Source organism: Amblyomma mixtum, chromosome 10 (genome assembly GCF_055824585.1).
Source record: "Amblyomma mixtum isolate Tamu chromosome 10, ASM5582458v1, whole genome shotgun sequence".
In the NCBI taxonomy this organism is placed as follows: Eukaryota; Metazoa; Arthropoda; class Arachnida; order Ixodida; family Ixodidae; genus Amblyomma; species Amblyomma mixtum.
In genome coordinates, this window is record NC_143021.1 from 29,147,501 (window position 1) to 29,202,717 (window position 55,217).

Sequence of the window (55,217 nt, forward strand, 5' to 3'; positions counted from 1 at the left end):
AAACAATGTAGGGCTAAGGGCACCACTCTGGGGCACGCCACGGTAGGTGTAATGCGCAGGCGTCGGGCCATCTTCACATTGGATAAAAAATGATCTTTTGGACAGATAGCTCTCTATCCACGCAAACATCCGACCACCGATGCCCACAGTTTCCAGCGCATCAAGGATGGCCTCATGGGTCAAATTGTCGTAGGCACCTTTTACATCCAGAAAGAGTGCGACTGACAAACGTTTCATGCGCTTCTGTTGTTGAACCGTGGATACGGGATCAACGACGTTGTCAATAGAAGAGCGACACCGCCTGAAGCCGGCCATAGCGTCGGGGTATATTTTGTAATATTCGAGGTACCACTCAAGGCGCGACAAAATCATTTTCTCCATGACCTTTCCTACGCAACTGGCCAAAGCTATTGGCCTATACGATGAGAGCTCGAGTGAAGGTTTTAGTAGGGGTATCAATCGACTCGATTTCCATTCTTGAGGAACAGCACCGTCGAGCCAAGAGTCGTTGTAACGTTTGAGGAGCTCTTCTCACGCGTCGTGGCCAAGGTGGGACAGCGCAGCATAAGTGATTCCATCTGGCCCTGCTGAAGACGAACGCCGACATCCTGCAAAAGCAGCGTCGAGTTCCTCGCGAGAAAAAAGGACATCCATGGCCGAGACCCGTGAGGCAGGAGGAACACGCCGGGAGCTCGAAGCAGTTGGTACACCAGCAATTTTCCTGCAGTAGTCTGTTGCTACCTCAGACTACTGTGAGATCTTGATAGACAGCCAACGCATAGAAGGGTTGTCTTTGCTGCGGAAGCATACGGAGGCCCCGCACAGTACGCCATATGAGGGACATGGGCTTGCGGGGATCCAAGTGCTTACATAAGGACCTCCAACGCTGGTTCGCCAGCTGATCGATTCTACGCGTGATTTTTTTCTGCGTACGTCTCGCCTCCCGTAGATCATTTAAGCACTGGGTTCTTCTGTATCGCTTTTCTGCTCGCCGCCGAAGAGCACGCAGGCGTTCTAGTTCAATATCAAAATCACTGCGTATTCGTGAGGACGTGATGTGACTTCTCGCAACGTTCATAGCATTAGCTATAGCGTGCTCCAGCCTGCCAGAGAGGGCTTCTTTGCTCGTCTCCTCCATATGTTTTCGAAATACTGCCCAGTCAATTCGCGCGAGTTGGGCTGCGGAGGACGCACCAAGGCCATTTATTTTGAGGTAGGTAGGAATGTGGTCACTTCCATGGGTCTCCACATCACAAAGCCAGCGAACACGCCGGTACAACGGCCTTGAGACTAATGTCAGGTCCAGGCAGCTGCTGTAGTGACAGCCGCGCAGGTATGTCGGACTGCCGTCATTCATAACATACAGATCATTGTCGGAAGAAAAATAACGCCAGATGCCTTCCTTTGGCGTTAATTCTGGTGCTTCCCCATAGCAAATGGTGGGCGTTAAAATCGCCAGTAATGATCCAAGGAGCACGGGTTTCTTCCATGATGGCCTTCAGCCTCTCGCAGTCTAATTGAGAGGAGGGTGACACAAATGCGGCAATCAGTGTGAATTCTAGCGTTTTTGTCTTGATTAAGAAACACGCGTATTGATTGTCATTGTGAGGTGGAACTGAGCAGCAAACATACGTCATGTCAGTGCGGAGGTATACCAAGACTTGGCTGCGCTCCCCGCATGTAGGGGCGAAAAAAGATTCGTACCCGGAGAGCCTGATTGCTTCTGATAATTTGGGCTCGCAGATTACCAATATCGGGAAGTAGTTAGTGAATACGTAAGGACGAAAACTTGACATTCGCAACCTCAGACCTCTTGCGTTCCATTGGAAGATCGTGGCGCCTCTGACTTCCTCACGAAAGGAGGGAAGGTGGCCAGCCATTATGGATTAAAGTCCTTGAAGTGCTGAACCCAGGGAGTCCAGCACTAGTAAAACGCTTCGAGCAGTTGGGGATTGCAGAGCCTGTAGGAGAGGCCGAATTGCGTTGACCACGGTCTTTATAATCACGAGGGTTTGGCGGTCTTGCTCCGGGAGCCCGTCTGCAGCGGCCGACGTGCTCAGCGATGGGAGCTTACGTGGAGGGGCCTCAGGAGGACATAATGGCGGAAGCGCTGGCCAATGATCGGAACCTGATGACACCTGGCCACCCTTGTCCACAGAGGGCGGACGGAGCACACTGGGGCGAGGTGGAACAGGAGGTGGAGGAGGGTGAGCAGGAGGCGCCAACAGCGCGTCGTTGCGGCTGTCATTGGCAGCAGCCTGTCTGGATTTCCTCTTGCGTCGGGCACGTCTCTTGCGAACGATCGCGGCGGCTTCGCGATGCGTCGAGTTGTCTCGGACCATTTGTATTAGGACAGCACGCTCTTCTTTTAGCCGCGGGCAGTCTCTAGATGAGGCGTCGTGGGGACCGTTGCAGTTTGAACACCTGAGAATTTGTGCTGTGCATGTCTCAGAATCATGAGGCTCGGCACACCGGGAACACACTCGCGTTGCCGCAGATTCCGCTAACATGGCCCAGTTCCATACAATTCGTGCATTGTAGGGACTTTGGTATGAATGGACGTACTGCGTGACGAAAAAAGCCTACCTTCACATGTGACAGAAGGCTGTCGCCTTTGAAGACAATCTTGACACAGCGAGATTTCCCAAGACGTGAAACTCGGAGAATCACGGTGCCTTCATTTCCTGGCTTCATAAGTATGGGCAGATCTTCTTGCGTGATCGTCTCATCGACGTCATAGATGACGCCAGAAGAAACGTCCTCGCCGAGCGGGATAACTGTACGGACCGACATGCCTCCGAGTTCAGTGATGGCCCGCAGTGATTCGAGTGCTGGCGCATGATGGACGTCAACAGCAACAACGTTTTTGCGCGAGTTCACGCGAACGTCTTTAATTTCGTTAGGCACAAGGGCCTCAAGTTGCATTGAGACAGCTTGCCTGTTAAGCCGCCTCATGTTGTGGGATCGATGCGCAGGCAGGATGAGAATAGTATGCTTTGATGCTTGGCCAGTTGTCTTCACCGTGGACTGGCTCGATGAGGAGCTGGCTCTTAATAGTCTTCTTTTTGTCCTGCGGCTGAGGTATGTCTCAAATTCGCCTTCGGTACTGTCCTCGCTGAAGTACTCTATGGTGTCCTCGCTGTCGGGGTCACTGGGAAGGCTGCAACGCTTCCTCGAAGAACTCGACGAAGGAGCCGGCAGTCTGGTCGGATGCCCAGGAGGATCCACATCCATCGCCGTATGACGGGGACGGCGTCCCCGCAATACACACACAAAATACACTAAAGAACGCTGGAGACGGATAGAAAGCGATTCCACAAGGATACACTTCGTCGTCTCGGTAGACACCTGAACCGCACCGTACAGGAAGAGAGGAAGTGGGAGTGAAAGAAGACAAAGAGGGCCCGTAATAAAGGAAATGAAAATTGTATTAAGCATGAAATGCTTTTAGCTCCCGTTGTCGGCAGTGTGGTGACGTCACGCCGAGACCGAGAGCCATCATCCGGGCACTGAAATCCACTCATCCGGGCACTGAATTCCAGTCATCCGGGCACTGAAATCCACTCATCCGGGCACTGAATTCCAGTCATCCGGGCACTGAATTCCAGTCATCCGGGCTCTGAACCGAGAACATCCGGGCACCGTACGAGACTTAACGAGATTTAACGAGACTCTCTAAGCCCTCCTACGCGACCGGCATGCAAGCGCCGGTTGGTCTCCAAATGAGACAAAAAATAACTGCTGCCAGTGCCTTCTCAATGTTTATCAAGATATCAGTGGAGCTGTGGGTTTGATAATGCACGGAATTATAATTTCCGATTTCTAATAACGCGTGCAAAAAGCACGTAAATGCCACGTTACACTTCGTTGTCATACGCGATCCGGGGGAGAAGCGCTGCGTTCAAAGGGCAAGGCATCGCGCCGAACGGGTGATGGCGTTCCTCCCTTCCTTTACGGTGCGGTTCGGGTGTCCACCGAGATGGCAGAGAATTACTGCGCAATTTCCTTTCCTCAAAAACCTTGCGTTCAAATGGCAAGGCATTGCGCTGAACGGGTGGTGGCGTTCCTCCCTTCCTGTACGGTGCGGTTCGGGTGTCCACCGAGATGACATTAGGCCCGTAAACATTTCATGCTTACTCTAGTCTCGTTTACGGGAGAGGCAGAGATTTTTTTAGGAAAGGAAATTACGCAGTAACTGTCTCACATATCTCGGTGGACACCCGTCAAAATTCAGGGGGGCACTTTTTTGACCTTAAGTGTGGTCACTGATGTGTGGTTAAGATGTTAAGCTTCCCCTCTGGGTGTGGAACTCGACAGCGTCTTGCAACGCTGCCAGGGAGTCCATAGAACGCTATCGCCCATTCGGTTCTACGCCTCACTCGTCGGTAAATTGGTTTTTGAGGAAAGGAAATGTATCTGTCTCTCATATCTCGGTGGACACCTAAACCTCGCCGGAAGGGAAGGGAGGAGGATGAGAGTGAGCGAAGACACCGTATTCACTACACGCGCCTTTGTTCATTTCAAACGATCGAGCTTCCCGGCCGCGGTGGTTGAATTTCTTTGGAGGAGAAATTCTAGAGGCCCGTGTACTGTGCGATGTCAGTGCACGTTAATGAACCCTAGGTGGTCGGAATTTCCGGAGCCCTCCACTACGGCATCTCTCATAGCCTTAGTCGCTTTGGGACGTTAAACTCCATAAACCAACCAAACCAACCAAACCATCGAGCTGGCATGGCGGAGTTCTGTGCGGCTGTGCTTCAACATGCTCCTTGCTGGAAACAGCGCATCGGCCGTTGGCCGAGGTCTACCGACGTCTCAGGACACTACGGACTCGTACAAAGTTGTACTTCCCCGATTGCCTACCGGTAATGTTGTCCTTAATACCGTTTTCCTGCATGCTGACCTTAAGGGTCGCCCGTACCGAGCACCTGACTTCCGTGACGCACTCGCACAAATATTGGATCTCCGGGAAATTTTGTGCATTGGTCAATACCAAATGAGCCACGTGAGGATGGTTACCTGCGAGAGTAGTTCTTCCAAACAGAAGCTTGTTAACAATGCGGAGTTTCCTGTCAAAGGACTGAGGTGCATGGTGTTTGACCCGGATACTAAGAACGTCAAGGTTAAGCTCCTTTGGCTTCCCCGCTATATGGAACACCGGAGGATTGTGGAAGCATTAGAGTCTTATGGCACGGTTCAGTCTGTGGAGCGTGAAAAGTGGCGGTGCCCAGGGACGGAGCATATGGAAACGGCGAACCGTGAAATCTCCCTCACACTCAAGGATGGAGTGTAAGCAAGCACAATCCCGCACACACTTAATGTTTATGGAGTGCAGGCATTAGTCCTTATCCCAGGGAGACCTCCACAGTGCCTCCGATGCAGCCGGGTTGGACATGTACGGCGCCAGTGTCGCACGCCTCGATGCACCCAGTGCCGACGCTTTGGCCATACTGCGGAGAACTGTGTCTTGAGTTACGCTGACAGGCTGCGTCAAGGCCAGTGGTCACGGGAAGATGACGTGGCATCAGAACACATCATGGATGTGTCTGAGGTTGTCGACGCGACCGCAGAACTAAGTCGAGAACTAGAGGGGGACATAAGACTTCAACACCTGAAATCAACACGGAATCTGAAGCGACTGGCCATCTAGCATCCGCGCCTCCAGAACGAAAACCGCCGGACCCGGGCCCCCCCCCCCCGTGAGTGCTACAGAGACTGCTGTGCTTGCTGCACAGGAACGCCTCGTCGCCATAGGTCAACGTCCGGATATGCCTCCTGTGGAGTCAGTCGAGGCGATACAGCCAGTGGATGCTCGCCGATCCACCTCTGTTGCTGATTCTGCTTCGTCGTTGGAGGGTAACGGTGAGCCGTGTGTGGCGTCGATCTCTGGCGTGTCCGGTTCTCTGTCGGCTGTTAGTGTGGCAGCAAGTGATGTGCTCCCCTCGGGTTCGTGGGCCGCGGCCTTGGCTGTCTCAGAGGAAGACATGGACAGCACCGCACCTTTGAAACGTCCAGCAGATGCTGACGAGGTGTGTATTGATGGCGCTGACCACAAGGCACAATGTGTAGAGACCACGGGAAGGGTGGCGTTAAAGAGGAAGGCGATGTCTGCCCGAGAGGCCGCCAATTTGGAGGCGGTCCACCTCATTCCAGAGGATGGCGTTTGTTAAGACTGGCACCAAAAATGCCGAGCGCCGCAGCATATCAAATCGCTACCCTTAACGTTAGGGGTATGCGTAATCGTAGGAGGCAACACGTACGGCATCTCTTAAAGAAATGGAGTGTGTGTGTAGCCGCTATCCAGGAAACAAAGTTGTCCTCTGATGAAGAGACAGCAGCTGCTCTCGAGCCTTTTTTGTCGGAATACAACATTATTGTTAGCCACGCGAGAGGCTTATCCGGAGGTTGTATGCTATTCCTGGCGAACACGCTAGAGATGACAGCCATGTCTTATTGCATAGATGACGAGGGGCGACTTATATGCTGTGATCTCACAATTTCAGGTGTACAGTGGCAGATTATTTGTGTTTACGCCCCCACAAAGCAGTGCGATAGAAGGCTTTTCTTTCTGTCATTAGTTGAACGTTTGTGCACGGACCGAAAAATTATATATCTGGGAGATTTTAATTGCGTTTGTTGGGATGAGGACCGATCAGTGGTATGTAAGAGATACGACCCTAGTGCTGCATTACTTACCGACTTGGTTTCTGAATATAGTCTTGTGGATGTCGGACAGGAAAAAGGCGACAGTATACATTTCACTCATTTTCAGTTTTCCTCTAATGCTCGCCTTGACAAAATTTACGTTTCTGTAGACGCGTTAGCAAGTGTGTTTGGCTACTGGGTGCGGCCCATCTTCTTCAGTGACCACTGTATGGTGTCTCTTCAGATAGGGAGGTACACTCGGCATGTACTTCACCCTCAATGGGAGTTGTGGAAGATGAATAACTGTCTGCTCTCAGACGAAATCTTTCAGCGTGCTGTACCTACTTGTTTGAAGGACGTAAGGTCACGCCGTGATCTGTCCGTTTTTCAAAAGTGGGACTTGTTTAAACAGGAGATCAAAAACTTGGCAATTGAGGCCTCAGAAAGAATCGCTTTCCTGAAGAGACACCACCTTCGTGAGCTTGGGCGCACCCTAACGGAGCTACATGAGCTAGAGAGGGTAAGCCCGGGTGCCTATCTCGAAGAGATTAATAACGTAAAAGCAGAGCTTCAACAATTTGCGACAGAAAGATATAAGGGGGCCTTGATACGATCTAGGTCCCGAAGGTTTCTTGACGAGCAACCTTCTCGGCGGGCCCTGAGTGATGAAAGAGAGAATGCTCTGGCGAAGGAAAAAATATTGGAAATTCAGTATGGTGATTGCACATACAGCGATGCGCCTGGTATTCTTGCTGCTTTCTTCGACTATTATCGGAAGCTGTTTGGCAGTTGCGAAGATCCAAATCAGGGTTTCGATTACAGTTCCTTACTCGGAAACTTCCCTCGACTTGACGATGAGAAGTGTGCCTTAGTGAAGGGACCTATCACTTTGGATGAAATTCAATCAGCCATTTCTGCCCTGCAGAGCCAGAAATCTCCTGGGCCAGATGGTATAACTAGCGATTTCTATAAAGAATTTTCGCCTTGCCTAGTGCCTGTTTTGATGGAAGTTTTCCAAGCATCTTACGATGTGGGTGTCCTGCCTCCCACTTTCTATTCTGGGCACACAATATTAATTCCCAAAAGCAACGATACTAATCGGTTGAAAACTGTTGAGGGATATCGTCCAATTTTCCTCTGCAATGTTGATTACAAAATTTTTGCCAAGGTTCTTAGCAGTCGTCTGCAGCTCGTCATTATGTACTTGATAGGTTCGCATAAGGTCTGTGGTATTAGAGGCCGCAGTATTCAAACACATATCCATATTGCACGTTCAGTATTAGAGACAGTATCAGATGAGACAGGCCAAGTAGGTCTGGTTCAAATTGACTTGGCGAAGGCATTTGATAAAGTTCGGCACGATTTCTTGTTCGCGGTCTTGGAGTATGCAAATATTGGTGACGTCTTGCTCAAAGGCATAAGGCTGTGCTATAAGAACTCCTATACAAGGGTTATTGTTAATCAGGAGCTAACGAAACCAATACCACTAGAAGCATCTGTTCGTCAAGGATGTCTACTGTCTCCATTGTTGTTTGCCCTATATCTGGAACCCCTCTGTCTCAGTATAATTAACAGCGCAGCTATCCGCGGTTTCTCTCTGGCTCAATGTGAAGTTAAAGTTTTAGCCTACGCTGATGATGTCGCCCTCTTTTGTTCTGACAAAAAGAGTGTACTTGAGGCTCTAAACCTGACTAAAAAGTTCTGCTATGTACCAGGCGCGGCTCTCAATTTAGAGAAATCCAACGGCTTTTGGTTGGGTTATTGGGGAACTAGGCCAAGCCAGTACAGTGGCATATGCTGGAACTGTAGCCCTCTTGAGTACCTAGGCGTTCCGCTGCACCAAGTTCGCAACAGTACAGCCTTCTGGGATTCACAAATTGTAACTCTACGGCGGCAAACACAGGCTTGGATGGGTAGGGAAATCTCAGTGTTTGCGAGCGCACAGGTCTCTTACATATTTTTGTTTGCAAAGCTCGCGTATGTCCTTCAAGTCCTGCATTGTGCGAGGAGGAAGGTGCAAGCAATACACAGAATATTTGCAACATTCGTTTGGCGCTCTCAATGGGAGCCCATGAGGCGTGACAACTTGTTCCTTCCCTTAGAGGGTGGTGGAGTGGGCCTTGTTCACCTGTTCGTGCATCAACTTGTTTCCCGTTTTTTCTTTTTCAAATCGGCAAACCACCCGTTTCTTCTAGCTGTGCTCATTAGGCGGCTTAGTTTTCATTTGCCTTACTTATTCGCACCGGCTGTGCAGGCTCGTGAGGGGACTTTATGGGGATTCCTTAAGGAGGTTGCTGACACTTTCAATTTCCTCACTGTGCGCTTCTCTTTAGATTACCTGTATAGCCTCTCGAGAAAACAGATGACCCAGGCTCTCACTGAGTCTTTGTTCCCTACACCATTGTATCGGCAGCCTTATCTGGGGTCCTTGGACATCAGTGTTCTAAAGCGTGTTAGGCAGATGTGCATTCACGGAGCCGCTAAAACGTTCTTTTTCAAACTACACACAGCGACGCTGCCTGTCAAGACATTTCTTAATGACAAGAGGATGTTTGTACCCTGGAATGTGAATTGCCGTCTGTGTAACGTGCCTGAGACTATTGATCATTGCTTCATCCTGTGCCGTGATGCCATGTTCTTTTGGGACATACTACAACGAACTCTTAAGAAGGACATTGAAATTACACCATACACTATTAGATTTCTGCCTGTTGACAAAAACTCTGTTGTGCCTTATGATCTGTTTATGTTGATGGGACTATTCAGTCTTTGGAAAAGCCTTATGATGGACAGACATGCCGAGCCACCAAGATCGTGTTTCGTGAACAGTGTGCTTTGGTGAGGAGTGTATACGCTGCACGCGAAGAACCTCCAAGCTGGCTGCCGTGCCTAGATGCATGTGTGTGCCTCCCTGAATTTTGATGTTTTGATGGGGATGCAGTTTTGAGTTAGGGCTATGGCGGGCTCGTATTCAGCAGCCCGGTAACTTGAGACGCGAACCAGTCTGATTGAAGTTTTCCTCCTTTCTATGGAAGTTCTTCCATGCAATAAAGAAAAAAAGAGCTGGCATGGCGGAGTGGATAGCATGCTCGTCTCGCACGCCGAAGACCGGGGTTCGATTCCCGAGCTCGACCGATTTGCTAATCGGTTTTATTTATTTATATAGCCTGACTAGAAAAGTTGATTAAACTAATTGAGTAATTAAGCATTTAACTAAGATCAGTCCCACTTACTTGGAGCATCACTGTACGATCCCTTCAATTGGTTGCATGGTTACTAGCCAAAGTACAATTGGCCCCGTTTGAAATTCGCGCACTGTGACGTCCCGACCGTTTCGACCAATATAAAAGCGTGCCATTTCTGTGGACAACTGCTGCTTACAACGATGAGACATGAAAGGATTCCGCCTTAATAACTGCACGCCTTCTCAGCCGCCACTCTCTTGTCCTTGATCCCCTGAGCCATCGACCTCGTACAGCCCCTTATAGGCACGACGCCGCTCCGTCTATCCGATGCGAAGTCGCCCCATTGGTACTCTGGAGATGAAGACTAGGTTCCGCAGTTTCTGGCACGAGAACCTGCCCCTTGTCGAACTTTTAAAGGCCTCAGCTATCCCTACCTCATTCTATTGAAGTCTAGGTTGAGGGCGCTTGACGACACCGGCGCTTTGATTTACGCAATGAACGCAAAGCGTCTTTCTCGCTAAGAAAACTAAAGACGCCAATTGCTAGACTATCACTGCCAAAGCCAACACTGAGCACATTAACGGCGTAGCAGCGCGCACTGCTGGAGTCGAGATCTAGTACTTCTATGTGATTAGTCTGACGTTCTGCCGTCCTGGTCTGATGCTATAATCTTGGGCTGGGATTTCCCGGCACTCCATACCAATATAACCGATGGTGCTTCGGCTAAAGGCGGGTTCTGGGCGCTGCCCAGTCCGTTAATTGACGCTGCTTCTTCTGTTCTTAGTGTTAAAGCCCTCACGGGCGATGATATTCACCGTCCTCAATGTCCTTCCTTCCTTGTACAACTCTCTTGTCACTCTCAGCGACAAAACTGCCCTCTTTACAACTTGGGGGAAAAAACAGCATACTCCTGAGACACGGACGAAGAAAGGCAAGACGATACAGCGCTGACTTCATCTGATTATTTTACTGTGGAGCAACATATATATACGTTCGAAAAGTGGGCGGGATGACATAGGTAACAGCTGCTGTGTTTGCACGCGACCGAAAGATACCAAACTAAAAGCCGCCCACATTCTAAAGCTAGGTGAAGAGTGTCTTAGCACAGCCTCGATAGCGCTAACGGAACATGAGTTAGATTATTTAAGCCAGGCACAGAGCAACTTAAATGTGTAGGGTTCCGAAATACCTCTGTTAGCCTTTTTTACCTTTTGGACAAGGTTGTTTTCTGTCTTCTGCTTTTAACGCCCCTTTTGGTTCTTTTATCGCTTTTAAAACTTTTCTTTTTCTTAATGGTCTTTTTGGCCTTTTAGTGCATTTTGTTCACTTGTTGTCGTCTCATAGTATTTTTTTTGTCTCTTGTACTGCCAGTTCGCGTCATCCTTTTAAGCGTCATCCTTTTAAGCGCAATCCGTTTAATCGCCCCTCCACTTGTCTTTTTATCTTGTTTAGTTTTCATTTTTCGTTGCCTCCTAGGGCCACCCTTGTCCTCATGTGTCTTTGCAATTTTAGTTTGGTATCTTTCGGTCGCGTGCAAACACAGCAGCTGTTACCTATGTCCCCCCGCCCACTTTTCGAACGTATATATATATATATATGTTGCTCCACAATAAAATAATCAGTTGAAGTCAGCGCTGTATCGTCTTGCCTTTCTTTGTCCCTGTCTCAGGAGTGCGCTGTGCTTTTTCCCCCAAGATGAACTACCCCCTAGCCCGCTCCTCCACCCTTGCAAGCTCTTTACAACAACTCACACTTTTCTGTGACGGAAGTGCCTGGCACTGACATGCGCTTCACTCGCTAAATACCCGGCCTCTGCATACTGTTGGTTTCAAAAGACAATTTTTTCCCCTACCGTTTTGCGTCATCGCGAACGCAATGACAGTGTCCAAACCATTTAATCTCTTATCATCCTCGAGGATCACACAGTCGACTTTCGCTCTCGATCTGTCCATTGAGAACGCCCCCTCCCCCTAAAAACGCCGATCCACCTCCGCCGTAACAGGAAAAGCTTCTTCCCGGTCTATCCAATGAAATATCTTAACAGAGATCGTCGAGGAAACGGGTGAACGCGCCTCATGTCCTGCAGCCGGCAGTGCCATATCAGTGTACGGGAAAGACCATCATGGAGTCGTCCTAGAACACGCGATGCTTCCTTGAAATGCATATCAGGCCAATATTAACTCGCGCTGCCCGATAGGCTGCACCTTTTTTTTTCACGGTTCCCTCTTAGCACTTCCTCACTTGCTCATTGTGAATCGTATGCCTTACTCCTCGCTTACTGCACTCTCCGTCCCTTATTTCTCGCGACTTTACATTTTATATGCTGTGAGCCTTCGCTGCATCTCTCCAATTACCTATCACTGCCTAACAGCGCCGGAATAGTGGCAGTCGAGATAGTAATAGCTCTCAGCGTGCATAGAACTATAGGGAATGTTTTTCAACGGAACCTCTATGAAATTACAACTGGCCACGTGGTTTACTGACGCGTCACTCTTCTTTTTCAAGGCGTCTTTAGGCGACGCGTACACTATGCAACACTTTTCCGATGATTACTAAGCACAGATATATTTCTCATCTCTCTCGCATCCAGTGTCCACTTGAAAACGGACAACAAACCTTAACAATAGTTTCATCACTGCTATGGTTGAAAGCAAGCAAAAACTAGGAGGAATTTTCGTCCCGGAGTGCAGTGGGGCTGCCTTCGGGTGTTTGATGAAAATACCCAAGCGCAGATTGAATTGGTAGAATACAGTTTGGAACTACTTTCGTCGTGCTGTCGGCGCAACGCTCTCTAAAGTCCACCCGCTGTGAGGGCATTCACACGCCAGATCAATAGAGTAGCTTTAGATATCTCTCCGCAACGCCGCTTCGAGGCAGCATAGTGCCCTGAAGACAAATTTGCTTTTGTTTTTGTCATGGACTACAAAAGAACTGCGATTTCAATGCGTCCGATATTACACTGCCATTCGAAACGCAAAGCATAAACACAGGCACTAATTTGTCTTACTCTTTTAGCTGACCTCTCCCGGAACACCTTTGGGGTCAGGAGTGCTACAGCTAGTGCAGGCAATCAGGGCTCTAAGGCAGGGCACACGCAGTCTGTTGAGTATTGCGCTGCACAGCATAACGTCTTGAATACGAGAATGTAAATCCTCACCAAATTTTTTCAGCAGGTAAGAATTTACTTACTGTCCAGTATATGAATTATTCGATCTGCGTTTTGTACTTCTCAGTAAGAGCTGGAAACCATCGAATGCAAAGAAGGTGATGAAACTTACCAATGCGCAAGAAAAATTATAATCTTTCCATCTAAAACATACCTTTCTGAATTGAGGGAAGAGTTAACAGTGCTAAGAAGTTATGAGTGTCCTTCATGCGTGCGACGGCGTTTGTCCTCTGCTTTTCTAATATGACGCAATTTAGGTATGCCGAGATTTTCACTCATTATACATTCACTTCTTTTTCGTAGGCGTCGTTAGGCAGAACATGTATTGATCATTTTGCCGGTAGGCTACAACCGCTTGAGGCCAGTAACCTACCTGTCCTTCTGCGTTAACTCTGCTGTGGTCACCAGCAACACTAAATGAAAACAAAATTGTACCACTGTGACAGCCATCCATTGCTTCTACAATCATGCTGACAATGAATTTTTATTGCGCAAGGACAGCTTTGGCCAGAGAACTCCATTGCACAAACTGCTGTTCTAGGCACAAGTAAGGCCGAACACTCATTTTCCAAGCATTTCATCTCAGAAAAGACGAGCACCAGGCCCAGGAAAAGCTTCCACACACTTTATCACCACAGTGTACCCGCCGTATCTGAGGATAAATCCACGAACCTTGATGCTGGAACCATGATGATCGACGGATGCTGGAACAAGTAGGCTACCCATGTGGTGCTTGCGTACATCGAGCAGTCAGCTTCAAATCTTAATGTGCGATGACGGTATCTTTGCATACTGCGTGAGGTCGGGACGCAGTAGAGCTGGAATAAAATGTTAGACCAAACAGTTCATGAATCCTTTTTGAATTGGTACCGCATTGCATGCAGTTTAGGTTTATGTTTAATGGGGTTTAACGTCCCAAAGCGACTCAGGCTATGGGGACACCGTTGTGGAGGGCTCCAGAAATTTCGACCACTTGGGGTTCTTTAACGCGCACTGACATCGCACAGCACACGGGCCTCCAGAATTTCACCTTCATCGAAATTAGGCCCCCGCGACCGGGATCGAACCCGCGTCTTTCGGGCCAGCAGCCGAGCGCCGTAACCACTGAGCCACCGCATGTAGTAGTTACTCACATCGAGTGCGTTGAATTTGATGGATGACTGACACATGTTTTTGTCAAAACACGCAGAGGTGTTTAAGCCTGATGGTATTCTTGTATTACTGATCTCTTGTATTTTTCTCTCGCTCATTTTAATTTGCTCTGTCCCGTTTTAATCTGCAATCCATCGTTTATTCCACTCTGGCGACATATTCGAAGAGCTCTGGTGTTTGTCTAAGTGAAGTGCAGTGTAAAGGATGATTAATTGGCGCATTACTTATGCCTTATTCTCTACTTCAATTGGGACGTTGCACCGTATCAGTTTATTTAAAACAATCAACGCTTATATTTTTTTTAAATTCAGCAGATGGCTCTTCCTAAAACTCCAAATTAAAAATGTGACTCCAAACGCGCTGCAAAGTTAATATAGTGTTCTAGTTTACTAGAACAATACGGAAAAAATGAGGGCAAAAAAAGAACAGCCATTGTTTATATACGTACAGTGATAGCAATCAAATTCTATTCAATGATTGTTTTAGCCTAAAACATGTGCAAAGAAGTGAAGTGGAAAACGACTTGATTCCTGACACGTACGTAAACTCAATTTCTTCAAAATAAAAATAACAGTTAAACAGCAGCCCTTGTTGCCTTAAGGACCGTTTTACTGACCGAAAGCAAGTGCGGTATCGATTGCAGACACCCAATAGGAAATTTTGGAGGAAGAAAGGAGTGCTGTAGTTTCCGTGGGCAAGCTGCAGAAAGCAGGCATTACAACGCGTATACGCTGATACATACGTGTGTTTTAGGTACAAAAAAAGATAAAATAATATAGACACTGAGCGTACACACTTGCCAGGCCTGCAAAATAATAAATGCGACCGAACAAAAAGTTTTATTTTATTTGAAGCAATCAGAGGGAGTTGTGCGTTTGTTATTGAAAGCACTTACAGGACCTAGTTTGCAATCATGTAGTATTGTCCTGCTGAGCACTGCGCGTGTCATAGTGAATTCGGCTTCTAAAGCCTCGGAGGCAATGGCCTGACAAGCGGGAGGCAGCTGCGTTCCGCTGGATCACTGCAATATGCTGTGATATTCTGTTGCTCTTTCACCGGATAGTGGGAGCCATGCGGCTGAATTAATTAAACAGCGGCCGTATTTGACATGACAGCTGTCAAGCTGAAGGCACGTATATTGCCAGCTATTCTGTGCGTTCTAGTTCATCGGCGTCTCCGCTTTGTTTCATTCCACGCCGACACAGGAACAACACCTGTCACTAGGGGATGCAGTTTCTCTGAGTGAAATGGCCAGTAGAAGATCCAGGAAGATCATTACAAAAAAAGTTTATAACTTGGATTGGGTACATAGAATTGCAAGGGGGAGAGAAGAGAGCGAACTTGTTACGAATAGAACAGCAGTAAAAGCGAAAGATTAGTACATGGATTTGAGGAGAGACCTGAGCAGTTAAAGGAAGACGAAATACGTGCGTACCCTCTGTTCGAGACAATTCCTAGGAACCTAGAATATCTACTATTTATCGATGGGGGCGTCTGGGAAGGGTACACGAGAACACCAACGAAGAAGAATGGGGAGGAGGCATGATGATATACCGAGGAAAAAATTCGCAAAGAATAAAATCTACTAGCAAAGAACATGTCTGGGTATCACCACCGATAGCCGGAAAAACACATGGCTAGAGGTAGTTTATTTAGGGACCGGGTAGAAATGCTGACAAGAAAACAAGTATCTAGTGAAGTGTCTCAATGAAGATAAAAACAGTTTAGAGACGGTGCCGATATTATTTTGTTGGGTGACATGAATAGCCACATTGAGGATCTGGATGAGTAAACAGGTTGTCACGGGAAGTGAATGCTAGGATTCTGAGAGTGACACAACCAAGTTATTCCAAATAGAGAAGCTAAAATTCAGGGACAGATCGCGTGGAATTTGCGGAAAACAGATGGACAATCATTTATTTACTTCTTAATATCGTAGGCACTCTATAGCAAGCTCGCATAAATGGAAATAGACAGAGAGGGGGAGTACCGTCTGGGAAGTCATTATAGGCGTGCTGGTCTGCAAATAGCAGCACTGGTCAAAACAGAAATGCAGAGAAGTCAAAACGGGAGCACAAAATCAAACGACCAACAAACAGCGCTAGTAGCAGCAGGCATAAAGGAATCAACAGGGAAATGCCCCTTGGAGTAGTGAAATTTTAAGTTAGAACTGCTCTTCAGTACAAAAATTAAACAAGTGAATGTGATAAACTACTTCAAAGAAAAGAGAAAGCCACGAAGCAGGTAGAATAAGGAAATTAAGGAGGCAACCGAACAAAGTCGGGTGCGTCCATGGGAACACGGAGAGAGGAAGAAGTCGCAGTTATCTGAAGAGGGAATGGAAGAAAAATGGGAATCGGCGACAGAGATCGGAAGTTAACCTCCTCGTTCAAGGCAAAAAATAAAAGAGCCCACTGATTGCTGGATGGCTGAAGTTCGCGTTGCAAATAAAGGTGGAACAAGAAGATTCTGGAACCATGTAACCTGGCTAGGTAAAAAGAATCAAAGAAAGCAAGCGCGGACTCAAGGTGCTGAGGGACGATGTTTAGAGGGAGACGACGTTCAGAAGAACCTTACATAAGTTATAGCTGAATCAATTAGGAGCGACGATAGCATGATTTCCCTAAGTGAGAGAGAACCACAGGACAGCATAATAGAGAGCCGCTTTGACTGGACAAATCTTAACTGGAAAAAAGCGGAAGCAAATATTCCTACGTACACACCAGCAGATATAGACAAAATTTCAATCAAGCTGTTTAATTAACGTCTTTCAAGAAACAAGAAAGAGCAGTTAAAAGCACTGGAAACAGCCAAAAAAAATTAGCAACTTCCACACAGCTGGCCACGGGGTGCAATATGCTTTACAATGGAAATGAAGACTATGCGCAAATAAAATTCTCCGGACCCATTGCGATAACATCTGTTATATAGAGGCTGCCAATGCAGGCGGGGAACTAAAAATACAGTCATGGGTAGATGGGTAGGTAGTAATAAGATACTTGGAAAACTTCAGAATTGGTTCAGAAGGAGTAGGCACATAGAAGATAGCTTATTCGTGCTGGTCGTTGAATAAAAATAACTAAGTCGGGAAACTTACCTATGTGTTTAGCCTTTCAGTAGATAAGCGCTGCATATCACAACGTGACCAGGGAGCTCCTGTGGAACATACTAAAGGAAGAGGGTTTCGGTCATGAAATAATTGATTTCTACAAGAAATATATCGAGATAATAAAGTTAAAATTACATGACAAAAGATAAGATGTACGACAACTGTCTAGATAGGCAAAGAATTAGCACAAAATTGTGCTCTTGTCACTATTGCGGTTCATGCTCTATATGATAAATAATAAAAGAAGAATACAAGAAATTAATCTACGGTCATAATCTGCCGTACAGATTAGGCGGAAAGGTCCTTGAGCAACGGCTGCCCGGTTTAATGTATGCGAACCATATTGTACTGTTAGCGCGTAGCCGCGAATATTTGAAAAACTATTGTCAATGGTGGAGATCAAGGAGGCACTCTAGGTTTCATTTTTGTAGCAGTCAAGTCGGGGGGATGATTTTCAGTGATACAACTGATGGGCTGTTTACAATACAAGGCCATTAAATACCCAAAGTGGCCGAACACAAATATCTCGAGGTATGGGTAAACGAAGTAAAGGTATACACGGGAAAGCACAAACAGTCTGTTAAGGCAAAAGGGCAAATAGATGCTGCAGTAATGAAACATAGGGCATTATGAGGGTACAACAAGTATAAAGTGCTGAGAGGTATTTGGAAGGGGATAATGGTGCCGGCCGCTTACTTTCGACAATGCGGTTTTGTGCTTAAGGGCAGATGTTCAGCCGAGATTAGAACTAAATCGGAGAGCTGTTGGAAGGCTAGCACAATGTGCCCAAGGCAAAGCCATAGACGAGGCCGTACAAGGGTATATGGGCTGGCCATCTTTCGATACAGGGGCAGCTCAGAGTGAAATAGCCTACGAAGAGCGCCTGAGGAAACTGGACTATAACAGGTGGGCAGCTCAGGTATTTAAATACTTCTAGAGGAAGCACATTGACCCACAGCTTCAGAAAATAATCGGAAACTAACGAGTAAGTAAGGAATACACAAGTATTGAGAGATAAGGAGCTTTAATCAACTGATATAAACGCCGAAATTAAAACTGGATTTATTCAAGAGAAAAGGAGCAGAATGTAGAACTACATCAAGATTGGTGAAGGCATGTCAAGAAGGAATCGTTTTATGATAGCTATTCTTCAAGGTGCCTTAGAATGCACCGCTACACCAAGAAACTTAACGAAGGTGACATGTGCTTGTTGTGGTAAATGTGTAGAAACAACTGAACATATCTTGCTCGAATGTGATGGCGTCTATTCGAATGCCTCGAACGATTATCGAAGCGTATTTAGGCGTCGCACTTACAGAATAAACTTCAGTGGACAAGGCTTCCGCATGGAAGCCGAAACGTCTTGTTCTGACGCAAAAGTTTGGTCGCCGTCTTTTTTGAAGCGAAAAGCTTCACTACGCTACTCAACACGCGCTTCGCGTGAGCCGGCGTATGTCGGAGCACGAGTGACGTAACGCACAGCGCAGGCTACTGCGCATGCGCCCCGCCGCTTCTCCTCCTCGCCACCGCTTGACCTTTCGCCGCAGCCGTGCGCAGTGCGCATTTGAAAGACGGGGTATATAAGGCGCGCTTGCCTATAGAAGAGGCGAAGCTGCCGCGCGCTATGCGTCATCGTTTGACGCTCACCGCAAGAGCGTCTTTATCGCGGATCACCGCAGTTTTTCGCTTCGAGATATCCAGGCTGAACCTTAGCCATTTTTTTGTGTTGAAAATCGATGACATACTATCCGACCAGACGAGATTCCGTCAAACCTTAGATTTCATTTCTTTCAGGTATTCCTTGATGCTTAAAATCAGTAACAGCCTGTAGCAAGCTGATGTGCTCTTCCGAGGTGATGGAATATTGCTTTAAGTTTTTAATTTTTATCTTTCTAGGTATATCATTCGCTTTGCCTGCCTATGTTCTCCATCATGCTTAGCAATACGTCCCGTGACTTACATAGCAAGGCAACGTCATAAACTAATAGGAGTTTATCAAGGTATCATCCATTTACTTTTTCCCCAACTCTTTCGAATGCAAATTCCTTAGTGTCTATTCCAAACACGCAGTGAATAGCCCTGGAGGGATCGCATCTTCCTGCCAGACACCCTGCTAGTTCTTTTAATAAATACTTGTTTACAAGCAACAGGAAGTACCACTGCCTTTGCTGGCTCTCGGACATTTTTCGGCACATTATTTTTGTAATTTCCAATCAAGAGGAAGAAATGTGCTTGGAGAGGGCATGCAATGCAAAGGCAGACAACTGCTGATCCTGAAGGGTAACAGATTGAAATCTATGATAAGACAAAAGGGGTGGGGGGGGGAGGAGGGGTAGAAAGATAGTTGGGCTTAGGAGATTAAGACCTTTGACGGATGGCCGCAGCTGGCAAAGGACAGGGTGAACTCGAATGACATCGGAGAGGTATTTGCCCTGCAGTGGCCGTAGTCATGCTGATGTTGATGATGTGCGTTACGAAACAATATTACTCATTATTTTTTTAAATTTTCGATATGTAGTACGAAATAATGACAGATTATTATGCCCTACCTGCCGCACCCGATATGTGTTACGGATTAAATACGACATATTATTATGCCCTACCCACTGATCTCCAACCTACAGCTAAATGTACTCACTCCGGCTCCACTGCCTCGGATTTAAGCTCAGACTGTTACTGCAAGCGAAACTACGCAAAGCTATTGCTCAAGTGCCCCGTCGTGCTAGACCACGGCGCACTATATGGTCAGTATTATGTTTTCTTTCATCTGGTGTCGTTCAAATACACTGCATGTAATAAAGAACTCAAAGTTGACAGACCTTTATCATCCACTCGACCTACTAATAATACGTGGAGTGCAAAGAAGCTTGCAGCATATATCGTCGTCACACGTATCATAGATAATACAGCGGGAAGTAATGTTATTCTCTTCTGGTGGAGAGATGCAGTATTCCATTTTTAGCATTTTGACAGTTCTATAATAAACTTCCTGGGCCAGTCACGCACTTGTTTGATTTCCTTCGGAAGAGGTCTGCATGAAGAGTGCGCAATTTAAAACGCTGCCTCCCTTGCCGCACTATCATTTGCCACGGACGAGTCTCTACTAGGCTGTGTGATCATCCAGCGGAGGAAACTATGGCCCCTTCAGTGCGTCTGAGTGTACTGCTCTACAGCATCCTTTTCTCAGTGAGCGCCATGGGGAGCAACGAGAACGAAGTGGCTCAGCAAGAAAATCCTGACGCTTTCCAGGTAAGAGAACATTTGAAATTCATATCCAAGTTTCACAGCCCGCTGTAAAATAAATTCCTTTCAAGATGCCAAGGGGCGCAGGGTGTAGCGAAAGCATGCCTCGATCACATCAACAAATTTGGGGATAGCAGCCACTGGCCTGTCTAAAACATAGATGACATAGATAAAAACGAATTAAATTTTTCAATAAAAGCTAAAGGCCATACACTTGGCTAGTTTCAGTTTTAACTTTTGATCGAAATAACAATAACGAGCTGAAGGGGCCAAGCGATCGGGGAAAAAAACGACAACTGCACGACAAAACGCTTTCAACGGTTTAAAAAGTTGTTAAATTGTAGTTAGCGGGGCTACGTGTTCTAGTGGTCATGCTTAATTTGTCTTCCTTTTCTCCTGTGGGCAGTTTAGTGCTATTTGGGCTCTAATTAAACTCAGCATTCCCGACTTACTTCAGCTCCATTCACAGGGGTTATGAAAAAAGGGCTGCGCGTTAGACACCTATGACTTGTTCACAGAGAGCGCGAAAAGTGGGGGTGGGAGCATGAGGGTGAAACAAATTTTAGATGATGATTTTTTTAATTGCAGTTTCTGCTTTGGGCTTTACTGTGCAGAAGCGCGCTGTAAACTGTCACCTGGCGATAGCGAAAGGAACAAGATGAAGGATGTAATAATGAGGAAGTGTGATTTGTTATGTGGCTGAAACGTTCCCCGTACATTTATTTCTTTCGCTGTTTATTTATTCACGCCTCGTAGAGCCGACTATGAAGGGTAAAGGATGGTTAAATATTCAGTGGTTAACGATTATTCCTGTTGTTTTTGCATATACCAAGAGTTATTTTTGAGTCTCTTTGGGGCTAGGTTTGAATTTCGTGAACATACACGCACCGTCCGTACTCCTCTGTCCTCCGCTGCAATATTCGAGAACATCCATCCCATCCCAACTTCACAGTCCCTATGCTCCCGGTTCCATCCTTGCAGTAATTGTGGCTTCCAACCGAACAACCAGTTCTGACAGCCTCTGAGAAATGAGACAAGGAGACCCCTAAACGTCAGTATGAAGTAAACCAAATTTCGGTGAACAGGATGACCATTTCCCGTCTGCAGTAACTTCAAGCAGTTACGCAATTCTGGTTGAATGTCACGGTTTGAGTTCTCAGCGCCTCTGAGAATTTATTACGCTCAAAGCGCATTTCGCTCACCCACGAGCTAATGAAAAAATTCTAAGAGTTCCTTCTGCACGCCTAAAAATGCGTGGCCACATATAAATGAGCAGGCAGCTATTTATGAGCAAATCTCAATATTTCTTTTCAGGAACTGTTTCGCGTTCCTGCGAATTCTTATGAACTAAGAGTGTTCGCATTTATCTACTTAAATAAATAATTTTCTTGTGCTTGGAAAAATTTTAGCAGCTTGTGCAGACTGCCGGATGGTGGCCGGTGCCTTTATACAGTATGACATTTATTCTGTTGGAAGGAATGGCTATTCCAGATCGCCGTGCCTTCGTTGTCTTAGGCGTACTAAAAGTCTGTTTGATGTAGAAAACTGCATTTTTTTTCCTTCCATGTTTTAGGAAAAACGAACTGCTCACATGACTTCGAAGATTTTAGGAAAGGGAAACAACAGCACATATTCATTTTCGCCTTGTGTGCAAAGCGAAAAGCGAGGCGGTGATATTTGTTTTCATAGCTTGGTCGTGTTTCGCAGGCAACACCCTTGTTATGAAGTGTTCCAGTCACAGCCTTATTCAGTGCATACTTAATAGGTGAAATTAATCAGATGGCAAAAGCTTACTGCGGGATAGATGAGTTCAGGAGCGGAAGAAGTCAGCAATGATTGTACTTAATATAGAGCAAATATTTCCCCAATCAATTTTGTGCATGGTTGTGGGGAAATAAAAGAAACACTTAAGTCGTGGACCGGTATTTATAGGCGGCATATCTGTCTCTGGAAAAGCCCCCACATTGCTTTGCAACCCACTTAATGACCGCGTTCTTTTCAACCACCCTTCTCCCATTTTTACTCCCCTAGTCTCTCCCCTACGCAGAGTAGCATCTCAGCGAATATAAAAGCCGGCTAAAATCTCTGTTTGTTCATTAACAAGCTCTCTCTCTCTCTCTCCGTCGACGGTATCGCTTCGATATATCTGCGGCACCTGTTGCCCTATTCTGTGCGCTCTGCATTGCAGTTATCAAACGAAGTGTCATGGTCCACAGCAGCACCAGCTGTAATTACCGAGACGCATTGATGTTGATCCATTGTAAAATATTTTAAATCAAGACGCGATGACTCTATCGGTAATAGTATCGTAACGATGAAGAATTATCCGCGTGGAAGCGGGACTGCTCTGGTTGGTGCTGCTGGAACTGCTGGCTGTCAGTGAACGCCATTCTGTGTTTTGTGCCCGAAAAACCCATTACAGTATGAATATTTTCCGGTCGTGGGTAAAATTGATATGACAATAAAGAGAAGAAAAACATGCGCACATTTATAGACAAATAACGTCAGATGCTGGAGATCTGTCCTTCAGCTGCAAGTACTCAGAACTGTGGCCTTCTGGCCATTATTTCCACTCCAAAACAAGAGCCCCGGACGCTTACACAGTGTTTCCTAAATGAAAGCAGATCTAGGCAGGTTTAGAGGTTGCCTTGTTTGAAACCAATCATCTATCGCGCCCTGCCATATAAAACGTAGGAATGCCAGACGTTTTATCAGGATTGGCCTGCGGTAGTCGATCAATTGTTGAAATATCGGCTCCCAAGAGGGAAAGAACTTCCAGTCACTTTGCTACATCCGGAACAGTCGCTAGCAGATCCCTATTTTCTTTCTGTTCGAATCCGTATATATCTAGGTTTAGGTCGCTGTTCCAACATGCTAATTATTTTAGTCGTTCTTTAACTGACGACAATTCGATATTTGCCATTGTTTCCAGAACCTAGACCATGCTATTCTTGCCTTTTATATCAGGGTCTCGACGCGTTGCGGCACCAAAAATTCACGATAGAACGCCTATGTTTGTCACGCTCTGCACCTCCCACACAGGCATTATAAAATATTTCTGGCTGCTACAGTCACCCCAGTAAAAACACCAACCATGCACCATTATCATTGCGAATGAGAATGTAATACCATAACGCCCCAATCTGATGACACCAGAGCACCTAAAAAAACTGTGACGGTTTTCTGTGGAGTAGAGTTCTGTGCGGGCTGTTCCCACTTCGTCTCCAACAGCGTCCTCTCTTCGAGGGAAAGCCCTAAATACTACGACTACAACTGTGTCTGGGGCGGAAAGAGGAACGCGCACACGTAACCGACGAGAACTTAGGACGAAATGAAAAACTGACAGGACACTTAAAATCAACGTCACAAGAGATGTAAAGAAGCTGGCTAGTGCAGCAGCGAGCGGTGTAAACGTCCCTAATATTCGGTGAGGCTAACAAGAATCAAATACCTCTTCTTCCAAAAAAAAAACTGTTTTCTTTGTGATGAATGGTATGTAACTATAGTTGTTCATTAGCAGTATATAGTGTAGTCGCTTGTACATCTATGAGCCGTAAATAATATCGTTGATTGGTGCTTTTCCACTAAACTGATATTCGCAATTCGATAACACTCCGCAAGTTGATGCCTTTGACACTCGGTTCTAGATCGAATTCGAGCATCTACTTCGCTACACATTTGAACTGATCTAGGCTATTGAACGAGCAAGGTGCCACGGATGACAGCACTATATTTGCGCCCAGCGAAACATGCGCGAGTGAAAACATGGCATGAAGTATCATTGTGTTCCTTGTATAAGAGTCGGCGTGCAAACTAAACGTGCGAAGAAGTCGAATATAACTCGCAGTAACCCATCCAACAACGGTAGAAAGAATACGCAAAGGCGCTATTCCTCAGCTGAGGCATGGTCAGGATCAGTACTGATCGTTGTACCGACCTTAGCTCGAAATTACTGTCACATCTCTCTTTAAAACAGAGCAGCGTCGAACATCCAATCCATTGCAGTTTACTCAGTTCTCGTGTTTTTAGAAATTTTGACGGCTGCGGAAGGAACAGGCATCCTGCACTCACCTCAATTTTGCCATTGCCAACCTTTCTTTCGTGTGTTTGCGAGCAGGCTTTGTGCCATGCTTGACCATGATCTTTCTCTTTCGCTTAAAGATCATTTATCCAAAAGCTTTCCGCCATTTTTATACTAGTCGCTAAATATCCCTCGAAATTCGAGATCCGTTGGTCGGATTTCAGAATGAATATTGAATAGTCAGTGTAAAATTCACCGAGTGTGATCACGATGGCCTTGCGTGTGCCTATACATATAGTAAGCTCGCCAGACTTCTCACTGCGCAGCTGCCCATGATAGAGAGATTAGAAGCTAGGCAGCTAAACGCGCCGATAATGTCGAAGAGCGGGCTGCGGCTACGGCGTGCCAAGCAGCGATCAGCGATGGACTTCAACGCGCTTCCCATCACGAAAAGGAGAAAGGGCTGAAGATGGCGGCATGTTAAAGCACCAAAAGCGGAGAATTCCGTTTCGAAACGTTCCATATGATCCGCTTGTATGGAATTATACGAGTCCATAATGCAGGGAGAAATATATGGATATCCTTATCTTGTCTTTACGGCTTTCATAAACATTCCACATAATTACCATACGTCCTCTACAGAGTGTACGCAACATTAGATGGAGTCTGTAAGTGCCTATACTTACATGCTTTTAGTAGTACTTGACTATTCCATATGCTCCAGATTCCGTGATATTTCTTACGAAAACATAAGAAACTATGGTTGTCGTCATATGGAATCTTTCAGTAGGGAACTCAGCCATGCGCGCAGTCTAACTGAAAATGTGGCTATTGCCGTAGACCACTCCATTGCGTAGACTCGTCAAGTCACGAAAGCAGAAAGAAAGACGGCATGCTACCCAGCACTACAAACGAATAGGTGAGGTTCATAATAATGACACCATACTGAGCAGGTTCGAGGCTTAGCCCAAAATATAATTTCTGCAATAAACAAGATGTCCCTATACGAGCAATTTGACGCGGACGGGTTGTGACGCTTTCCGGTTACAATGTATGCTTCTCCGCTATAGTTTTTAATGCACGCTTTTGTTGTTGCTTTTACGACTGCTGCAGATATTATACATTTGCTAAAAACTTCTACCTATGGCTTTTTCGCTGCTCTGGGGGACGTTGGCCTTAAAGCCCTTTCACTGGCTAGAGCAAAAGCTCTTGTTTTGCGGCTGCAACCATTTCGCCGTCGTTCAACTTCTTACCTTGGACCAATAACAAAGACGTACAGAGCAGCGCAAGTATTCTCTGTTTTCTCTAAATAGAAAAGGGGTAAGGCGATGCCGCAAAAGCAGCCACCGGCTATAACTCCGCGCTTTCCCTGCTGAAAAAAGTTCTATGATGCAATAAACTCATACACTTCGTCATACAATATCATACACTTATCATACAAATCATAGAACCTTACCATTCAGATGTCATACATATCTGTAAAATCATACAGTCATCATAGAGACGTCAGAGAATATCATGCAAATTGTATGATCTATCATATAAATTATATGATATTCTATGATGAAGCCTCTATGAGGTTTTTGCATCATAGAACTTTTTTTCAGCAGGGTTGTTTGCATAAAAACGATTCTGGTATTGTAAATTGTGTTCTCTTACACCCTAAAGTGACACATTGGCTATGAGGCACGCCGATTCCAGTGCTTTCGAATCATTTAGACCACGCTGCTGTTGTCTGACGTTGGCTCACTTCGCACACCAAACGAGCGCCTTTCGTGTTCAGCCTCCCTCGAAAGGCAGCAATTCAAGTCTTAAAGCCACAAGAATATTTTAGCCGAGTCAAGCTTGAAACCGTCCAGATATCCAGGCTTATACTGCATTCCGGAGGCTGCAGGTTTCCAAGTTTGAAAGTTCGAAACTTTTAAACGTGCAGATCGTCATTGGAAGTGGAGTGGCTTTACCGAGAATAACCACAGCCATAAGGAAAGCTACAGGAAAAAAGCTGAAATTGTTCTTATCAGGCGCGATGCCATGGAAATTAACGGAATTGACGCTAATTTAACAATCAAAAGGTATACTCGGCCTTTTTACTCGATGAAATCGTGCACGGAACACGAACTCTGGAGAACGTTAGCCCGCCCGCCACATGATTTTGCGGTCCTTCGAAGAGCGGACCATGCAACGTCACACCGAGTGTAGAAGGAGCAGAAACAGCGCAAGTAAAATTACGACACGCCCTGTACATCATTTCGAGTTTACTACAAAATATCTGTTAACCTAAATTCTCCAAGCAAAGTCTAGCTTTCATCATTGGAGTACAGGTCCAGTAATCAATAATAACCATATCTGTCATTAGGAACGGGCTCCAGCTTAGAGAAGAGTTTTTTCGGGTAGGGATTTCGTGATGGTCAAGCACACTCCGATAACGTCTTCAGTATGGAGGAATCATGCCATGCTTTGGTATTATGCATTAATGTGTGGAATTCACGATCAGTAATTTGGCATACTTGCGCAGTTAACTGCAGCGCACTCAGTGCGTTTTGACCAGATAATGTCAGGAGGCCAGGAAGATAGAGGAAATTTGATGCGAATAATTCCGCGCTGTCCGCTCGCTTTTATTCTATGTAGTGAGTGTCGTTATCGCTTTATTCGTTTTTCACGTGTTAGGTAAGAAGGACTTTATACGTGTTCGAAGTTATCTTCTACAATGTATGCAGCCCTGCTGTGTACTGATTTGTTAAATTTTGTTCAATAAAAAAATTACAGTCGCCTTCCACCTCTTAGCTAACTGGCTAGTTCAGCATATGTTTCTGATAGAATTGAGTAGAAAATTCGCGCATGAATAGCTTTTCTTTCCTTTTTTGTTACATTACCAATGTGCGCCTATTCCCCCATGCACGTCGGCACCATTCAGTGGTGAACAGGAGCCACGAAGTCTTCGCTGACAGAGGCGTGAGAAAAGGTCTTGATGCCAAGTTGAACGGACGGCCATTTGTACGGGCGCCTTGCGCGAGAGCGCGAGTATTCTGACGGCTTCGAAAGAAACTTCGCAGTTTCAGCATGCCTTTCCCTCGACATAAAATCTACCAAAAGTTAAAAATTCACTCTCCGCCCGACCGCTAGGAGTGTCGTTGCAATGTGGCTTTATAAATAGCTGCGGAAGATTTCACCTGTAGTTCTGCCAGATTTTCTGTATTCTTTTCAATATAATTTTTATGCTATGTGAAAAGTTGCTTCCAACTAAACCAGGTGGCAGGACGACGCATCATGAAGAGTTAAGATTAGGTTATATTGGCCGAAGTACTTAGGTAAAATATTTATGGAAATCACCGAAGGTAGAGTATACTTGTAATAAGAAAGTAGTTACTCACTGGCATCCACCCAAACACAGCCGTACTAATACAAGGGAAAACTATACAGCTTCCACAGAAACTCCGTATTTAAAGAAAACTTCATGCTGCTCCGGGATCTGACGCCTGGACCACCGCTTCACCGTACCAGTCGCTCTACCAACTAAGCTAAATGGGACGGCTAGTATATGGCACAGCGAGAGCGAATTGCTCAATAACGCGAAGTGAGAAATGTGTCGGTCAGTGTTTGATCCGACCCTACAGCATGCTAACCACCCCAGTCAGCTCAGATGGTAGAGCGACTGTTTTTCTGAAGTGCTGGTCCCGGTTTCGAACCCCAGACAAGGAGGAATTTTTCTTTAACTATGATGTTTCTGTGAGAGCTATAAATAATTTTGATCTGTAGCCGTACGGCTGCGCTTGGGTGGATGACAATGAGCAATTACTCCCTTATTGCAGTACTTATTGAAAGGCTATTTCGTGGCAACAGTACTTCTGCATTAAGTAGTAAATTGTTTCAGCAGCACTTGTTGCATTTTTTTTTATTTTGGCAGTGGCCTTATTGAATGCAGATTCACAAATTCATCCATTTTCTAGGTGTTGGCACTGCTGCCGGAAGTGGTTGCCATCTCTGACTTTGATAATGACGCTAATTTCGAGTGCCTGACGGGAGAACTCACTCATCTCGACAAGAGAAAGAAAGAGGCTACCTACGTCCTTAAATTCAAGGGCCATCATGGGACACAAAAGTGAGTACGATGCCATAGTTCCATTCGCGATGGACTACAGGAGCCCACCCACATGCTTAGAGCACTCTAGCTGTGCGCTATCAGCAGCGTTCGTACATTAGTCGCTGCCTCCCGAGCTCGATGCCGTTTTACGAGAGACCAGAAGTATATCATGATCGAAGCGAAGATGCATATAAGATAAAGTGTTGTTTCAAGGTCAAGGCCACTCGTGAATGATGCCAGTTTACTGTACAAAGTGCCATTCGAATGTTCTAGACAAGTGTATGGGAGGCTGTACGATATCTTGTAGCGTACGAAAAACACTCAAGTCACTGATATCAAGTCTGGCCTATCGCCAGGCATCACCCGCGTTATCTAGAGGCAACGTGAAGACAGTTAAGATATTCACTTTATTTAAGCTTTGGAACTTTTCCGGGAGTCACGAGACATGTTTATAATTTACTAATTACAATATCACAATGACAAGGTTTGCTGATTGTTTTTGATCGCTGCCTGTTGAATTCAGAAGCAATTTCTCATTTATCGTATGTTCAGCAACGCCACCAAAGTGCTGTGATGTCTCTAAAGCCAGAGATTTGAGTGGCGGACGCGTGTTCAAAACATGTGGTCTTTATTCTACATTGTGCTATGTTTATAGTCAATACGACTTCCCAATGAAATGCTCATGTCATACAGCACTCGAGAGGCGTCCAAAAAAAGCCTGTAAAATAAACCAGTTGGCCTGTCACGTCCAGTGGACATGTATTCAGTTCGGCTGCTCAGAAATTAGGTGAAATTGAAAGTGCCTTGCGAACACAGGAAGAAAGGAACGATTTTTGTTTATATTTTTCTTCTGTTCCACCCTGCCTGCACCCTTTCCTCTCTGCGCACAAGTATTTCGGGTGCTGTGCCTGGATTCGCACCCTGCTTGTCCCTTGCTCTCATTCCTGTGGCTCGAACTCGTTAAAAAATGGGTGGATGCCATTTTCATACCAGAAATGACAGATATGTCGAGCCAAAATTAATATGCGACTAATTTGATGCTGCTGCAAAATAATCCCCACCCCTTCTCTTAAATTTTCGCTCCTGTGGCACTGCACAGAGTTGTATCAGCGCGGGGAGTGACATCGTCATGTAGTGGTGACTGCAATTCGGAAAGGAGATACAGCGAAAATGGCGTCTAAGCAAAACTTTAGTTGGGTTGCCTCGCGCCCACAATGTACTGAATCACTGGGCAGCGGCATACCAGCGAACGTGCTCGGCGGTCGTCGAACAGAATGCCTCCGTTCTCGGCCATGCTCAATTTAAAGCTGATAGTGAACTAAGTTACTGCAACAGTCTGGAACAAGTACTGAGTGGATGCGATCAATGGAGCTAATTCTGGTCACGTCTGACGTCAAAGACAAAGAGGCATAGCGGCATGCCGGTAGCTTTGAAGAATGAACACACTATAAACATTAGTAGCATTACTGTACTCAAAGAAGCATCGACCAGAGGCTTTAAAACAGTGATTAAAGATAAACAAAACGGTCTGTGCAGAATAAACATCCACAGTGGAAACGCGTCGGTTCACTGCTAATCTTTGATCTGTGCGCTGAAAGCTGGCGGCGATTTCCACGTTATGTTCATCGGCAACGTTCGGCATCACGGCGTCTACCGTGGTCGCGGCATCCTTGCCATGGGCGAGCTTAAAGGGCGTCATCTGCGTGGTCTCCTGCAATGCGGTGTTATAGGCGAAGCAGGAGTAAGGCATGTTGACGTCGCATGTTTTGTGTTGGCCATCGACATGCATGCAGGGCACAGACATGTAGGGGGCTATTGACGGCGATGGTTTGCGTCTGAAGCCTGTAGAATTTCTCACCGCAGACTTGCAGGTACAACAAGGACGTAGGCTGTTTTCTTCACTTTGAAATTCTTCTTAACGAAAAGATCATTCTGCACACAGAGCGTAGACAATCCTTGCATGAACGAGGCGCGTGGTGATGAAACCTTGCCTTCTAAGTACTCGACAAGGCGCTTTACGTCCGGTTCGAGTGTTGGTGCTGCGGAAAAGAGCTGCAGCTGATAGGTCCCAGCAAGGCGACCTCATTGTCGCCCGGCAGCAGCACATCTACGGGGACTCGTGACAGGTAGTCGGCGTCTGAGTGCTTGAGTCCGGACTTGCAAACAAAAGTGACGTCTAGATCCTGGAGGCGCAGGCTCCATCGAGCGAGACGGCCGAGAGGGGGGGGGGGGGGGGGGCCTTGAAACTCATTAGCCAGCACAGTCCGTGGTGATCGCTGACCACTTTGAACGGTCATCCGTAGAGGCAAGGAGGGAATTTCGACCTACTCCAGATGATGGCAAGGCGCGCCTTCTGAGTTGTCGAATTTTTAGCCTCTGCTTTGGGCAGGGAACGGCTAGAGTGTGCGACTACTTTCTTCAGTCCGTCAGTTGTCCTAGTCCCACGCTGCTTGCTTCGGAATGAATTTCCGTTTCGGCGTTTCCATCGCAGTGCGCGAGTATCGGTGAGGACTGTAAACGACGCTTAAGTTTTTTGAAGGCTTCCGCTTGCTGCGCTTCGCCTTTAAATGGCACGTCCTCTTTCGTCAGTTGGGTCAAAGACTCGGTGATGCGCCAAAAGTTCTCGACAAATCTCGCTAATACGCGCATAGTCCGAGTAATCTGCTCACGGCTTTCTTATCGGCCGCGGTTCAGAACAATGCGATAGAAGCTGTTTTCTTCGGGTCTGGGCGTACTCCATCCTTGCTAACGATGTGATGTGGCATAGGGAAAATGGCATTTCTCTGCGGTCAAGGTGAGGCCGCACGACTTGATTGCGTCTAGTATTGTTCGGAACCTTTTTAGGTGCTGTTCAAATATTGGGACGAAAACAACGACATCACATATATATACCAGTCATATCTGCCACTGCAGGCCTGCTAGCACTGCATCCATTACTCGCTGAAACTTCGCTGGTGCTAAACAGAGACCAAATGGAATCACCTTCAACTCGAAGAGGCCATCCGAATTGATGAATGCGGTCTTCTTGCGATCTCTTTCACCGACATAAATTTGCCAGTCGACGCTCTTGAGGTTCATCGATGAGAAATACTTGGTGTTGCGGAGCAGGTCCAGTGTGTCGTCGATACGGGGCCGTCTTCGTTATGTTGCTCAAGCGGCGGTAATCAACGCAGAATCGAAGCGCGTCGTCTTTCTTCCATACTAGAGCTTTTTCTTGGGCGCCTCTCGAGAGGGACGGAAGCACACCTTATGCGCTCTGTTTTCTTCTTAGCACAATTATCCTGTAAGGCCCCTGCGCTTTTGAATTTTTACCTGGACGCTGGACTCCTAACCAAGGCCCGTCGGGGTGACCCTCAGCCCCCAGGCAAGCACGACTCGTCCCAATTTTGGGCACCTTTCGCTGCGCCACGCCTGTCAACGCTAGTTGAACCACTGTCGCCACGATTCCTCCGGCGTTCTGTCGCAGCTGCGACGCGGCGTCGCGCCGTCGACCACCTGCTCCTCAACATGCCCTATGCCGTTGCCGTTAAGGGAGAACCGAGCAGAGATATCGAACTCAACGACGGTACATGGATCGCTCTCGAAATGTAACGACGCTATCATCGACCGAGTCCGCCAGACCAAACTCAACTCATGGCCATGTCCACGCCAGACCCGGCCACTTCACTGTCGCCTGCTGTGCGACAAAATGTCCGCCGTCCTCCACTCACCCGGAAGCGCCCGCTTCCCCGCCTACCTCCGGAAGACCTCAAGGTAGTCCTCCGCCCACAATGCCCTTTAGAGCTCCGGGTAGTAGGCCCCGCCAGGCTGGCTGTGGCCATTCCAAAAGCTGCCAAAGAAGACAAGCACCTGACTGTGACTGCTGACCAAGTCCGCATGCACCCCACTAACAACACTGTTACCGTAAGCACTCCTGACTGTACTCGCGCACTGGCCTACGCTCAGGTCTGCGTCTTTACAATGGAAAGGAGTGCCACCCCCTGGCTGCTTTCGTCCCCGCCCCTGACATCTCGGTGTAGGGCATCATCCACCGTGCCACAGCTATGAAATTGACATGAAGAATGAGGTGGAGCTTCAAGCCTGCGATCCTGACCTCCCCACCGTCGCCGCGCGTCGTATGGGGCAATCGCGCCATTTAGTCATCACTCTTCCTAACAGCCAACTGCCCAAGCATGTTCGCTACTTAAGCTTCACTTTCGAGGCGAAGCATTCAACATACAAACTTCACCAAGACAAGAAAATTGCTTAGACATCACATTAGGCTTGGACGTCTATATAACGAGAAGGCGTTAAAATAGTCAGAGAAAGGACCCAGAAGACTTGAAAAAAAGTTAGAGGTCTCTGCGCGACCGGCACTGGGGGAATGCGAAATCAATGGCGCCTCTTCCGCACTTGTCGCCTCTCTTTCCTTCACTTGGGACTCTTACACTTTTTAACATTTTCTTTTCGTTTTATGCTATTTCGACGTCGAAAGCTGCTCTAACATCCTCCCACTATATCAGCGTCCATGGCTATTTTGAGGGATTCGCCTCTAATTAGTCTACGTCAACCATAGCTTTTTTCTTTAATTAATGAAGTTAATTTCACCGTTTCAATTATTTCAAACCATCCCCAGCATGGCTGCGTATTTTCCCACAATTTGGAGTTCCAAGACTGCTTGACGTCCACCCACTATAGCGACGTCGGTGCCTAGCTCAACGGCTAATTGATTTTTGCCTCTAATCAATTAACCAATTATTTTACATCAACCAAATCACCGCGCAGTGAGATTTTGTCGTCCTCTATCTCATGCAGTCATTCTTTTATACCTAACACTATAGAATTTCGCAAAACCTGCGGACATGTCTTGACCTTTGTTTGACAGTTTGACCTTCCAGTGGAGGAGCAGTGCTGGTGTGGCAGCCACGTGACATACCACGACACTCCTTGCCCGGCAGGCCGGCAGGGAGCTTGGGTTCTGGGCGAGGGGGTGTCTTATCGAACACAGGCGTTCTGTTCAACACATAAAATTGCACTTGTGTTCTCTTTAACTACAAATTTCCTCGCTTCTCTCACGGCGTGGTTGAGGTGTCCATCAATATGTGAAACAGTTACTGCTCCTTTCCTGTCATCTAAAACCACAGACACAACAGAGACGCATAGCGGCAAATTCAGGGAGTAGTGTCACTGCAGCCCGTTCTCGATTTCTTTGCGTGGCGGTAAACTGGTGCGGTGGATGGGCTGTTTGGGAGGCCTCCTAGAGACTTGTGTAATGGTCAAGGCGTCTCGCCGAACGGACGATGGCGTTCCGTTGACTTCCTGGCTGCGCTGCAACACACTTTCGCGTTCCACTCTCAAAGGTGAATCTTAATCGTCCTCTAATCTTTTCACATGCATGTTTCGTTATTTGTGATTTTGGGAGTGTGAAATTGAGATTGATGCTCGTCGGCTTAGCTTCGACGCGGCTCGCGTTGACGTTATGGGGAGGGCGTTACGTGGGTAGCTGGAAGGGGTCTGGGCCAAAACGCTCCCTTTGAGTAAATGCCATAGAGGAGGAGGGGGATAAACTTTATTTTCATCGACAAAAGAAATAGATGGTGTGGGGTTATAGCACCATCAAGTGACCATGAGCCCGTGGCATGCGGCGACTTCTAGGGCTCTTGTCACAACCCGGATCTGTGTGAATAAAACTACATGATCGGTGCTGTACCCGTGTGCAGAGCGGTCACGTCGGTTGGTCGCTTGAGTAACGCTGCGGCTGAAGTTCCGTGGCGACCAGTGTGGTGATTATTCTCCAACAGATACTGCGGGACATACTGAAAGCCGTGTTCTGTTCGGCTAGTTGGCATTGCAGTACTGGCCCTGGTAGCGTTCAAGACAAGCGCAGATAAATGTGGAAGCAGACACTGCGCTGACTTGCAACTGAACTTTATTCAGAGAGCCAAGGCAGCAGGTAGGAATGGAAAACTTTATTTTACTCTAGTTCTTTTTCCTGCGGTTTTGGGGGCATCTTCAGAGACGTTCTCTCCTTGGTTCTAACCCCAGGAGTCTTCTCTGTCGAAGTCGTCCACCTCTAATCATGGTCGGTTGCCCTCAGTCCAGGGCTCCGCTGTCCACTGCGGCCCGGAAAGAAATCGAGATCACTGCGGTAACCCGCATTAGAGTAATGCGAAAGCAATGACGCCTCCTCATTTCAAGTTGCTGTTTTATTTTTATTTGGTTCCATAATCAGCCACTTTATTGTCAGTGCTCGTTAAAGAACCCCAGGTGGTGGAAATTTCGGGAGCCCTTCACTATGGTGTCCCTCACAGCCTGAGTTGCTTTGGGATGTTAAACCCCAACTAACCAAACCAAACAATTGCTTAACTTTAATTCACCTTAGTTCACAAGTAATTTTCAATTAATTCATTGTAAATTCACTTTATTTTCCCTTAATCCACCTTAATACACCATTAGTTCAAATTCAAATCACAATATTGCACCCAAATTAGTAATTAAATCACCTGTACTCACAATTAACGCAACTTAAATCACTTTTGACACTTTCTATAATCATTAATTTTTACTGGAATTCCATTAACTGCACTTTTTCTCTCGTTTCATCTCGGTATTCATTCCGGACTTCAAATTTGGTGCCACGCGTTGGCTCCGCACACACTTCTGGTCACGTGGTCCCCCGCTTCCGGCACTTTCAAATTTCGCGCCACGCTTGCTCTGGCTCCGCGCACTTTTTAAACGGTTCTTGCTCTAATTAACTAACTATTCATCCGGTTTTGATTTTTTGCGCAGCATCCTCACATCATCCTTTTTCGATAACAACCACTCGTTTGACGCTGCCTCTTCTTAGTTGCCCACAACTGCTGCCGACACATTTTGCGGACGAGACCCCTTCGACATAGCCTAGTAATGCTTTCGCATAAATAAGCTTTTTTGAGAAGGAAAAAGAAGATGGTTGGAGCAAAGCAGTTGAAGTCTGTCATCCAAGACCCTGGTGGCTGGCCAGTGCCACTAGGATCCCCTGGTCTTCCAGGGTGGCGCCGGTCAGCTGAACCTCCCACTGCTGCAAGGCCACATTGGGCGGATTTACGTGCTGTAGATTACGGGTGCGTGTGCATGTGGCATGAAGAATGTAGAGGTGGTGCCGCACCATGAGCATGCATTCACATCGAATGCTGGGTGGCGATGGTGGAGCTTGCGTACCATGCTGGTATCCAGCAAACAAGGTGTTTGTGACGAGAAGGCAGATGTGTCGATTAAGCCGTAAGTCACAAGGCGCATACAGTGTTGTGTCTGAGGGGGTAAATGTGGTGGCTCTGCGCTCGCTCGGTTGGCGTGAACACGAGCTAGGGTGTCAGTTTGAAGTTGCTTTCTAGACCTTCGTGTCCGGGGACCCAGATGATGACGTGACATTGACAAAGGGTGGCACCAAAAATGCAGAGGGAAAGTCTGGAGACTCGGCCATTCGTGAAGACTCGACATGCAGCCTGCAGGTCATTGGTAATGTGGGAACTGTGCATTTGCTGACCACTGCTTTTATGCCAAGCGCGACGGCAAAAGTCTCTGCAGCAGCTGGGCCAACGACCTCAAATCATACAGCAAGGTATGGAGAGGAGGAATCGTTGACTGCCATGAAAGCGTATATTACAACGGAAAAAGAGGAAGAGACCGTGCCGTCGCAGGAGAGGTACGAGGACAGAATGCGGGGGTGAGAGCGTTTTCGAGAGAACGATCCGCACGAGGTAGATGGTCGGCGGTTGGCCGATTGGACTGGAAAACATTTATTTCGTCAAGAAGAGCTTGGTGATGAGAGGGCCGTGTTAGGTGGCCGCTAGTCCGTGACTATTGGCGACCTTGTTGGCCCACTGGACGGCCCGGACTTGCGTCTTCGGGTCTGAGCTGGCCAGCACAGCCTCCCACCGCATTAGAGAAGGGATTTGTACCAGCTCCGCCGGAGGCGCCTCTTCCCTCCAATCCCATAAGATGTGGTCGTAAGTGGCACGTTCGCTAGAGCGGAAACATTGGGGTTCGTATTGAGAGGGGTACATGAGCGACAGTTGCGCGGGATTCGTCAGGGTGTGCGTCTGAAGCCGTCTCCACGTGGTTTCTTCTGCTTTGGACAGCGTTTTAGCCGGAGGGGGATAAACTCGCCTTCCCAAGGTGTAATGGTAGGTAATGTCATGAAAAGAGGTCATGCCGTCTCTCGTAAACCCCGGATGAAGAGGCGAGCTCCCTGCCCGGTTGACGAAACCTCGAGCTTTATTGTGAGCTGCCTCGTTCCCCAGATTGTCCGAGTGGGACGGCACCCAAATTAGTTCGACCTCTCTGGGAGGTTGGGCTGCTTTCTCAAGAATTCTGAAGGTGGTGGGTGCTACTCGGCCCCTCGCGAAATTGCGAACGGCGAATTTTGAGCCACTGAAAATAATATCAGCGGTGGTATAAGTTATAGCTAAAGCTATTGCCGCCTCCTCAGCGATATCAGAGGAGCTTGGTTTGATAGTCGCGGCAGCGAGCAGTCCGTCGGGCCCATCCACCGCCACCAATGCGTAGGCCTTGTTGTGTTGGTACTCCGCAGCATCCACGTACACCGCTCCCGAGTGCTGTTTGTACTTTTCATGCAGAGCGCGAGCTCTGGCCCGAAGATGTCCCTCGTGGTGCACGGGATGCATGTTCTTGGGGAGGGGTTTTATGAGCAGGTTCTTCCTGATATGTGTCGGAAGCTGAGTTTTCGCATCTCCGCTCGGAGGTGCGTTGCCCATTCCTAGTCGGGAGAGATTAGCTCTGCCCGCACTAGTACGAGTGAGTCTCTTAGCTTGTGTCATGAGGTGCGCCTCGAAGAGTTCATCTAGGGTGTTGTGTATGCCGAGCCCTAAGAGCCTCTCTGTTGACGTGTAACGCGGTAGACCGAGGGCGGTCTTGTACGCTTGTCTGATGATACTATCGATTTTATGTTTCTCTGCTGCATAGAGGTGGAGGTAGGAGACTGAATATACAACTCTGTTGAGAACGAAGGCCTGAACCAGACGACAGAGGTCCTTTTCCTTGACGCCCCTTCTGCGGTTGGCTATTCGTCTGATGAGTCTCGTCGTCATACTGACTGTAGATTTGAGTTTATCAATAGTTTGGGTGTTCTTGCGTTTGGTTTGCATGTATAGCCTTAGGATGCGTATGGTGGATCCGGGTTTCACTGTCTTCTTGTGCCGACCCGCACCGTAACATTTTTGGCGGCAGCGGTGGTATCATACCGCTCACCCGGTAAGCACCCGACTTGGCGGACGGCCGGGGTCCACCACCAGCCCATGGCTCCAACGACCCAGCGGCCGGCGCCGCTAGTCCTAGGCGCTCGGAGGAGCTTCTCTCCCAGCGTCTGGACGCGTGGAAGGCCTGGCTGGCTGCCTATGCTGGGGAGGTGCCAGCTCTGCAGCACGAAGTCTGTCGCCTAGTGGCCCCCCACCAGAACGCCATGGGTCCAGCGCCTTTTAGCGTCACCGCTGCCACCGTCTCCCATGCTGTCATCCTTGGGCCTCCGGTCACAGCCGTCAGCGGTGTGCTCGGCGCGGGAACATCCTCGCCGCAGTACCTATTGGGGGATATGGATTTCACCGTAAAACCACGCGCTTACACGGGACGAAGAAAGAAGACACGCACACACACAGCGCTGTGTGTGTGCGTGTCTTCTTTCTTCGTCCCGTGTAAGCGCGCTGTTTTACGGTGTGATCATGTACCAACTGGCCCGGCAACTATCCTTAATGCAGATATGGATTTGTCCACGTTCGACGGCAGCGTCTCGTGGGATGCCAATGCATCCAGCTCGACGACATGGCGGCGGCGAGAGGCTGGAGCGAGCAGACTAAGGCCAAGATGCTCGTCGCCAAACTGAGGGGCCGTGCGACTGAGCTGCTGCTGAACGGGCCTCCCGACAAGCTAGGCTGCTACCCTGTTCAGACGGGTCGCCTTGCTGACCACTACGGTGCCTCAGGTTATTCCCGAGTGCAGTACTACCACCTGCGGTCCCGCCGCCAAGAGCCCGGGGAGGCGTACCAAGACCTGACCGCAGCCGTTGAGCGGCTAGGTCTAGAGTCGCTCCCGAGGACGCCTCGGGACGCCGAGGCCCTGATCGGCACCGTGGAGTTTGTGGACGCCATCCGGGATGCCGAGGTGCAGCGCTTGGTCCGCTTCGGCCGCGCTAGCTCCGGCCCCGCCGCCATGGCACTCGCCGTCGAGGCGGAAACTACTTCGCTGGTAACGCGGGGGTCGCTACCCTCTGCCGGACATGGCGCTTCGTTGCAGGATCATCGATAATTGCCCTCTATGGATGCCCTCCTCAAGCCTCCTACTTTGACCCCTTTCGACGAATCGGCCAAGATGAACTCGGCGCAGACCCTCCTGCGGGAAGATGAGTTTAGAGACCAGAGGGTCCTTGTTTATGCCAGCAGCCAGCTCTCCGGCATTAAACGCCACTGGCATTCTTCGGAACTAGTATGCCTCACCGTCGTCTGAGTTATCGAGAACTTCCGTCCCTAGCTATACGGCCGACACTTACCATCGTCACGGACAATAGCGCTCTCACTTGGCTGCATTCCGCCAATCATCTGAGGGCAAAGACCACACGCTGGCCCCTCCAACATGTTGTGTCCCCCCCTTATTGCTTTTGTGTGTGTGCGCCCCCGCGTCCTCCTCCTAACGACCACTCAATCCTCCTCCTAACGACCACTCGCATCCCCTCCTAACGACCGCTTGCCCCTCGTCGCACGCTGTCGCCGGATGCCCCCCCACGGTGCGCCCCCGCACCCTCCTCCTGTTCTGGGAAGCCACTCCCTCCCGTGGACGCTTCTCCACTCCCTCCTTTCTTCGGGCGGCCAGTTCGGCTCCTGCCTCGGTCGACGCTGGTCGCACCCTCATCGGCTTTAAATAAACGAAGTCTTAAAGTACCGTGTGCGTCTTTCGCTGCATTCAACACAGCGACCGGACACGACAGTGGCGACGAGAAAGTGGATTCGACCCGCGCTACGCAACGCTATTGACAAGCCATGGCTACGCGAGGGTTTCCCAATCAGATACCAGAGTTCAACGGCTCATCGTGGTCATCGTGGGTTGGACGCCTTCAGTTCTACTTTGAAGCTAACAACATCACAGACCCAGCCTTGAAGAGGGCCAACCTGCTGACGCTGTGTGGGGAGCAGACCTACGATACTGTCTGCGCCCTTATTCAGCCAAGCACACCAGCGGCAGTGTCTTACGACGACATCGTAAAAGCGCTGCAAAAGCACTACGACCCAAGGCCATCCGAGGTCTACAGCCGGGCTCGCTTCCAACGACGAGATCAACTGGAAGGAGAAACTGTGAGCGCCTACGTAGCCGCGCTCAAGAAGCTCGCTGCCGACTGCAATTTTGGAACGCTGTCGACAACAGCTACCGGGCAGGAGGGAGACGCAGCTTCTTCTGCTAACACCACCATGCTTCCCTTGGACGTGATGTTACGCGACAGATTTGTGTGCGGACTGAGTGACGAGTCACTGCAGCAGCGCCTGTTCGCTGAGAAGGACCTCACATTCAGCAAAGCTTACGACATCGCCGTTCGAGCGGAGAGCGCCGGTCACCAGCAGAGAGGGATTCGCCGGAACACCGAGCCGGTACACCAGACAAGCAACCAGGTGCGCAAGCCTTCTGTTGTTGTAAAATCGGTCAAAAAGGCACAACGCTGCTGGCGGTGTGACGACCAACACAACCCCCAGGGATGTCGATTCCAGTCAGCCACGTGTAATTTTTGCCACAAGCGAGGGCATATCGAAAGAGCATGCATTACGAAACGGAGACTTGCCAAGATAAAGTCACCTTCCCAGCCTAATCACAGCGTCAACGCCTCAGAGAATACGCCGCTATCTGATCTCCATGGAACAACATCAGCAACACCATCTGTGTTGTACGACCTGAACACCATGAATCTCGGCACGCGACCGAAGATTTTTACAGAAGTAAGCGTACATCACCAGCTGATTAAGTTCGAGGTGGACTCCGGCGCAGCCTGTACTCTGATCAGTGAGGACACGTTCCGAACTTCATGGCCATCTGACGCACCCGCCCTGCAACAAGACGACACGCACCTGCGAACGTGGTCAGGACAGAATCTGCCACTATTGGGCTCTGCCAACGTGCAGGTTAACTACAACGGCCAGACCCATACGCTACCTCTGCTTGTTGTGAAGGGCACAGGATCAAGCCTTCTAGGGAGAAACTGGTTTTCTCCACTAGGCGTGATGATATGCGGCATACACCAGACGCCGAGCCAGAACATGGTTGAGCAACTGCAAGAGAAATACGAAAGAGTATTCTCGGAAGAGATTCCAGGAAACGAAGGGCCCCCGGTCACACTGGAGTTGTTGGACAACGCGCAACCCAAATTTCTGAAGGCCAGGCCGGTGCCGTTTGCTCTCCGAGATTCAGTTGAAAAAGAGTTGGACAAACTGGAGCAGCAAGGTGTCATCGAGCCGACGCAGCATTCCATCAAACTCTCAGCGTACGACTACGCTCTGGTCTACCGCAATGGGAGTAAACATCAAAACGCCGATGCGCTAAGCCGTCTGCCACTAGACGCAACTGTTGACGAACCATTTCCACCAGGAGACGTTCTGATGTTCGAAGCACTGCCAGAACCTCCGCTTACAGCAGGCACAGTTGCAGCATCTACGCAGAAGTGCGCAGCTCTCCGGCTAGTTTACACAGCTGTTCAACAAGGCAACGTGCATAAACTCAAAGGGGACAACTTCGACGCTTACCGCAGGCGAGCTACAGAGTTGAGCACCCATCGCGGCTGCATCATATTTGGGTCCCGAGTTGTGATGCCGAGAGAACTACGCGCACAAGCTATGTCTCTCATCCACGCCGGACATCGGGGCATCGTTGCAATGAAAAAGTGTGCCAGAAGCTACATGTGGTGGCCTGGCATTGACAACGACATCGAAACAGTGGTGCGAGAATGCAAGCCTTGCCAGAGCAGCCGGAGCGCCCCGCCGAAAGCTCCTGTCCCAGAATGGGAAAAGCCAGACACACCATGGCACACACTGCACATTGATTTTGCAGGACCAATTGAGGGCTGCACTTTCCTTGTGGTCGTAGATGCCTACACAAAGTGGCTTGAGATAAGGCAAATGGGACAGACGACTTCGGCAGCAGTCATTGACAACCTCCGATCACTATTTGCAACGTTCGGCCTGCCGCGCAAGGTAGTGTCGGACAACGGAACACCGTTTGTGTCTGCGGAGATCCTCAAGTTTTATCGCGACAACGGGATCTCATCAGTTACATCGGCCCCCTACCACCCAGCGACAAACGGACAAGCCGAGCGCTACGTAGCCGAGCTAAAACGCGCCCTTGAAAGAGATCAGACAGGCTCGCTGCAGCGCCGCCTTGCGCGCTTTCTCTTCAAGCAGCACACGACGGTTCAGAGCACAACAGGCGAGACCCCCTCGAAAATGATGTTCGAGCGTGAAATGCGAACCCAGCTCACAGCCATCCTCCCCGAGCCAAAGGCAGAGACGTTCCGGGAAGAAAAAGCAATTCCGCGCTGCGGCACGCTTAATGAGGGGCAGCGCGTCCTCGCCCGACAGTTTCTGAAAAAGCCACGCTGGGAGGAAGCTACAATTGTCAGACGCATAGGCCTGCGCTCTTGGCTCGTCAACATACATGGCACAGTAGCACGCCGACATCTCAACCAGCTGCGTAGATTTACGACGCCGTCTGAGAGCTGTCCGCCAGCGGAGAGAACACGTGCACCATCTTCCCACATAGCCTGGCACCTCTTCCCGGAAGAAGAGACTTCGCCCAGGACAGACCTAGGAGACACAGCGAACAACAGCCAGCCTACAAGTGTTTCTCCCCCGAGCGCACAAAGCCAGCGCGCCTCCACGCGTGAGCGCCGACCCCCTGCACGATACCAGGCAACTTTCTAAGGGGGAAGGAAGTGTTGTGTCCCCCCCTTATTGCTTTTGTGTGTGTGCGCCCCCGCGTCCTCCTCCTAACGACCACTCAATCCTCCTCCTAACGACCACTCGCATCCCCTCCTAACGACCGCTTGCCCCTCGTCGCACGCTGTCGCCGGATGCCCCCCCACGGTGCGCCCCCGCACCCTCCTCCTGTTCTGGGAAGCCACTCCCTCCCGTGGACGCTTCTCCACTCCCTCCTTTCTTCGGGCGGCCAGTTCGGCTCCAGCCTCGGTCGACGCTGGTCGCACCCTCATCGGCTTTAAATAAACGAAGTCTTAAAGTACCGTGTGCGTCTTTCGCTGCATTCAACACAGCGACCGGACACGACACAACATCAAGGGTACAATTTTACTATAGTGCATAGGCGTGGCTCTGCCCGTCAAGATGCTCATTTCCTGTCCCGTCACTCTTGTTCTGTGACATCCTTGACGGAACTGAGGACTGCGAAAACGCAAGATGCCGAAAATCCTGCCATAATTCACTCCCTCAGAACCGCTGCCGGCACACGCCACCGCAAACTGCGCCGGCTCTATGGGGCGAAGAAAGCCTTTTTGTCATGTAAAGGGTCTCCATGGTCCACCTCCCGTGTGGTTGCCAGTGATGCCCGAAACGCTGCGATCGCAGGTCCTGCGCGGCTTCCGCGACGCTCCCACGCGGGTCAGCTTGGCCGTGGCAAGGCTTACACGCGAGTGTCGGAGCTCTTTTGGTGGCTTAACACGTTTAGGGACATCAAGCAGCCCGTGGCATCCTGTCAGACGGGCCAGTACAGGAAGCCGTCTACACAAGTTCCGATGCCCTAGCATCCATGCCCTAGCATCGGAAGATCTGCCCTAGCATCGCCTACGCTGTGTGCACAGCATTTTTCCGGAGCATGTGTCGCACTTAGCAGGCCCCACTCGTCGGTTGCAATGTCGTCGGCAGGGCAGAGCCCACTCCTGGCATATTTCCTTCCTCACAGTGTACCGCCCCATAACGGGGACCGCGTTATGTGCACGCATCGCAGGCCGTTCCGGCACTCATGTCGTTCCTAATGTGCGCCTGCACTCGCACGAGGTACGCTGCACTGGGGGCGGCGGCCAGCAGAATCGAGACGGAGCTAACAGCCACTGCGTGGTACAGCGCCCGGCAAACACCAGCTGCTTGCGGGGCGCAACCCTCACGTGCAACGACATCGCGCCTCTGGAGCACCTGCGCACTTTCCACTGAATAGAAACCTTCCCGTCGCCCTTGGCCAACGCCTTGAAGCGCGCCCACCGGTCCCACTGGATTGAGATCTACCTTCAGTGGGACTGCATCGCTTCGGGAGCTCATTGCCGTCGGACGGCCTCCCCTGTCCTTTCGTGGCTGATTTTCTTCGGGCACATTTGGCGCGTTAGCTGGCCGTCCCCTCTATCCCTCCCCCCACCGGTGGAAATATGTTACGAAAAAATTCAGGGGGCACTTTGGCTCTCTAAAGTGCTGCAAGACGAAAGCGTTTCCTGGCGCACTGTTTGTTTTTATTTACTTTTTTATTTTTCATATTTTTTATTTTTGCTCCTTTTCTTGTTTTTCTTGTTTTTTATTTGTATTTTCACATCCTATTCTATTTTGTTTATATTTTTGCTTATTTTCTTATTTTATTTCCCTTTTCTTGACTTTGTTCCTTTTATTTTATTTATGAAACCTATGCATTCACTAGATGCGCCTTTATTCATGCTGGAACCTTCAGCCTTCGTGGCGGAGTGGTAGCTTCTCCTCTTCAATTGCCAAAGGCCCTGGTTCGATTCCCACCCTCGGCGCAGTTTCTTTCTAAGCAGTGACGCCGAAAGGCGGACAAATCTGCCGACACGTCTGTCGACATTCCTGCCGACGCGTCTGTCGACATTCTTGCCGACGCGTCTATCGACACTCCTGCAGACGCGTCTGCTAACGACAGTATGAGGCATTAAACGCTTTCGCCTTAAAAAGAGAAAGTGGCAGTTCCGCCGCAGTATAGGCACGAGGACAAAGCGCGGGTGCGAGCGCGTGTTCGAGAGAACGAGCGGCAGGAGGATCGTGGTCGGCGATTGGCCGGACAGCCGCGTTTCGCTGTCTTGGTGTGCCGACCCACTCCGCAACAATATTGAGCGCTGTACGTAGGCGGCCGCTTCCACATATTACACGTTCGTATTCTCGCGGTACTGTCTATGCAGGTAGCGAATGCGGGCCTCCCCTTTGGCAGCCTAGAGTTGATGGTGCTACAATAGTAAGAGGGTATAAAAATGCAAATGCGCGCGTATTTTCATAGTTAGGATGCCTCTAAGGGCCAGGATGTGTGTTGCCCGTGGGTCGCCGATCCGGTGCAAATTGCTTCGCCTGCGGCAGTAGTGAGGAGGCGAGTACATAGAGGTAAGAACAGCCTCCTGAATCTGCTCTCAATGGTTGTGGATGCAAAGGGTAAGGAGAAAAGTGTTACAGGTGCAAATTGGGAGGCGGAGGGTAGTCTTTTCGAGGCTGTGCAGGAGAAACGTTCACCTTTTTTAGGTAGGCATTATTAAGGTGGGAGTAGGACAGGCCTTATTAGATGTCATATTGGCTGGCGAGGGCTCCTACTAGACGGAGGGTATCCTTTTCAGTCATACCCTTTCGATGACGAGCAATCTGTCGTATCATGCTGGTGGCGTTGAAGGAAGTGGTTCGAAGGGCAGTAATGGTGTGTGTAGGGCCTCATCTTGTTACAGCCAGGGGGCAGAGACGTGTAGGAGCGGGCCTTCCGAGATGGAGTGGTTGCCGATTTGGTGGCCAATACATTCCTGTTGCGTGTAGGCGCGTCGATGAATACGAATGAGTCCCAATTGTTTGGGGGCATAATAGAAACTATCTTTATGCTTCTTACATATGTTTTCGCTCTCTGAATAAAGTTGACTTCCAAGCGAACATTGTGCCTGTCTCCCCTTTTACCCGCCGTTGACATTGAGTGCAGCAAGAACTATAAAAACTGTTAGGATTTTAACGTAATTATACCGAGCAGACGTGGGAAAGCACGTGCTTTGCTTTGTTGGCTCAAGGTTTTGATTGCCGCGCCGTAGGAACGTCTGACGACGATATTAGACACAGGTTAAGCTCTGCTCGCGCCGCGGATGGACGTTGATGAAGACGGCGATCGCAGTAGCAGATTGTGCTGCCGTTTACCACGAGGCGTCTTCGGCCGCGGCTATAGCACAGTGCCGTCGTGCAGTGGCCAGTGAAGCTCATCTGGTCGCGCCGCCGCGGGGTTCAATACTTAATCGTGGCAAAGTTTCTTTATTTCTGCACGAGCCAGTGCCACTCTAACAGTCAAGTTTCGCACAAACTCAGTGAAGTGGTCAGAGCTTGTGAAATAGTGCTTTCGCACAAAAAATCGAATCAGCGATCAACGGCTACACTGTGAAGCATTGCTCCTCATAACCAATGTCGAGCGATAGTTTCATCCCTACGTCCTTTAAGGGTGCACCGCCTTGGCAGTGGCAATTGCCATAGAAAATATGCTTGGTAATGTCACTGAAGTGGAACTTTTATTGCTTGATTCGATATTGAGATAGAAAAACTAGAACGCTGAGTTGCGGATTTCAGTGTACCTCCTAGCTTGCCGGGTCTCTCTATGCAGCAAAAGAACTGCATACCCAGAATGGATGGTGCTTAAAATGCTAGGGTAAACTTCTAGTGTTTCTGATCACAACCGAATGAAGCAGTAACTTCAACATGTTATAAAACACGGTAATGCAGTTCCTAGACTGTTTTTAGAGTACTCATTATGTATTTTGATTTCAAGATCTGTCTGTTCCACCATTTCAGGAGAAATGTCGCCTTCCATATTACTCCTGGTCCAACTCCTAACAGCTTTAATTACATCCCAAATAACGGTAAGTTATTATGTCATGCCGAAAGTACCGCATTCAGCCGGATATGATCGCCAGGCTCTATACGTTGAATTTCGTGATTGTGTATCTGTATTCTATTTCAGTACATATCAATTACTATCTATTCTTCACGATTGTATGGGAATCTCAACTTGTTTTTTTGTACGTCGCTTCCGCAAAGCTAATGGTGGCGGCCTGGGTATTTTTCCTGGGGTTTTTTTCCGTGTATCCTCATTTGGTTAGCCATTCTGGTTCTGTACCACCATACTGGAGAGATAAGCCACGCATAAAGTGATTTCCAGGCAGTTTCTTTAGTAGTAGTTTCTTAACTTGTGGATTCTCGTAATATATAGGCCACAGTTTTCTCTGTGGACTTAGAAAGCTGTGCCAAGTAGATAAGACCCCGATCACTATGTCTTTCGTATAGATTTTGTCTTCTCTGACACAGTTTGAAAATTCTCGGCGACAGGTCCTGTCCACCAGAATTACTCATTTGAGTATAATTGCTCTAATTTGAGCGCAAAAAAATCAATTGTAATGCTAAAAGATTCAATTACTACGTGAGTCCCAGTGTAGCTTGCGCCAATACCTATCCAATCGCCTTTTTTTAAATAAAGTAGAATCACAGGTAATGTTGAAAACATTACCTATCTCAATATCTCAATATCAATACCTCAATATCTCGATAAAAATTCTCCTAATCATAAAATACGATAATACATTAAGTATCACCGGGATTTAGGCTTAGTGAAAGCATTCCTCGATTGCAACCTTCATTTTTTATTGATGTAGAAAACTGCCAATTTTAGTGTTCCAAAAACATGGGCACAAGAATGTAAACAGCAGCCCGGTCGCCACAGAGTATTGTTTCGGCACAACGTAGGTCATAATGATCATCAGCTTAACTGCACCCACTGCAAGGCAAAGACCTCTCCCATGTCTCTCCAATTAACCCTGGCTTTTGCCAGCTGCGGCCACCTGATCCCCGCAAACTGCTTAATCTCATCCGCCCATCTGACTTTCTGCTGCGCCCTGCTACGCCTGCCTTTTCTTCGTATCCAGTTCGTTTCTCTGAAAGACCAGGGGTTATCTTGCCTTCACATTATATGCCCTACCCAATCCAATTTCTTCCCCTTGATTTCGACGAGGATATCAATAACCCCCGTTTCTTCTCTCAACCACTCCACGCGCTTCCGGTCTCTTAACGTTACACCTACCATTTTTCTTTCCATAGCCGCCTGCGTTGCCTTCAACTTAAGTTGAACCCTTTTCATTGGCCTCCATGTTTCTGTCCCATAGGTGACTATCAGTAAGATACAGCACTTGTATAGTTTTCTCTTGAAGGATATTGGTGAACTACCAATTATTATCTGAGATAACCTCCGATATGCGTTCCACCTCTTCATATCGCCACACTGCTCGCACTCTGCCGGCGCCATCTGGCGGCCGAACTTTGGCTCCCAGCGCGTGGCCGAGTGTCGTCTTTGTCTTGCATGAGCTCGGCGGTTCGGCGAACCTCGTCCTAGAAATCGCTGTGCTTCCCGCTTCCTGCTGCGTTTGTCGATGATTGCCTTTACTACGCACAGGTGAATACCAACCTTTACTTCCCGATTCTTGGCCGATCCCCCAGTGTGGGTATGTGCCATTCTGTCAAAGGCTACAACAACAACAACAACAGAAGAGGTTGGTGGTGCTCCCGGTCCTCGTTGGTGCTTCCTGCTGCTCGCCGCTAGGAACTATTCACCTATAGCTTGTAAACAAATGTAAATTGTATTTCCCCGTAACATCTTGGTGGAGGTGCGACAAGACAGACTTCCCCATCCTTGCATACTCCTGCCTGCTCGTGGTGACCGCTGAATCCGTGGCCACGCTCTAGAAACGCTCCCGCGGGAGTCCCCCCGGGCACAGCTTTGCTGCCCTTATCAAACCTTCACCGCAGCGATCGCCACATCTGCCGAGCGAGCGTTTGGTCATGCGCAGCGCGGGCACCTTGATGACTGGAAGAGAGCGCGTGGAGTTGAAGTGGGTAAAAATTGCCCCAGAGCCAGCCCCACAAAGTGTCCATAGAAAATCTCCTTTCATCTGAGAATGAAGACAGGTTTTGAATGACATTGACTTCTAGGTTATGGGTCAAAAGCATGATTTCTAATGCACCTGCTTTTTAATTTTTATTTCATTTTTTATTTGAACATACGGTTAGTCCCTTCTTGGGACTGTTACAGGAGTGGATTTATAGACAACAAAGATGCAAGTTAGCAACACAACAATACAAAAGCCAAAAATCAGGTCTAAAAGACAAGAAATCAGCATGCATATGCGGACTGGCATCGAGTGAGAAACAGAAGACGGAAGATAGCCAACTCTGGCCTTCAAACGGCCTTCTTTAACGACGCTTTCAGCCATTTCACTTAAATTAATGAGCTGACAAGAAGCGGAATAGAAGGAAATAAAAACGTTATCTGAAGCCTACGACGAACAACAGGAAAGTCCAATATGTTCATTCTATGTAGCATTCCTGGAGAGTGTGGGGCTATCCATTACCTGCCACTTTATAAATTTTCATGCTTATGTCCGCTGTCCTTTCCTGCTGTAGGTGAATGCCGGGCGACGCCGTTTTGAATAAAGTTTTCTGTGGCTATCAACCAAAGCGCTAAATATTGAAGCCTTTAAATTTCCCTTTGCTGGCAAATACTTCTTTTTCCCTTGAAATATCGGAAGAGCAGCATTACAAGCACTCCTTGGTAATAATTCGGCAAGCTGATAACTGTGGGCTAGTGTAATACCTGACGCCAAGATGTTTCTAGAATATGTCGGCAAAAATATTATCTCTCACTAACTTTCCTCTTTCGTAGTCGCCGTGTGGTTTTATAAAAGAAACGATTAAATTATCTCGGTGGCTTTAATCTCCTCAATCTAAAAATTTGCGGTGCTGCATACGGATCTTCTTGTCGATGAGCACTCATTCCTTTTGAAGCGGAAGGCCACCAAATTTTGGACCTATTCACGAGATTCGTACCATTCAACTTCTCTTGAAGCTACAGTTGTGCCCCATTATTACTTAATAGACGCAACAAAGTGTGGACAACACTTCTGAAACAACCTCTGGCAATGAATTATCATCGCGTTAACTTGAAACCTCGCTTTTATGAGAGTTAACAAGGTGGTATTTCTGCTTGGCAAAGAAACCTGTTGGAATCGGGCATCGGCTTCGCCTACCAGATTTTTCACTGTCTGCACTTTGAGCTCTAGACAAAAGCGAACTGCAGTAGGAAAGCTCCAATGCCCTCAAAAGGAATTATAGCCATGTGTCGACCCATGCTGTACGAGCCATAGCGGTCGGTAGAAAAGAATTCCCTTCCGCCAGATTCCATGAATGGCTGTAAGTAAAGCTCACTCGGGGAGCTTCTGCTACGTTGAATGCTGGAGTGGGCAGCTGACTGTCCACTGCTCACAGAAATGGGCATATAAAGGACGCGTGGCATCTGACACGTGCTCGTCAGAAGCCTCACTGTGAAGACGCCTTGAAGACAAGGCGACCGCACCTAGGCAAGCGGTGGAATCAGAGCGGTTTCTGTTTATGCGTTCATGTCCCGCTCCGAGGAATTTTTTTTTATTTATACTTTGTTTAAACGTCCCTGAACGATCATTGGTACTCGCGAATGCAATCCAGACCAACCACTGAACAGGGATTGGCCCCCTTAGAGCGAGAAAATCCGTTCTGGATTGACTAGTTGAATTTGGCATTTATTTATAGAGGAGTAAGGAAATATGCACGTATGTTATCCTGCCCGCTTTGAATTTAGCGTTCCTCGGTTTTTATATTCTGCTTGCAGATCCGAGCTACACCCAAGTTATAGCGTTTCCTTACACCAACCAGAAGAACTGTGTCATCGCTCAAGGCGTTTACTACCAAGATGGTAAGCAGCGCATTTTTGTTTTGCAGGTCGCTTCAGATATTTCGTGCGACCCATCTTTTACGTCAAGAATATTACGAGGGGATTAACGCTTCTCTAAAATGCACTTGAAATGCTAAAAACTTCACTTCTGCCAGTGATATAGCAAACACTGAGCCATGAAGAGCGGAAGAGCTAATGCTTACAGCCGCAGATTACTTTATAAATGACTCTTATCGTGTGTCTCCATAACAGCCACGGCTTCTTTGCTGTGGATACCTGTTCCAGGTTTGTCTGCTCTCTTCTAAGCTTATAAGGTTAGTAGATATGCTTGCGCATGCACAGGTCATCCTTCAGTTTTTTTCAAAAAGAATCAAGCTAACTCATCACCGCTCATAAGTCGTAAAAAGAATGCGTAAATCGTAACAACTTTTCTCAACTATATCTCGAAAACAACATAGGTGTACAAAAAAAGCATCGTCAACCACGCAACACATATTTCAATTTTTGAACAATGCCTATGCAGTAGCATCATTATAAATATCTATTCGAGGTATTCGGCTGTATTAAGGCCACACATTAGGGACGTAAATTAGCTCTGGAGAAAAAGCCTAAAAAAACGTGCAGCGATGACTTAAGCTCAGCATTAGAGGAAGGAAGCTATACCTTTAAATTTATGGGTAATGCACGCTTATGAGGAATTGTTCATTCTGAATTTACGTTCATAAAAAAATTCTGAAAGACTGATCGCAACAAATCATTTAATTTTAACCCACGTTTCAAGAACAACTTGGTTCCTTCTTGAAGGGGGGACTGATTGGCAAGCCAGCAGCAGCAGGGAGCGGCATTCGCTTTCCCTTTGTTAACTCGTGGCGAAGTCCAATAACGTATGCAGATGAGCAGTGTCTCCGGAGTACTGTTCACCTTCGCCTCTCAGAGCCATATGTGCTATAACTCGACGTGAAGCCTCTTGAACGGATTGCGCTCCACGGCCAACACGCTCCTTCTCCGAAGCCAATTCCGTGTTCGGTGCGTTCGCAGTTCTCGGCATTGACCGGACGCCATTCTTGTTTTGTCTGATTCTCTGGTCGAGATTGCTGAGAGCGAAAGTTTTTGCTACTTAAACTTGTCAGAGACGCGTCTCTATACACTTTACGTCCAATTAACCAAAACAGCGACCACGTGACCACACTCTGTCTCATAGCAAGAGTGAGCGGGACAGTATAGCAGCTATCGAAGTGGGACCCTCCAGGGAGCATCATTTGCAAGAACTTTGGGGGCCACACGCTTGACCGAGAATGTTTCAAGTACTGTCAAATGACTTGGCAGGTTCTTGTGGATAAACTTACTAAATTAGGGCAAGCGCAAAATATGTGTGGGATTCGCACCGACGACATTTGCGCCCCAAGGCTGTGCATTCCGAAGACCCTCAAACGGCCATTACAGCCAAAGAGTTAGTCGCACCAGACGGTGTCCACAAGACATCGACTGCTGTAAGACGTCATACGCTAAAACTGCAAAGTGAACCATGTTTTTAACCCCGATTAGCATCCTGCCAATCTGCACTGCCATTGCGCGCTCCTCCTCTCTTCCCCTACCCTGAACTTTTTACCTAAACCTACTTCGGCTTCTTCCGTGGTAACCACACTGCGGGTGTTTAACGTGGCGACCCCCATCCGGCTGTGCATACCCGTACTCTCATCGCACTCTCCTCCTATTTCTTTCTCGTGCTTGCCACCCTGGCGCTACGCCGGCTACTACTGCTACTACGAGAACGCTATCCCAGCGAACAGGCCTTTAACAGTCCTTCCTGTAGAGAATAGCCATATACAAGGTCAGGCCGACTCAATCTGTATCAATTGCAGCGAGCTAATGAGAGGCTTACTATGACGCCATGTGCGTAAACAAATTGTTCATTCCGGATTCTCTTTTACGCACGTATACTGGTTTCTGAGTGAACTGTATTGGTATCTAACGCGTTACCGTTTAGGCTTCCCTTCAGCATAGGAGTGGACAGCGTCATGCGGGAAAATGCAGGTTGGTTGAAAATGCGAGGATGTAACATGTGCAGTGGCTGATTTGAAAATCGAATAAAACATCACATATATTGTTAATGTACGATCGCAAAATGGCTAAGCTGTCACTATGACGCGTAAGAACAACACACGAAATTAATGCATTGAAAACAAGATTAGGTTAATGTACAATTCGAACGCGCAGCCCACGGATCCCGAGTCAGACACGTTACACCTCCGCCGCTGAGGCAAATTCGTTCGACGCGGTTAAGGGTAAGCTTTTTGTGCCTTGTCCGACGGTGTCCATGTCACCGAACTGGTGCGCAAAGAGGACCCCGGGACGCTGAAGCGAACCGTTAACGCTGTTCCATCATGCCTTTAAGGCAAAGTCTAGGTGTCCCCCACCCCCTATTTTTTTTCGCTAGAAGTAAACGTGTACGAAGGAATAGATGATCTAAGACGTCCAAGGAACTGAAAACCAAACACAAACGCTGCAGAGAGAAAATATCTAAAGCCGAGACTTTGACACTGTTACGCGGTCTTTCGGTGCCTGCATCTGATCCTGTACATATGTCATCTAATCACAATACTTGTATATAGTACCTCTCTCAACCCTATTCTTACTGGACGCCCCTCACCTCTTTCATTTCTTTAGTCTGCCTACTATCCCTCTATTTCCGCTGTCCCAGGTCAGGTGCTTCCCCTAGTGAAGGCACATCCTAGGTCTAACAAAAATCTCTCCCTTCTTTTTTTATTATTATTCTTGAATAAACAACTCCTACTACCACTATGGAACTACTACTCCCCAGCACCAAAATCTACTAGCAGCTGATTGTCCACTTTTCCTGTGACCACTTTGAGACTTTTCACGTTGACAGACCTTAGAGTTCGAGCCATTCGCTAACAGATTTTTAATATTTTCGGAGGCAAAGGGAGAGAAGGAGGGCCGTGTCGGGGCATCTCTTTGTCTGCATGTTCTTTTTTGCGTGCGTTTTATGAACGCAGATACACAAGCCAAGTGAGATAGGGATCAGTAAGGGGTGCGTTTAAGCTTGTTGATAATCCATTCTTGACAAAAATCATCCAGAAAACGACTAGGACGAAGGCGAGAAACAATACAATGCTTGCATGTGTCTTCCCATGTCTTCGCCAAGCTCGTTTTTTGCGCGCTTTGCGCCAAGACAGGTGTCTGCAAAACGTTCGGATATTCTGGTTTGGCTCCCTGAGGATGAGGACTCATATATTACCGACACTCTCAAAACCAACGCTTAAGAAAGCAGCGGATGGTTTATGAAAGGAGAGGACTTTCGGATGGGCCACAGAGATTAGTACAGGAAGTACGCAAACGAAGATATTTCTTTCGAGCTGCAACCTCTGCATATCCTCCTCATGGAGAATGCTCGTGCAACATGGAAAGTGTAACATTTGCTGGAATAATTTATTATTGTCATGAATAGGAAAGGAAATAACAGGACTAACTTGCTTAGGGACTTCTGTTGATGCTGCGATGAAGGGAGGCCCACAGTAAAAATCTAGCCCTGGTTGCAAGAAATCAATAATAGGCGCCCGAACTATTTAGTTCTACGCGTATGTGCCTCTCACTAGCGTTTTTTCTGGGGTATATTGGAAAATATTCAAGGCAGAAGTTTGTGCTCACCTTCTTCATTTTTCTTGGAGGGCATGCAGGTCGCCTAAAACATGATATTGACAACAAAACTGGACCAACTACTTTGCGACATAGTACATTTAAGTGTCAAGCGTATTCAGTAAATGTCAGTTACTACAAAAATACATCTTTACATTTCCATTCTCATTTTACATACATAAAAATATATGGCTAAATATCCAGATTTCGCTGTATTAGCCTATATCTCTTTTAAATTTTTCTCTAGTTTTCTTGACATAGATGTGGCTCATTTAAAAAAAAAAACTTATTCCGACAACCTGTCCTCATCCTTTCCTTAGTTGTAGAAACTAAAACGAAACTGTTGTTAGAGTGATTGTGTATCTTTATTGACCACATGACTCTCCACATATTTTACCCGGTTTTAGGCTTATTATTGCATGCATCCTCTTTAGTGCTAAGGTCTTTTTATCGAACATTTTTAATTGAGCTGATTCATGAACCGTCTGTAGGGTGCATTGAAGGCACTAGGAGCGCCTTTTCTTCCATGTGAACGCTGAGTTAGTGTCTCGGAAAATAAACTCAATTACCCTTCACCGATCCTTCGCAACTGTTCGTAGCAACGGACGATTAGAGCCTGCGCCAGATCTGCGTAACCATGGTCGACCTTTTCCTGACGTTTTCATTTTCAGAACGTGTGCTGTTTGTATCAAAACAAGCTGTGGACGACGTGCCGAAGGAATGCATCGATCATTTCGCATCAGTATGCGGCGTCGCGGTACCAATGTACGGCGAGGACATCTGCGACATGGATGAGATTCGTGAATAAAACATTAGTCCTGGAAATGGTAAAGAAGCATGAAGGGAGATATATCTTACGTGCATATCAATGTTTCATTTGTCCTCCCAGGTGTGCTGTGCGTTCTAAATCTGAGTCAATTGTGAAAAAAATTGTTTGTATGTGTGTGGGTGTGAGGGGGGGGGGGGGTAGTTTTTGATTGTCGACAAGGCTGGTGTTGGTCCACAATTAAAATATACAAGTGCTGATGCTGGTGTTGCATTTTTGTTACAGTTAGAAAGCATTGCATTTTTTTGCAATGTGACCAATGGTTGTTTGCACTTTGTGGCTGACTCCACATGAAATACCGAAAGAATAAAATCTATACATTCTGTGACTTCATGAGTTCACTCAGGAAAAAATTGTTGACAATAAAAGTCCCCCCCCCCCCCCCCCCTTATGACCAAGCAGCCTCCTTGAGACATACACA

The 55,217-nt window shown here is 47.9% G+C and overlaps 1 protein-coding gene and 1 pseudogene across 1 annotated transcript; both read left to right on the top strand.

Annotated features, from left to right (window-relative positions):
* Positions 1–4,996: 4,996 nt before the first annotated feature.
* On the top strand, positions 4,997–5,650 carry LOC149325473 (uncharacterized; annotated as a pseudogene).
* Positions 5,651–20,392: 14,742 nt separating this feature from the next.
* Positions 20,393–54,778, top strand: LOC149325474 (uncharacterized). Its single transcript, XM_089563274.1, has 5 exons — positions 20,393–20,506; positions 28,469–28,620; positions 46,353–46,420; positions 50,251–50,334; positions 54,642–54,778. The coding sequence occupies exons 1-5, from the start codon at positions 20,393–20,395 to the stop codon at positions 54,776–54,778; spliced, it is 555 nt and encodes a 184-aa protein (XP_089419400.1).
* The last annotated feature ends 439 nt before the right edge of the window (positions 54,779–55,217 follow it).

Coding starts and splice junctions, on each gene's coding strand:
- LOC149325474 (XM_089563274.1), top strand. CDS start 20,393: ATGGCCCCTTCAGTGCGTCTGAGTGTACTGCTCTACAGCATCCTTTTC. Junction 46,421..50,250: donor TAATTACATCCCAAATAACG/GTAAGTTATTAT, acceptor TTCTGCTTGCAG/ATCCGAGCTACACCCAAGTT. Junction 50,335..54,641: donor AGGCGTTTACTACCAAGATG/GTAAGCAGCGCA, acceptor TTTCATTTTCAG/AACGTGTGCTGTTTGTATCA.